Source organism: Syzygium oleosum, unplaced genomic scaffold (assembly GCF_021117445.2).
Source record: "Syzygium oleosum isolate NSW1041296 unplaced genomic scaffold, Sole_v2.1 Sole_v2.03, whole genome shotgun sequence".
NCBI classification, from domain to species: Eukaryota; Viridiplantae; Streptophyta; class Magnoliopsida; order Myrtales; family Myrtaceae; genus Syzygium; species Syzygium oleosum.
Genome location: NW_026607487.1, coordinates 7,066,859 through 7,138,947, shown reverse-complemented (window position 1 = coordinate 7,138,947; position 72,089 = coordinate 7,066,859). Strand labels below are relative to the sequence as shown.

The 72,089-nt window shown below is 40.8% G+C and overlaps 3 protein-coding genes across 4 annotated transcripts; 2 read left to right on the top strand and 1 right to left on the bottom strand.

The window, feature by feature from the left end:
• Positions 1-9,194: 9,194 nt before the first annotated feature.
• LOC115687430 (protein RICE SALT SENSITIVE 3) lies at positions 9,195-11,562 on the bottom strand. The gene is made up of 7 exons (XM_030612990.2): positions 11,301-11,562; positions 11,030-11,080; positions 10,730-10,906; positions 10,478-10,583; positions 10,308-10,349; positions 10,142-10,198; positions 9,195-9,942 (listed from the first exon to the last, which is right to left on the bottom strand). The coding sequence occupies exons 1-7, from the start codon at positions 11,435-11,437 to the stop codon at positions 9,409-9,411; spliced, it is 1,104 nt and encodes a 367-aa protein (XP_030468850.2). The 5' UTR covers positions 11,438-11,562; the 3' UTR covers positions 9,195-9,408.
• A 21,238-nt stretch (positions 11,563-32,800) lies between these two features.
• Positions 32,801-40,379, top strand: LOC115687458 (putative potassium transporter 12). Of its 2 annotated transcripts, XM_030613041.2 has the most exons (9): positions 32,802-33,840; positions 34,415-34,643; positions 34,738-34,986; positions 36,250-36,300; positions 36,787-37,047; positions 37,773-37,825; positions 37,919-38,033; positions 38,126-38,380; positions 38,818-40,379. In XM_030613041.2, the coding sequence occupies exons 1-9, from the start codon at positions 33,583-33,585 to the stop codon at positions 39,864-39,866; spliced, it is 2,520 nt and encodes an 839-aa protein (XP_030468901.1). In that variant the 5' UTR covers positions 32,802-33,582; the 3' UTR covers positions 39,867-40,379. The 2 variants fall into 2 exon arrangements, with proteins under 2 accessions (XP_056165441.1, XP_030468901.1); XM_056309466.1 differs by lacking the exon at positions 36,250-36,300 and having other exon boundaries at positions 32,801-33,840.
• A 17,589-nt stretch (positions 40,380-57,968) lies between these two features.
• LOC115687487 (potassium transporter 6-like) lies at positions 57,969-64,847 on the top strand. The gene is made up of 8 exons (XM_030613076.2): positions 57,969-58,380; positions 58,479-58,971; positions 59,306-59,359; positions 61,372-61,632; positions 61,726-61,778; positions 62,189-62,312; positions 62,409-62,663; positions 63,624-64,847. Exons 1-8 carry the CDS (start codon positions 58,339-58,341, stop codon positions 64,679-64,681), a joined length of 2,340 nt encoding a protein of 779 aa, XP_030468936.1. The 5' UTR covers positions 57,969-58,338; the 3' UTR covers positions 64,682-64,847.
• Positions 64,848-72,089: the final 7,242 nt, after the last annotated feature.

Below are 72,089 nucleotides of genomic sequence, written 5' to 3'. Positions count from 1 at the left end.
GCGTAGTGGCCAATTTCGAGTGAGTGCCAGAGTGAGGATGATGCAGATTGTTGTAGGTTTGACAACCGGGCTGAAGGTTTCTTTGAAGTCAATTCCCGGTCTTTGGTGAAATCCTTTGGCGACAAGACGCGCCTTGTATCTCTCGATGCTGCCGTCGGATCGACGCTTGATCCTGTAGACCCACCTACAACCAACAATATTCATGGAAGAATTCTTTGGGGTTAGTTCCCAAGTTCCATTTCGAATTAAGGCATTGATTTCCTCGGACATAGCGGAGCGCCATTGGGGATCATTCAAAGCTTGAGTAAGTCCACTTGGTTCATAGGTTTGAGGTAGGGGATGTTTTGTGGTGAGTGTATGTATTTGTTTAGGCTTGAAAATGTTGTTTTGAGAGCGTGTGATCATGTTATGAGTGCGGGTGGGGCGATTCGGGTTTGGCAGGTTTGAGGGTGGTTCGATTAAGGGTGTGGAGTTGTTTGGTGAGACATTCGTTCCGGTGGAGATGCTGCTAGTTGGGTGGTGGTTATTACTTCGTGAGGTCTGAGGTGTGATGCTGGTGGTACATGTATCAAATAGAGGTGTATGTGTGGTGTTAGAGGAGATATCACTTACTGAGTTATCGGGTGGGTTGGCTGGCAGAACTTGCGTGTCGGCTAGGCTACTAGGAAGAGCGCTTGTCACGGCTGATGGCGTGTTCGAAGCAGGAGCAATATATGGCACAATGGGCGACTGAAGAAGAGGAGTTTTGACCGAGAATGAGGGGGAGGACTCGGGTAAGTTCAAAGAGGGGTATGGGAAGACGGTTTCATCAAAGATAACGTGACGTGAGAGGAATATTTTTTTGGTAGTAGGATCAAAACATTTGTACGCACTTTGAGTTAAAGAATAACCAAGAAAAATACATGGGCGGGAGCGTGGTAAAAGCTTGTTTTTTGTGTATGGCCGAAGCCATGGGTAGCAGAGGCATCCGAAAATTCGAAGTTTTAGGTAGTTTGGGGGTTTGCCGAAGAGGCGGTGATATGGAGATTGAAGATTAAGGATATCTGTAGGTAGGCGATTTATGAGATATGTGGCGGTTTGGAAGGTGTAGGTCCAAAAAGTGGGGGGTAGGCCGGCTTTATGTAGAAGGGTTAATCCGGTTTCGACGATGTGCCGGTGACGCCTTTCAGCGGTGCCGTTATATTGTGGGGTGTATGGAGGTGCGATTAGGTGTGAAATTCTGTGTTTTGCTAAAAATGATTTGAGTTTAATGAATTCTCCGCCCCCATCAGAATAAAGAGTATGTATTTTTTGTTGAAATTGTTTTTCGATAAGTGTTTTGAACTGTTCAAAAATAGATGCAACATCGGATTTGTTGCGGATGGGATAAAACCAAATATAACGAGTGAAATGGTCAACAAAAATAACATAATAACGGAAACCATCAATAGATAAAGTAGATGCCGGACCCCAAACGTCCGTGTACAATAAGTCAAGTGGATGTCTACCTTCTAAAGTAGAAGAATGAAATGGTAGTTTATGACTTTTATTGCAACGACAAGAAGCACATGGTAACTTATTTCCTAGACTAGACTCATTTGACGACGGAAGTGAAAAATGCTTAATGATATGACGTAAAATATCGATGGATGGATGACCTAATTTATCGTGCCACGTAGTTGCTCGCGTCCGCTCACCAACCAAAGCCGTGTGTGAGACATGTGGCTGCCAAGAGGATGGCGGCCACCGATAAATGCCGTCTCTAAGTTCTCCTCGAAGTAGCGTCGCCCCCGTGCGAAGTTCCTTCACCAAAAAATGAGAGGTAAAGAATTCAATCGAGGCTCGGTTAGTGCGACAAAATTGTGAAACCGAAATTAAATTTTTGGTTATGTGAGGAGTGCGTAAAACATTAGACAATTGAAAGGAAGTATGTGGGTAATTTAATGTGGTAGAACCAATGTGAGTGATACTCAAACCTGAGCCATCGCCAATGACTATCTCATCCGAACCTTCATACTCGCTATGCAGAGATAATTAACGAGATCATTTGTAACATGATGTGAGGCTTCCGAACCAATCAACCAACCCGCTTCTTCGGTTGAACTTGGGCCGGCTGCAACATTTGCAACCGGAGCACGGATAGCGTCTCGAATACGGAAATAATTTTTGGTGGAGTGTCCCACACGATCACAGTATTGACAAACGGGCCGAGAGCTATTGTGTAGTGGAGACCGTGAGTCACTGCTTCTGTGATCTCTCCGACGGTCTAAATTGCGGGAGCCAAAGGAATTTCTGGAGTCTCCGGCAGGTTGTCCAGAACTGCTAGAATTGTTCCATTGAGATGGGGCTCTCGAACCTCGAGTGTTTCGAGTGCTAAAATTGGCTGTTACCGGCAGGACTTCAGCTGCCGTTTCTTCATGTTGAAGGAACATTTCATGGGCGACTAATTTGTCGTAAAGTTCCTCGAAAGTGATTGTGTGTTCACGAGCACTAATTGCCGCTGCGATTTCACAGTATTCCGGTCCTAATCCCCAGAGAGCGTGGATGACAAGGTCATCGTCATGGAGAGGTGAATCAATCATTGCCAACTCATCTGCAATAGATTTTAGTTGTTGTAAAAAATTAGAAATAGAACGAGAGTTGCGTTTAACCGTTGATAATTGGTCCTTGAGATGCATGACACGGGATCGAGATTTGCTTGCGTAAAGTGTTGCAAGTTTGTTCCATGCACTTTGAGATGTTGCACAAGAGGCAATAAGGGGAATGATGGCTTCGGAAGTGGAAGCAAAAATCCCATTGAGCAAGAGTTGATCTTGTCTAATCCAATGAAAATAGGCGGCATTCTGGACTGTTTGATTGCCGCGGGTGATCTCTTCCGATGGGCAAGGACGCGTTCCGTCGATGAATCCTTTAAGGTCATATTCGACTAGCAAGGACATGAATTGAGCCCGCCAAGAAGCATAGTTGGTGGAAGTCAGCTTCATGGGAAGCTGCGCACCAGCAGAGATTGCAATAAGCCTGGTTGAAGTGGCTGCAGGAATTTCGGGAAGGATTGTTTCAGAAGCAGAGTTTGTGGCAACCATTGTTTCAAAAGTAGAGTTTGTGGCAGCCATGGCTAGGAGCAGACAAGGGATGAGAGAGGCTCCTAGGAGCAAATACGCTCTGATACCATAAAAGGAAAAGATTAAGAGAATATTTTTCACCATAATTTTCATTGTTATATATCAGTGATATTTATAGTACATGTACAAGGATGGCAACAATTAAAAATATGGAGAAAATCTCAACTAATTGACAGCTATCTACAACAATGAGAAAGCTGAAATTATGGAGGATAATTTGAAATTTGAATTTTAAACTGATTCTCTTATAATTTTGAAACTAATTAACGTATAAATTTGTCACTTTAATAACATGAAATGATTAGACATGTTTTAATAAATTTGACATCCAAGTGATTACCATTTAGCTCTAATAGTACATCAAGTAACACCGACTTAATTGACTAATCGATAACGAAAATAGAAGATATTCACAAAAATACAATGTTGGGTCAAAACAACTTAAACATTGAGAGAGTAAAATTTTGCTGGGAGTGATAAATGGGAATTTGTTGACACCTAAATTTTTCACCTCAAAGGTCACCTTCAGATGGAGATCAAATCAATTGATATTGTTGGAATTTGACTTAGTTCTTTATTGCATTCTTCCGCATGTAGAAATTAGGGACATTTTTTTCTTAGAACGGCATTCCCATTTCAGACATCAATTTAGGGAAGAAGATGGATTTTGTGAACCTACCCGACGTGTGATCCAACCCGAAATCTTTTGCGCTGAAATAAAACAAGATATTTTTTTCAAAGGTCTGGTTTTTCACCTCGATACAAATGCCCAAATCCGCGACGTGGAGCCTAGTCTCGATCTCTCTTTCCTCTCCCCCGATCACAATTTGAAATGAAGATGAGCAGGCTGATATTGAAAAAAGATTGAAACTCCATTTGGTTCAAGGAAAATACAATGAAATTGGGAAATATTTTCTAAGAAGTTGTTTTTTAAGAAAACGGAAATTTTATGCTTGTGGATAACTAAAAAATTAGTTGGAAAATGATTTCCAAAGTTTGTAATAGAAAACCGATTTGTGTTCTTCATTAGGCAATATTTATCTTTTCTGGAGCACTTTGTTGCATTGCTTGATTTCTAAGCCTTGTTTGATAGTTGTGTGTTTGTCAATTCGAGTCCAAACCTTTTAAATTCTTGCCAATTGAGTTTTCCTAAACCAATTTTGGTGGCCATTTTGACGTGGCCGCCGGCCGGGCGCCGGCCGTCCGGTCAAACGCCGACGTGGCAATTTTTAATTATTTTTTTCAATTTTTTAATATTTTTTTTTTTCTTCTTTTTTTTCTAGTTTCTCCCCTCGGCCGCTCCGCCACCGGCGGCCGGCCGTAGGGGAGGGCCGGCGAGGCCTCGGCGGCTCGCCCGCCGCCGGGCCGGGCGAGGCTCGGCAAGGCGAGGTCGAGCCTCGCCGTCGCACGGGTCGCGACGGTGAGGGCGAGGGGCGAGGCTCGGCGCGAGGTCGAGCCTCGCCTGTCGCGACCCGGCGACGGCGAGGCTCGACCTCGCCTCGCCGCCGCCCGGGTCGCGACGGCGAGGCTCGACCTCGCCTCGCCGCCGCCCGGGTCGCGACGGCGAGGTCGAGCCTCGCCTGCATCTAGCGAGGCTCGACCTCGCCTCACCCGGCCCAGTGGCCGGCGAGGCCTCGCCGGTGGCCGGCGGGCGAGCTCGCCAAAGGCCTCGCGGCCCTCCCCTCCGGCCGGCCGCCGCCGAACCGGCCGAGGGGGAGAAACCAAAAAAAAAAAAAAAGAAGAAAAAGAAAAAAATATTAAAAAATTGAAAAAAAATAATTAAAAATTGCCACGTCGCGTGATCGGACGGGCGGCGCCGCCTGCGGCCACGCCATGCCGGCCAAAATTGGCCAAGGACTCAATTGGCAGAATTTAAAAGGTTTAGAGGCGAATTGTAAAACTAAAGCCAGGATCGAATTGGCACGCCGTACAATAAGTTTGACGATTTGACAATTTTCCCGATAGTTGTGTGTTGGACCAATGCATCTCCAATTTACACGAATAACTATGTAGCAAGATCACCGTGATTTTAAGCAAGATCTCTTTGAGAAATTTTCGCAAGTAGTTGGTGGGGCTAGTTATAACAAGCATCACAAATCCAATTTAATTTTCCTGCTCCAACAACATCCGTAGAACCAACAGTGGAGAGCAAATAATTAACTAAAAATTATATATCTTGTCCTCACCAAACAATGAATAAGAGAAGAAGAAATCATGCGGCTCAACGAAATCGGACAATGAGAGAGAGAGATGCACATCTAAGTGATGGATGAGAGCTCCTCCAGATTTGAGATCGAGCGGGTCAGGAATTGGACCTAGCGGCCACGGTTCCGCCTGCGCCAGTTGCAAGTGAAGAAGAGGAAGACGGCGAAGTGGGCAATTTCAATGAAATTTGCAACTACTAAGGACTACTTGGAGGTTGGGGCTGTGTTCATGTAAGAGAGAAAGAGAGAGAGAGCTCAGGAGACAAGTTAGATGATGGAGGTGAGAGTGAGGAGGAGGAGAGGGAGGTTGACTTAGTATAGAGAGAGGAGGAAGGAGAAAGACCGAGAAGAGTTGCCATTGACTAGGCCCGTCAAATGGGGGGTCAAGTTGGATATGGATCGGTACAAAAATGATTCTATCTAAATTGATCCATTTTTATATAATACAGTTTTAGCAATCCACACCAGACATACATTAGCTCCAATTCTTAGCAATTTTTCTACTTAAATTGTTGCCTTTGAAGAATGGACGACTCTATATCGACTCACCGAGTTGGTGCGGGAGTTGGAGTGCTCAAGTCGAAGCGTGGGCTAATAGCAAATGAGTTATAGGCCAACTATGTCATATTCAATACTCAACACCACACCAATTCTCCGATGTGGGATTTCTCTAATACAACTCACACGTGCATCTGAATAATCTCCTCCTCATGTGTAGCTTAGTGTTAAGTCTGCACCCCCTTAAACACCTTAATCTAGATATATCCTTCTGCATCAAGATATGAAGTTTGCCACTGAGCATGCAGTGTTACATCACAATGCCCACCACTGCCTAGAAATCGCTCTCAACTTCATTGACCATCGGCTCTGATAACAATTTGTTGAGATTACTAAGCATATAGCAGAAGCCCGATACATTTCGTTTAGGGAGATCACTAAAAAGGAACCCAAGTCCAAGCATGTTAATATATATGGTTTAACCCACATTCACTCAAATGCTTATGTCAATGTTATGGGTCAACTGGGATATATTAAACGATTTACATTACACCAATACTCCCATGTGAGATTTCTCTAACATAACTCATACATGCATCCTAATAATTATGTTGATTCCTTTTAATGAAATTTCATTTTTCTTTAAAATACACATAAAGCTAAAGAATGTGTTTGTTTGCATTTATATGGGAAATCCAAATTCATTATATATTTAAATGCATCATTCGTGCTAATTATAAACAATTAAAAGTATCTACCTTATCTGAGAAGAAAAAGTAACTTAAAAGGCTTTAGTTAACTTTCAAAAGAAATGAAACACTTAATTTTTCTTTAGAAAAGTAGAAAAAATTATCACACCAAGGGAAATAACCAAAAAAGTCTTAAACCTATTGTAATTGTGTCAATTCAATCATAAATCTTTCAATTTGGTCAATCTAGTCCTAAACCTTTTAATGATTCACCAATGTAGTCCTTCTAGAAAATTTTGGCTAGAAATCGTTGACGTGGATGCCAGCCGTCCTACGTGGCACGGCCGGAGCTGACACAAACATTTTTAATAATTTTTTTAAAAAATTTCTTAATTTGGTATATATATTTTTATATCTTTTGTCTTTCTTTTTCTTTCTCATTGTGACTGGCGAGGTTTGTTGGGCCTCACTGGCCGCTAGTGAGGGCCGTCCGCCCTCGCCTAGTAGCTAGCAAGGTACCGGCAACTATCGGCGGCCACAATGGAAAAAAAAAAAGAAAAATAAATATATAAAAAAAATTCCGAAACATTTTTAAAAAATTGTAAAAATTATTTACGTTATCGTCAATCGTGTCACGTAGGATGGCCAACTTCCACGTTGGCGATTTCCAGCTAAAATTGGCCAGAAGGACTATATTGGCAAATTGTTAAAAGGTTTATGAAAAAATTGGTCAAATTAAAAGATTTATGACTAAATTGGCTCAAGTGAAAAAGATTTAGGACTTTTTTGGTAATTATCCCCACCAATCTAGGGTTGGCAATTAGTGTTAGCGCCTGATAATCTTGCTTGTAATTCACGCCAGCCTAAAACATGTTAATTTTCATTTTACATGTCAAATAACTGAATTACGGTGAAAACATGTGAAGTCGTGTCAACGTATAAATTAGGCGTATCATGTTGTTTCATATTCTTATTTTTTTTCTCTATAATTCGTGTTTTACCTCGTGCCATCCAACGGGTCGTCTCCAGCATTGCCGGCCCTACACCAATTTTCTAATATTTTGGTGTGAAGTTAGACCCAGGTATGAATATTGAAGGGGCTGGAATGGCCTAACCCATAGGAATATCAAAGTGTCCTACTTTATCTTCCAATTTCCAATTACAACCTAGATATAGACCATAAATGTTTAGCCAGTGGCCTTCTCCTTGTATTGCGATGCCTCGGCCCACGATACAAATCATCTTCGGCTCACTCCGTCAAGAGGGTTTCAATTTCTCATCAACTCAAATAAATAAAGACAGACAATGAGAACTTTTCCTTATTGATATAATAATTCTTGATAAGAATCAAAACACTATTAGCAGAGCAAACGACTGGCAGCTTCTTTTAAGAAAAGTAAATAAAAGAAGTTAGTAAATTTAATAAGTCGGTAATGAAGGCAAATAAAAGTCATAACATAATAGAAAGGTTGAGTTGATAAATTTAAGGAAAAACAAATAAGCATTGCTGAGCAGCTCAAATGAGAGGTGGGAACCCAATGCTAGTTGAAGAAAAGTAGGTACTTCACACAAATAAATGTTAGTAATTTTATATAATAGTTGGCAAATTTAACCGCTGGTAACAAATGTAATCAAAAGTTGGTAAAATTGATTAGAGAATTTATTATGTTTTTTTTTGTCTGAGATAAGAGAAGTTAGTAATTTAAAAATAAAATGACAAATAAACATTGGCAAGTAACGCAGATAAGAGTTGGTAACAAAAATCAGTTGGTAACTTAATTGGAAATAAATTGGTAATCAGTCTAATTGAAGTTAACAAATTTTAAAAATAATTGGTGAGTTTAGAAAGTCGATAAGCAATGCAAATAGAAGTGGCGATTCAAAAGAAAATTTGGTAAATTTTAGAAATAAATAAACATTTATTAGAAACTTAGAGGATAGTTGATAGCTGATAACTGGTTGTTTACTTAATCGGAGATTAATTGGTAAGTCACTCAAACAAAAGTTGGTGACTTTAAATTGGCAAATTTAGGACGTTGGTAATAAAGATAAGTAAAAGTTTGTAAAAAATAAGATGAGCTTTGTTAAATAACATGAGAATTTGGTTATTTAAAAAACCAATAAAGCTCGCTAACTAACTCAAATAAGGATTAATAACGCAAAATTAATTGGTAATTCAATCGAAGAAAAGTTGACAATCAATATAATTAATGTTGGTAAATTCATGCGGGTAACAGTGATGCGAAAAATCAATTAGGATCGAAAATCTGTATGAAAACTTCATGGGATCCATAGATTCTTCAAATATGATTTGATTGGCCTATTAATTGAGATGAGAACTCGAGCCAAACCATTTTACATGGCAGCTTCAAGTTTCTGGTGAAAACAGCTTAGCTAGTTTATCTCATGAAAGATCTCCCGAATTGATTATGCAATGAAACAATCATCTTAAAACACAACACCTGCTGTGATTTAAATCAATTGCAAATTAAGCTAGTGATTCGTGCTAATGGGAATTCATAAAGTGATAGTTCCCATGTATTGTGAAGGATGGATATGGATTCATATACACATGCATGTAAGTACTTATTGAGCATCCGACCAAAAAAAAAAAAAAGTACTTATTGAGCGCATACGCATGTGTGACAAGTCTTTCTCGTCTCTCTCTTATCATCCACTGCAAAGTGTCATACAAGAGCAGATACAAAAGACTGGACTGCTGGATTCATTATTTCATATTAAGCTTTAGAGATCGATCTGACAATGGAAGTGCTTCTCTGCCATGCAAGTCAAGCCTCGTCCAGTGAGTACCCACAGAGAGAGACAGAGAGACTGGAAACATAAAGCTACAAACGTTAGAGATCCATTTTCCTAAATTTATAAATTGAATGTGGAGGTTGTATTGATGTCGCGTAGTTAGAACCAATTGTTGCTGGCGCTGCTCGTTGAGTTCACGTCCTGCCGCTGGTAATAATGCTGCTGCGTGTGCACCGGATGACGGTAACCCGACATTGAGCTGCTGCTCTCGCCTACCACGTTGCTCCTTCCTTCCCCATAATCTTCCTCCATTTCCTCCTTGGCCTCCACCTTCTCCAACCCGGCCATCAACACCACGGGCGGCCTCTCCAGTGGCGGAGTCATGAACTGCATCAGTGGTTGCTCGTGGCAGTATTCGGACCCTGGCGGCGGCACGACCGACGGGAGCTTTGAGAGAAGCGCCTCGAGGCTGCTCATGGATGGCGTGATCTTGAATGGCTGGTTGAATGGGTCGCAAAGGTCAGACGGCGGTTGAAGGTTCGCTTCGAAGTGCCATGCACCGTCTGGTGCGCCGCTGTATCCCACATTGGGATATGAAGAAGATGATGGGTGAGGCAAGAGCACCCCGGGAATGCTCTCTATGTAGCTGAACCTTTTCCTCAGTAGTACAACGTAGCTGAGATCTTCTACCACCTTTTACGTACGTTTGAGGACGGTAAAAAAGGTGAGAAAAATGAACAAGACTAACAGCATAAATGAAGAGTACTATTATTTTCGCCGACCCTTTAGGGGAGAATGGGAAAAAATGGTGAGAAACACACAGGACATGATCAAAGGTAGTTTTGTTCTTTCTTAGAGTGGAAGACTGAGAAGGAGAGAAAGAGCGAAGAACCTTGTTGACAGCACCAAGCTGAACCACACCTTCTTTAACTGCAATTAATGCGATCGTCTGCAACATATGTAGGTTCCGATCAAATCGAAGATACTTATGCGTAAAGATTGTGTCTAAAACATCTAATTTTCATTCAAAAACTGTGGTTTTTCACTTATTATCTTACCTTTATACCAGACTGAAACTGTGCTTCCCATGTCCTAGGATGCTGTTCATGGATATAGTATGTCATCAAGTTAGAGAAGATATTCGTAAAGGACTTGCAGTTAAATTAATAAGTGATAAAGTTGAAAGTTAGGGTAACAGAATGGAGGACTAATAGGCCGAGTTACTCACTGATTCGGCTGAGTTGTGCCATGCTGACAAGAAGTTGATTTCTTGCTCGTTTGGCTCTTTGTGTATCCACTTATGGCTATAATCTGCAGCCACTTTTCCAATTATACTGCGCAAAGAAAATGTCATTGGCTCTCCTTTCTCTATCTAAATCCATCCAAGGGTTAGCTACAAGAATCGGCGGGGACGATTACTCTGCTTGGCCGAAAAGGAAGAACTAATGGAATAAAATGAACATGAAAATTCTTTGCTTACCCTTCTCCATAGTTATAAATTTCATGAGACATCTTGAAGAAAAGCTCCGGTTGCAGTCCTTGGTATTGCGGGAATTCGCAGTCGCCATACACTGAGGAGCTCGGGTAATCGCCGCTGGCGGACTCCACTGCCGTTGAGGCGGCGAAGTTGCAGAAGCCATCCTCCCAAACCATTATCCTGCCATAAGTATTATGGACACAACCAAAAGATGGCATCAAATGAAAAGAAAAAAAAAAAAAAGGATGACCCGTCTGGATGGACAGCAAGAAACTCTATCTAGACAGAAATAAGAGGTGGTACCAGTTTCGTCTATTTCCTCTTGACCTTTCATAAGCTCCTTGAGCTTCCCATCTGAAGCATGAAGATCGGGGCAATGATAATAATAATAATAATAATAATAATAATAATAATAATAATAACAGCGACAAGGTATACTATTGATGAACAGAGGGAATCTTCAGGTGTGATCCTTCCTCAATAAAAATTTATTGGAACCTTCTCTCTTGTGGAAAACAAAAATATAGAAACCACATAGAAGAACGAATACAAATATATTTTTTGTAGATCTTACTTGGGGGGTGGATAGTTCCGAGGCAAGATCCTCCAAAAGACAGCATAAACCCACTGGGAGTTCTCATGCAGGCACAAGCTTCTGAGAGTGTGTTGAAGGAGATGAGTGGCTGCTAGTGGGTTGAGGTGTTCCTCCATGGAATCTAGCTCTTAGGAAGTCTATGCCTTTTTGCCCCCTTCTTTTTTAGCGCTCTCTCTCTCTCTCTCTCTCTCTCTCTCTCTCTCTCTCTCCCCTTTAATCTGCTCTATCACTATCTTGAAAAACCAGGAAAAACACCCTATCCCCTAGCCCTCCTTCATATCCTTTTTATATAGGAGGACCACCATGAGGGAAGTATGTCTCACGTTTGTACTTTTGTTTTGGAAAATCTCTCTCTCTCTCTCTCTCACACACACACACACAACTTGTATAATGCTGAGAAGAATATAAATCTAATGCAAGACTTATGTAATTTATCTCCTTTTGGATTTCGGTGTATACATACCACCAGATTTATGAGATATGATTAGTCTAGTTAGTACATCATGCACTACATTTTTAACATCATGTAATTAGTTGAGTTATTTAAATTATCATGTTAGACTCTATGATTTCCCATCTCTGTTCCTCATGTATTTAAATTGATCTCACGGATTCTCTAAATGTTTAATCCAATTATTGATGGATAAATTTTTTGAGTTTTTGGAGGTTTGTGTATGAAAAAGATGGAGGCTATACCTAATCATGACACAACCTAAATACAAAAATGATTTGTAGAGGCCCACCTTCTCTCCTTTTCCCCTTCACTGTTCACAAGAATCTGCCTCCAGCTCTCCCTTCCCTTTCAAGCCTTGGTTTTTCGAAGCCTCCCGTTGGGCTTCGCACGTAGTTTCAAGGACTAATGATGGGTGTGCCGAAATTGTGGAATGAAAATTGTGTAAAATGTTTTTGGTGGTAAACTCAACTAAGCTGTAATGAACAAATCTCTCTCTCTCTCTCTCTCTCTCTCTCTCTCTCTCTCTCTCTCTCTCTCTCTCTTGGGGTGCCGAAATTGGAGAATAAAAATCGCGTAAAATGTTTTTAGTGGTAAACTCAACTAAGCAGTAAGGAACAAATCTCTCTCTCTCTCTCTGATGGGGTGCCGAAATTGTGGAATAAAAATCGCGTAAAATGCTTTTAGTGGTAAACTCAACTAAGCAGTAATGAACAAATCTCTCCCTCTATCTCTCACTCCAATGCATTCACCTTATCTGAGTTTGGCAGAAACTTGCAAAATCATTCATACATTCCAAGGCAAACCAAACCGCACCGCCATGTGAAGTTTAGCCGAGCATGTCGGATTATGCAGGTATAATGGGAGCTATTAATCAGTCCATCACGAATGGGGTTTCAAAAGATACAATTCAGTATAGAAAGTACAGTGTGTGAAAAAAGGACGTGATCGAAGACGAAGAGTACATTATCTCCAACGAATACAAGCTTTATTTGTGTCGCTTCTAAGTACATTGTCTCAATTACTTTAGAAGAACACTTTCTAAAGTCATAAAGGCCCGGCTGAACCACGACCAGAGCAGACAATATCACATTGGCGGCAAGAGCCCGGATAAGGCTGTGATGCCGGTGCTCCAAGAACGAGCCATGATCAAAGCAAACAATCTAGTGAACAGTTCAGCATCTGGTTTAGGGATTTGCAAGGAAGATGCTTTATTATGGCTGGAATCAAAGAGATTGAATTGATCAGAAATCAACCTCGAGACCTCACATTTCTTGATATGTAAGGATCCATTCATTGTATCGCTCGTCAAACCATAGGTTTTTTGTTTTGAATAATACTATTCATCTCAAACACTAATCTTCATATATCTTGAGAAATGACATAAGATTCATCACTAAGCAAAGAGTATATTAACATTTATAAAACCAAGTACCAATGTGTGGACATCACACATTTTAACATGTTATCAAGATTTGCCACAACATTTAGTAAGAAATTTGAAAATCGCTGTCATTACTTTATTGAGGAGATCTTAACACAAAAGCGTACTTGTGAAAATAATAACTCTTTCCCTTATTTTTTACGGTTGATAGCATAAATAATCTCGAAAAAAAAATATAATCTTCTCAATCTAACGTGTGAAATTATTAAGTATGCATTTGGCAAGCCAAAGATTGAGTCGTCAATGCAATAAAGAGGACCCCAAAAAGTTCATTACATTTATGTCTTTACTTCTCCTTGTCTCTTGCCCCAAGCTTCCCTTTGACCCAAAGGCCATAGGGCGTACACAACAGTATTTTCAATCCTGCAAAGCCATCAACGATTCAACCAACCCAGCCAAACGAAAAACCCTCCATGTAAATTGTCATGCGAGCCAAAATGAGGCAAGAGAGTGAAGGACTAAAGAGAAGTTATTGGTTATACCCAGTGACGTGGATCGGTGCACATGATCAATTAAATTTTATAAGTTTCGCATGAAGTTCACAAGATTTAACAGATCATATCTATTCCATCTATATGTTTCGGGTGCAACTAACAATTTTTTTATAGGACTAGATAACCCATCTTCAAACTAAACCCTAGCAAGTACACATCCATACAACATTTGTCATAATTTTTTTGCCTTCAATCTTCTTCTTTTTCTCTCTCTTTTCTAAATTAATGCATTTTTTTTCCTAAGGGTATATAAACAATTCTCTCTCTCTCTCTCTCTCTCTCTCTCTCTCTCTCTCTCTCTCTCTCTCTCTCTCTCTCTCTCTCTCTCTCTCGTGCGGGTAAATAGCATGATGACTAAAACAAAGAAAAGGGAGCTATCAGTGCTTTCATTTCCCCTCTCTGACACCACGAAATTTTGGCAGATCATTATGCGCTCTCTCTCTCTTTGACCATCTGGTTTCCATTGTCCCTCCCCTCTCTTTCGCGCTTCATGAACACGTACATACATATGCAAACAAGTGTTGGAGGGTAAAAAGAAAAAAAAATATATTTACACTCCAGCCGCGCATTTACACCTTCGCTTCTCTTGATAGGGACAGACATGGCCTCCACCATCTGTAGTCCCTCTCTTCCAGAGCTTTTAAGTACGTTTTAACCCGTATGACTCCAACTGGCCCGAAGGAAAAGTCGAGAGTTCAGCTGCGTAATTCAATAATTTATAGCAGATTTATATGTGTGGATAGTTTACGCATGTAGTCTCAGTACGAGCACGATGTAATGCCCATAGCATGGGGACCACAAAACATAGGACGGGATTTATTCATCCATGTCGATCATTCGGTGTGATACAATAGTATGAGAACGTACGGCCTTCCATGTAGGTCAAAAATACATGAATTGTCCGATAGACAGGCTCTGATGCTGGGGGGAGAGCGGTGTAAGGAAAGAACATTGAATGAGGTTTGGAGTTAATAGATTATCCATCGATGTTGATGGGGGGGGGGGGGGGCGGGGGGCGTGGGTTGGACATCCGAATAAATGACACGAAATTATTGCCAACTTTTGTTCACATCTGATAACCCACCACAGAAAATTTATGTACATGAAAGGGGGGGGTGGCGCGTTCAAATTGGAGATTTTGGCATGGGATGAGAGAATGGCAGAAACCTGGTCAAGATAACAGAGGGGGGTGTCTTTGAATGCCCCATCCCTTTCTTCCATTAAAGAAGTGGAATCTCTGCTCTCCCCATCTCCCCATCCTCCCCAATGTCTCATTTGTTTCTTTATATTATTTCCCAAGCAAATAAAAAATTAAAGAGAGAAGAGCCTTCGATATTCTTTTATATACGAGCACTATGTGATGATAATATTTGGGGTATGTGCAAAAAATGATGAGTTAAAGTTGCAAAGATGCGAGTGCTTCGTTGATGCATGAACACTTGCAAAAGATGTGAACAGGTGACTAGGAGAACAAATTCATCCGAAAAAGAGTTTGATGTGACCTTTGCTAATGATAAAGAAGATGAGATAAGCTCATAGGAGATGATTTGTTTCGTATGATGTGCCATGGCATATTGAATGTTTTGACGAGAAAATGAGACCTTTCGGTTCCATTTATTTCACAAAAAATAAATGATTTGAAAATTATTTCGCTTAAAATAATTAGCTAATGAAACATCATTATCGAGAATAATTTATATCTAAATAATTTCGTGTACAATCAAAATAATTTTCGTTCATTCATTTTTTTTAAAGTGATTTAAGCGATCAATTTTTTGAAAAATATTCTCCAAATCATTCATTTTATTCGTTTTCCGCGAAATAAAGGCGACATTTATATAATTAGAAAATAGTGCATCATTTGATTAATGTGCCCATCTTACCTAATGGAACATGTGTGCTTCTCTTCGTGCTCCCTCGTTCCATGCAACTTACATTGCATAATATTAAAAACTTAGATTAGTTAAAGGCCAAATAAAATATTGTATGCTTCAAAGCGGGCAAATCTTTGTTACCATCCCACACAATCTTTGCTTAGATTCTTGCATGTGGGGAAATCGAGGTATGGAAGCGAAGAGTGGCATGAGTCTCCCCTTTATTTTAATGTTTGTTCTGGGAATGTTTTGTCCTGTATAGTATTGAGTCATGGCCTGGATTGGATTGCCATCTTTTGAGATTAAAAAAGTGATATGTGGGAAGTACTGCTCACTCGCCTCTGGGTTTTGGGTTTTTATGAAAGGTTCGTCTAATTAGGTCGCAATGATGACCAAACATCTAAATTTCAGTGTCCCTTGAAATGATGGATTGTCTTATCCTCTTAAGACCTGGTATCTTGTTCTGTTCCTGTCAAAATTGATTTAAAATGGAATCCACATTTCCCGATAGTGGGTTTTGTTGGCCTTGTTCTTGGGGAAAGATTAAGCTGCTTCTTATCGATTTACACTGTATGCATTTGTTGACGAGTGCATTCATGCATGGACATGGCATAAGCTTCTATCATGTATATTATTCATGCATGGACATACTGTTGACACAAAAGAATGTGTCCAAGTGTTGTAGTGGACAGATTAGAAGCATAAGAAGAGTGCAATGTAATCGTCGAATAAAGGAGTTGATATAACCGTCGAATGGTGGAGTCTTAGTAACTGCTTCTTATTGTTGATTGTGGGCTTTAAATATCAGCATTGCACACTTTGTAAAACCCCAATCAATCACAAACTCAAAGCTCTTTTGAAAATTTATGTTTATCTTTACTTTCCTGCAATTTATATCGTTTGCAACGATTGTTACTAGTGTTCATACATTTAAATTCCTTATTATTTACTTTTCTGTCCAAAATCAACAAAATGACCATTTACAACCATTGTCGATTCATATTGATCTAGTCATATTCCGTAAGGTATTTCATCATCTTTTTGGTGAAATAACATTTTGGCATGCCCGATAGGACGCATTATGTTGATTCAAGGAGACTACAATGGCAAGAACTAGAAATCAATAGAAGTTCGGCAATGCTACTAGCAACAACAATCCTATCGGCAACAACCAATGCCACAAACTTTATAAATCTTTAGCCAACGCGAGAGCGGCAGAAGGAAATCGACACGAAGAAATTGATATTTAAAGGCATTTTATAGAAGAGCAATTAGGGGATGTTGCTCCAAATTCCAACATGGTGTCAACAATGAGAAGATTGTTCGAAGAGCGGCATAATGATATGGCAAACTACATTATGAGTCACATGTCAAACGTGATTAAGCCGATTGTCATCAATGCTCTCTATGATGCCTTGTCGAGGCCAGGATCGTTCACCCAACCACTAAAAGCAAATTTAGTGGTAACAGGGTACCTTTCTAGTCCCTCTTCATTTGTTCATGTTAATAATGTTAATCGGAGTATTAAACCCCTTATAAAAAAACTTATGCAAAGGCCTGAATCTTCTAATCAAGGCTGGAACAATGGAAATAAGAAAATCAAATGATGGAAATAATCAAATTAATGTTGGTCAAAATAACCAAATTGATAACAATAATTCGGCAAATCAAACCGGTCAACGCGCTAACAAATGCCAATTATTGGAAATGTAAGGCTAGTAGATCCATTGGTACCCCCAATGTGAATATTCCTTGAAGGCCTAATTTTTTTCGATTAATATTAACATAGATTATCCGACAATACCAGCATCACCGCCTGGGGGGGAAGATAGCCAACCAAATCCTCAATTGTCCCTAGCACAAATTGCTGATCAAGACAACCAGCCTTTTCCTAAAGGAAGCAAGAACAAATGAATCTTAAGGCTTAGGTTGTTTCTTTTGTGTTTATCCAAAATTGTTTTCACTTGGTACACTAATTCACCACCTAATTCAATTTGTAATTGGGCATAGACAAAAAGACATTTCATTTTTAATTTTATAGAATGATTCTTGAAATATTGATCGCTGACTTGGCTAGGCTCTATCAGTACAAGAATGGTCAATCGATCAGTTTATTGCTCGGTTTAAGAAGGCTAGAGTTAGATTTAGCCAACTATCCAATCTAGAGGGGGGGTAAATAGGTTGATTTTTAAAAACTTGACAATGTTTGCGGAATAAGACAAGTTAGTTTGATATAAGTAGAACCAGTTTGATAGATGCATGAATATTAAGCGCAAGATGATTCTATGAACATAGGACTAGATAAGAAAAGAGATAGAAGATGATGCATGCAAAGTTTAAAGTATTTGGCTTATCATCAAGCTTACGTCCACTTTCCCAAACTAAGAGCCACCAATAAGCTAGAATCCACTAACAATCCCTTGAGTGGTTACAATTTAGCACATACTACTTCTACCTTAAGTTGACGGATCACATTATCAATAACTCAGCATTGATCACGCACTTGTGCACTTCTCAAAACAAGGATTACAATGAGTTATGACATCTCTAGAAATATTGGGACACAAGTGAATAAAATCAGGCACGTAAAACAAAGTGAATGTGACTACATCAAATTTGTAACTTTTTCGACACCATGTGTCCTTCAGAACATGTTAAGTCTCTTATAGAGCACTTTCTTAATCAAAAACCAAGGAACCAAGTGAGCATGTCCCTAAAAAGCTCCATCTCGATCCTCTCCCGAATCTTGAGATCACCGAGATGTAAAACTTCCAAAAGGTATTCCCTCTCCCGAGGGAAAACAAATATGTAGAGAGAATTTGGGGTGTGAGGCGTGTGGACACCGGCACGAATAAATAAGGAACGCATCCGCAGAGCCCACCCCACAGGATGGGGACAGGCCGTGCTTGCCCTCGTAGGAGCAAAAGCTCGCTTCCTTTGGTGAGTTTATCTCTTAACCGAATAGCAAGGATCCAAAGGAAGTCCTTGATTATGAGGCTTTTCTGTTATCGTGTGTCCTTCACTATGTATTGAGTTTTTTATATCGTCCTTAATCTTTAAACAAGCTATTGGATAATCTTTATAAAAAAAATCAATTTTTTGTTGGAGATAATAGACACAATTACCGGAGATCTGGTTGCCCATAAAATCAAATATTTCTAGTAATTAAAAAATCAACTTTTAGTAACTAATGTACAAAGGAGATCTGGCTATGCTTGGTAATAGTTCATTCAATCAAATCAATAACAATCAATTCAATTCTGCCTCGAATATTCCTTCTGGATTTCCAAGCCTAGGCCAAGATGTTCATTTCCTTTTGCACTGCGATATTAGTCAAAGTAATGTTCGAGTCTTCTTATTCAGATCGCATAAATAATGTGTAGAATGTCTTTTTATATTTGATATAGTGAATTGCTTCTATCAGCTTCTTGTGAGTCTATCCAAATTTATAGTTGACTTACGAGCTGCTATTCATTTAGTTCTCCTGCGTACAATAGTTATTAAAAATTCGCTCAACTGTTCATCTCGTTATGGGTACCTCCAACTCTTCATGAACTTCCTATTCTCCTTGATTTGTTCACCCTTTATGAAAGTCTATTTAGCTTTAGTGAATCTTCCCACATTGTACTTCAGATTCCATTAATGGATATAGAGCATCCTTTATATCAACATTACCTGAAATAAAATAACATATGCATTTATAGAATAATAATGAGAAATAAATGGTTTTGTCAACTTCAAAATATTATAAGAGGTTTTTCCAACAATTGATGCCTCACTTCACTCTCAAAGAAAGAGTCCACAAATTTGGCTTTCAATGGGTTAAAATTCAACATAAAAGATACATTCGAATGCGAAGACTTTTCCGATTTACTCCAATTGACAACGAGAGTATATAAATATGCACAACTACTCAAACAAAGAGATAAAGAATTACATGAAGACTTTACACAAAACATGGCTTTTATGGAAAGATATGAGTCACTGGATGAATCTGACCAAGATGAAAATATTGAAACTGTTGTGGCAAAAGTGGTGCTTGACATGCCTGATGTTTGTCCAGCGTTAAAGCTTGCCAAATAAAAGAAACAACAATGGCTGGGGCGGAAACGCTTTAGTTTACTTGTTCAATATCAATAAATCAGGCGAATCTTCAACTTACTCTGAAAGATGGCTTAATTAAATCAACCGAAGGTTAAGTAATTCCAATTAAGGGAGATTTAGGGGACAAAAAATATTGCAAGCTGTACCATTCAAGGAACCATAACACAGTTAATTGTATTGTTTTTAAGAAAACAATTCGAGAGGCAATTCGGCAGTGAAAAATCAAATTTGCTGATAAGAATGAGGTATATGTTGACTCTCGATGAATCATTCATTCTTTTAAAGGAGACATGTTGACATCAAAAAATGTCCAAGTGTTGTAGTCGACGGTTTGGTAAAAAAAAACTTGTTAGAGGCACCGGAAAAGTGCGATGTAACCATCAAGTATTGGAGTCCATGTAACCTTCAATGTAATCATTGATTAGTGGAGCCTTAATAACCGCGTGTAATCGTCAATTGTAGGCTATAAATACCAGCATTGTACTCTTTGTAAGAGATCCTTATGTGGTTAGTGTCAAAGCTTCACGAAAGTGGCGAGAGAGTCGAAGCTCCTTCTCCACCATAGCACTCTGGTTCACGTTGAAACTTCATGAAAGCGACAAGAGAGTTGAAGCATGATACTTTTCGAAATCACAAAGGTGAATGATCATACTCTCTCTCTCTTACTAAATCTGGCATTCTCTAATTATGTGAGTTGGGAGGCATATATCGTGGGATAAAGGAAGATTGACTTGTAACTATAATAGAACAATATGGCGACCATACTTGTGTCCTAGTTATTCAATTGGGTTAATTGGCAAGTCCAGGAGCATGATATTAGAAGTTTATGTTATCAATAAGGTTCACGCTTTTTCCATTCCTTATTTAGTTTAAACACTCATTTGTTTCTTGTTTTGGCCAAATTATCCCTTGTGTGGCCCACCATTTTTGTTGGTTAAAAAAAACTCTTTTTATTTTGTTTCTTCTTTTTTTACCTTGCGGGTCCCACTTTCCTTCTTCTTCTTTATTTCTGTGCCTTTGATGGAAATCTTTATTCAACATGTGAATGTGACATCATACTTGATTCAATGGTGTAATATGTAATAAAAGAGCTCATTGCCTTATCTGAAACCTTATTATAACTACTGACTTAAATCCTCAGCAACTGTCTACTGGTGTTAGTGTTGCCAATATATGTTTACCTTGTTTTTGTGAATTCGGTCTTTATTAATTTGAATGCAAGCCAACCTTGTTTCAATGCCCTACAACTTGAGGAGTAGGGAGGCGTAAAAACAAGAAAATGGCCTACAAGAGAGAAAACGTAGAGACGTGGTGCAATTAAAAGCATGGAAATAATGAAAAAGAAGAAAAGTCGGATCCATAAGGAAAAAAAAAGAAGAAACAAAATAAAAATATTTTTTTTTTGGTTTGTAATAAAAAGAGTTGACCAAACGAAAAAAAGACCACTTTTGTAGAGTTGTAATGGAAGTGGTGGGCCACACAAGGGATATTATGGTCAAAACACAAAAAATTGGAGTGTCTAAGTTAAAGGAGGAGTGGAAAAAGCACCACCCATTAATAAATATCAAATCTCCTAATAACTCTGCCTTTCAAAAGATTTTACCCCTGACTTTGTCTGCAAAAATCTCTAGATTGCTGAGGGCGATGTTCTTTCTTATAGGCGGCAATTCAACAGGTAACGGCTGATCGTGCTTTGTGTCTTTCCTATGTCATGGTGATTCTTCATATCCTTCTTCATAGATAAACAAAAACCCCGATTTATCATTTGAGAGTCATGCAAAAGTAGTTCAATTGTGTTAATGTATGCTTTGGCTTCATAATTTGGTTTCACTTGCTCACTTTGCTGATTTTATGAACAAAGTTAAAAAGAAAAGGAAGATTTTTTCTATCAATTTTTCTCCAATTGAAAGCCTTTCTTACATCTCAATCGATATCGTTTATCTAACAATTAATATGCAAATTTACTAAAGTAGTCAATTTTTTGAGTTTTCCCCCACTCTATATTGGATTTGGGAGATAAATGATGTTAAGAATGGTAATTTTTCAAGGATAGCATATAGAGGCCAATTTGTCATTTATACTAATATGCAATTCCTACCAAACAATGGACATTGTAAAATATGAAAATTTCAAGCTTTATACTGTGATTTAACAAATAGTGGATTGAACAAAGCAAAATTCTTTGATTTCATATCTTATCCTATATAGTCCTATTTTGGCTAGAAATCTAGATAACCAAACGCAGTAAGTTAATCAATAAAAACATTGGCATTACATGACCAAATCCAAACAATCTCAAATTTGGACTAGCCATCCATGTTTCAACTCCCATCTTACATGGATCACGGAATTAGTGAGATATTTGGCATGTTCTCAATTCAACGTGTGATTTGATCCATTCTCACTCATTCGCCATTCTAAAAGCGTCAAGAGCTACACCCTGTCAGAACCCTCTCACTTTAGCAATTTCTCCGCATTCTTGTTGGATGGCATGGCATACATTCACCAGATGAAAGTCATGCTCTGATACCATCTCTAAAAACCTAATCTGATCTTTGTGGGCTAAACCTCCAAATGAATACTCAAAGTGATCCCACAAGTTGATAACCATTTGGAGGGTGATCTTACTCATAAGTGACTTAAGAAAATCTCTTCCATTTGGTGTGGGAATTTGGGTTTAGCAACTTTTTGGAGCAGACCTAACGTCTCCTACTCTAGTCCCATCCACTATCTCCGCACCCTAGATGACAACACATTGGTCACTCCATTTTGTGCTCAGCCATAGCCAATCGAAACTCTAAATGTAACCTCTCCTCTCTTTCTTGGACGTGGTGGTTCAGTCATCACCGATCGTTTTATGTGATACACCATCACATCAGCGATTTCCGGCGGAAATTGGCTAGAATGACTATATTAAAATTTCGCGCAAAAGTTTAGGACTCAATTGATAAAATTAAAAAATTTAGGATTGAATTGGCATTCGTACAATAAGTTTAAGACTAATTGGACAATTTCCCCGATGCGTGATAGTAACAAGACCTGGAAGTGGAGGCGGTGACAGGTGATCGGGGTGTGGTGAGGATCAGAATTAGGTGGACACGTGTCACAATCCTACGCTTGGTTTCCCTTCATGGCCTTGGTCCACATCCTAGTTTGGGATTTATGGTTTTCTCACATAAATAAAAAGACAGACAAACACACAAGCCGCATGGTCCGTGCTTGAACGTACCACCATTTTTTCTTTACACATTCAAGTGATATTTGTGGGAAATCAAAGTGAACAAAGACGCTATTAATTTCTATTGTATGCAATCAGATTCGGAAGGTTAAGTTTAAGCTCTGGAATGAATAATCTCGACCTAGGTTTTGCATGGTCTCGCTAATTTTTCTGACTTGTATATTCTTATGTTAATTAATTGGTATATACTCTGATTTTTTTTTTCATTTGACATTAGAAAAGTTCAATTTTTCCTTTTATGAACGAAAAAATCATTTGTCAAGTTTCGGCTATTATTTTTGGGAAAGGGTGATAAATTCTTCATTTGGATATTAATGGCGTTTTCGAGTGAATCTGTTTTAGTGAAAAAAGGAAGATCGTACACTTAAACGATAAGTCAGGAAAAGAAATATTCTATCTTAGATAAGATTAAAAAGTAATAAAAAGAGGAAAAGAAAAGTACAAAAAAAAAGAGGGAAGAAATTGAGAGGTGGAAATGACGTGAAAATGATGTTAATTTATATAATTATAATCTGTATACGGTACTTGAAAGTAAAAGTTAATTGCACCGAAAATCTCGCCTACCTTTCCCCGAGTTGAATTTCACGCTCCGTCGCTAATTACGACTGATCAATTTACTAAAATGATTTTTTTTTAATAATTTGGGTAGAATACAGAAATGAGTTTGGGTACACTTATGTTGTGGTCTGTCTTACAGCTTTATCACCCTTGCTAGATAAGCTAGTATAAAAGCAAATGATCATTGTTGACCCTCTGAGAGATAAAGATGGAATCAAAATTCAAATTCCTTAGTTGAATTTCAGGCTGTCAATGATATTGCATCCATGTACCTGCTCCTCCATTATTGTTCCAAGTGACATCTCAAGTGGAATGCCAATGGTAATGAAGCTGGATAGCATCATCCTCATTGACTTCTTCTCCAGCCTTATCACCACCACAGAAGTGCCCAGCAACGTGAGCAAACTGGAACCCAACTCAAATTGGAGAATGCATCACGTTTTGCTTGAGATATCCATGCGAAAATTCCGGTGCCATTCACATTGCTAGGGTTCATGCGTCGTGAACTCTTCTTGATAGCAGCTTGGAATGTTTAGAAACAATGAACTTATGCACATGGCGAAGTACTTGGTATTAGGAAAATAGCTTGTCAGTCAATCTGAGATGTATTACGCTCGAGCATACCGCACTGGGATGCACTAGAAATGAAATAATCTCGCAAGAAAACTAGCCATTCTTGGGAAAAAACCAAAATCACACAATCGATTATCATCTCGGGGTACGCACGATCTCACAAAGTCTCAAACTATTGCATGAAAATATAATCTAACATCTCCCTCAAACTAAGTGTAGAAATAACATTGAGTTTGCGGATAAAGGATTGAATCCTATGGACACTAGAAAATCCGCATAACAAACGCGAGAAGCAAGTTGCAAGGCTTGATGGCGCTGAAGCATGGTCCCGCTTGGTGTGTAAGCTGGTACTTCCGTGGACGGATATGGATGTAATTACATTAAACGGAGTCACGGGTTTTCATTATTATTGGGCGTCAATACTATTAAAAGTTGCAATTAACTTTCGACTAATTTGAGCAGCACTGAATTGACAATACCATGAAAATCTGCACAAACTTTGACTAACTTGAGCAGCATCAGATTGCCAATAATTGCCTTGGCATCGCAACGAATGCTGTTGTCAGGGGAAGAGAATGTTGATATAGTACGTGGACAAAAACCCCTTGTGGAGGACCCCTGATCATGAAAGAGATGCATGGCGGTGAAGGAGTGTGTACCCTAGTAACATGAGATGCAAAGATGCATCTGGGTTTGCATTGTGTGCACGATGGGTACTCATTGTTGGCGCGGTTGGTTGAAACGTGAAAAGATTTCCAATTCGAGAAGTGGAGATCACTTTCTCAAATCATATGCAATAGCATGCAAACCGCTCTAGACTAAAGCCACCTACACATGCCAAAGGCCTAGAGTTAATCAGTTCATGGGACTTGTAAGATGTTTCACAGACTTTCAGGTGCAGGGTCTCTGCCCTGTGACCCTGGGCTATTCGAAAGATGTCCGTCACAATTATTGTTGAAGCAAGCCCTAATTTTTTTTTTCCAAGCTTTGAAATGAGGCATGCCTAGGGAGAGAAATCGATAGAGAGAAGGGGAAAGAAAGACCGAGACTGTGAGGGAGCGGACGAAAGCGCCATAACATGGAGGGATCGACAGATGGTGGGGAGAGGAAAGAATTTGGTCAAAATGTGGAGAGAGCACTGCGATCCCGACTTTCTCCAACTGAGGAAAAAAACCAAGGCATCACGTGATGGCATTGCTAGTCCCCATCCTGGCCCTCGAAAAAGCTTCTCTACGTGTAAATGTACGTGCCTCGTAGACGCAGCAGGAAGGAAAGGGAAAGGGGGGGAAGGGGGGGCCTCTTCATCTAAGCAAGAAATAGCATCTCCTTTTCTGTTTTTTCCATCAAGAACTTTAGTGAAGTCGTTCGATGTGGCTCCCTCTGGCCGTCACTTAGCTCGCCTCTCCATTTGCCTCTTATATGAGCCATTAACATTTTCTTGCATTGATCAAGCAAGACGAGCAATTGAGATACTTTCGATGGGGATGCCCGACAATCTCAGAAGGGTAAATTTGTGAGTCGAGAGGATCCTAATTCTTTCGTTTTGGGTATGTATGTAAATCGGTCGTGTCGAAGACAATCCCGTCACAGAGGCATGTAAAATTTCTGCTTCAATCATGAGAGGGATATACACAATGAAGCCTGACCTTTATCTCTACTGGTTATTGCTTTGAATACCCTTTCACGGGGCAATCAAAGGGAAAGTGATTGGTCGAACTTTCGAGAGATCACCCACTTCATTAGATTGGACAATCTCCTTGGGATGTCCCTAGATGAGAGGGTCCCGCGACGGCTAAGCCCCTTTGTCCTATGGATTTTCCATGCTGAACCCCATGATGTACATAAAAAGAAAGGCAAAAGGACACTATAAGTGCCATAAGTTGTGTACGGAGATCACTTTGGTGCCATAACTTTTTTTCGGATCACTTTGGTGCCAAATCGGAGGAAAAGAGATCACTTTAGTGACTCCGGCCAAAAAAAGAGCTACGTCAGATTTCCGGTGAGCCATGTCAGCATCGGAAATTAATAAAAAAAGAGCCACGTCGATTTCTAGGCACATGTCAAGACGTGGCACTAAAGTGATCGTTTTTCAAAAAGTTGGCACCAAAGTAATCCGAAAAAAAATTATGGCACCAAAGTGATCTCCGTACACAACTTATGGCACTTATAGTGTCCTTTTACCTAAAAAGAAAGATGATCATGAGATCTTGTTATTGACATCTCTTGTCATCAAAGTCTCCTTCACTCTCATCACCACCTCCATCACCCATCAACATCATGCACAAAAGCGGAGCTACCACTGGTTGGACAACCAAGAGCCAACTTGTATTCACATTGACAGACTCCCTCCATTGACACGTTTACTGAAATTCATTGAGGGGTCCCTGAAGAATGAGACTGATCAGCTGATGCTAAGAACCTGTTAAGACTTGGGTCGGCTGGTATAAGGGAGGTTGAGTGGCCAATGTGTTAAGGTCAGTTTTGTCATGCAATGTCAACTAATCTCTTGACACATAATCTATGGTGCTCAGAACATTCTCTTGAGTGCAGAGATCTCACGAAAAGCAGACTGATTAAGAATAAGATTAGTTTAGGACATCAAATCATGACAGCAAAAGCTACATGAAGGAAGCTTTCCTAATTTGTCTTGTGGAACTTAAGAAATCAAGACAATTAGACTCATGACAAGATCAAGTTCTTGTTTTTTCTTTTTCTTTTTGGGTAGGCTGTTCCATGCAAGAGAGAGAGAGAGAGAGAGAGAGAGAGAGAGAGAGCCATGATTGATCCACCTTGGTGGGGTAGGCTTTTTTTTATGATGCAAGCTCCTTTAACCCACAGAGTACTGAAAGGGACTCACAATCATGGAGAGAGATGGAATAGGCATCTAAGCACAGTGCAATCGAGGACAACACGACTGAGATATGTGGGGACATCTAGAGAGATAGGGACACTTGCGAAAGTTTGATGTTGCAGCTCATGAATTGTTTAGCAAATCAGTCACACTCTCCTTCACCTCTTCCCCCTAACCACCAACCATGCTATGATTCTTGGGAGAGAAAGAAAGAAACCCTCTAATCGTTTCATTCACTGCCCAATGTCCCCAACAAAGTCATTTCAATATCAATCGATTGGCCATAGTGCTTAATCCTGAAAATGTGTTCTTTACAGAAGGGATTGCACATGTAGGAAAGAACCCTGGAGTGGGTGAGATGCTGTTTGTTCTCCCCAATGCCTACAACATGTTTTTTTCTTTACAAAACATCCATGTCGATGCATCATGCTTCTCTTGAACTGGATTCTCTGGTATCTGCATGACACCCATTGCTCCTAATCCTCTGATATCTGCATAACATATCTGAGCTGTGGCATCTTGCATCTGTGTTCCTCAACGAATTCAATGAGTTCCTAAGGTTGGCACCAGCAAGATGACTGCCTTTAGTGGGCCAAGCCCCAAACCACATTGGACCCCCACAAAACTCCTCGAAAGACATCATCGTTCATCTACTTGCGTTGTTTAACTTGCTTGCCTATGCGCTTGTTTAATGCGAATGGACTCATGCAATACATTTGGTAGGTAAATGTCAATTTTAAGTGCTTGATCACTTTGGGGACCATGAGGACACTGGCAGGTAAAGTTGCTGCAAACGGTCTTGCCTTTTCTGCTTAGGTTGTCACTTTTGGAGTTATAGATGCATAATTCACAAGCTTGCCAAGGTCTCTCCACCACACGCAAATGGGGGTGCTGCACCAGAATTGCTGCAATTAATTGGTTTTCAGAATCATGCTCTCATGAGGAAAAATTAAAAGAGCAGCATTGCAGAGGAAGAAGATGACCCCGCAAGGCCTAACAGTAGACGCGAACCCTTGTCGCGACGGGAGCTCGGGAAAGAAAGACAGTTTGATAGCTATCACGTGCCGTATCCATCGGCGCCTTACGTAACGAGAACGTACCGCTCATCTCACGAATTCTTCAAACACACGACACCCATAATAATTAGTTCGAAGGAGAATGACGACATTAAACCTTTTCTTAAGGAACTTTTCATTATCGATTGTCGCACGGCACGTCGGTCGCAATGGAAACGTGTGATTATCTGTCTAGTTCTGTTGGGTCCATAGCAAACGCCAAATACCAATCTCTCTCTCTCTCTCTCTCTGATCTGTATGCTTGAAATACTTAGAAAGTGGTAGAGAAGAAGAGAGAATGGTGCTTGGTACCGCAAGCCAGGGAGTTGAGCCGGGAGTTCTTTGTCGACCTCCTCTCTCTGCTTCACAGGCGTCGAGCAGCCAGCACGTGAGGCGCACGTGCTTGGCATCAATATCTGTGCGTGGCGGGGCCTGATTGGATGGCCAACTTTCTTCTTCTTGTTTTTCTTGTTTTGTTTTTGCTCGTTTTTTTGCCCTTTATGTTCCATGCATTCGGATGTGGAGCTCAAAGGGCACATTGGAGCTTGTGCACAACATTTGGTTAGAGGGTTGTCTTCTTGTTCTGGGTTGGGCATTCACAATGGCTTCCCATCGAGGAAGTCGAAAGGGTGCAGCAGATAATGCTCCCCCCCAAAAAAAAAAAAAAAAGAAAAGGCTGCCAAAATTTGTGATTGTTCTTACCTACGCGCACGTCCCGCGCGGTGGGAACCGCGTAACCGATGATCGAGATGGCGTCGGTCCACGTGGTCTATAAGCCATCCGATAGTTTCTCGTGGCATGTGGATATGGCTCGTCATATATGTAATCCCTTAACATGCGATCGGGGTCGGCAGCACGGCCTTTCAGCAAAGCTTCGGACGAATTTTGGACTTCGAACGTTTTTACGCGATGAGATTCGAGTTGGTTCGTAGATGCTAACGAGCTGAGAACTTTTATTACAAACATTGGCAGAGAAAAGCTCGACAAGCTGCTATGTGAAGAACCGTTTAGCTCGGGATTCCATCTCATTCTATCAGACCGGTCACGCCATATCTACGACAACCATATTTTTGCGCCATTACAAAACACGAATATCCGCACGATTCTTCCGTTATAATGATTGGTTTTGTCCATCACGTTTCTCGTCGGCTAGCCTATGCAAAATTTCGCGCCGATGAGGATTTGTAATCTCGATGGGCTGAACCGAAGATGACGGGTCACGTGGGCCGAGGGAAAGGCCCAACTCGGTCTTGATCCGTCAGTGTCAATTGAATGTGGGCTTGGGATGTACTCAAGGCCCAATGGGCTTTTAGGTACAGGCCACGTTCAACATCTAACGTAAGGGAAAGAAACCCTAGCCGAGAGAATGTTTCACTAATGTAAAATTTGTTCCTCGGTCGTCCTCTTTATCCGCGGCGTGTGTTGACACCTAAAATTTTATCTCGCTTTTCAAAAAGCTAAATAATATGTCGAGGGTTGGCCAAACGTTGATCGATTATTGACAGATAGGCGAAATTGTACGAAATCAATTAATCAACCTCGAAAACGAATTTTTCTCGTCAAAGCAATACTTTTGATGCCCGTTTCGCCACCAAGATCCGACGGTTAATTTTTTGGCCTTCAAGACTAGCGCATTGTTGAGAACTCTGTGATCTCTAATGCTCCGTTTGTCCTGCAAAAAATGAAACCTAAAATATGATCATTTATATCGGTTATAGAAATTAATTTACAAAAAAAAAATTCTATTATTCACGAAAATGTTTAGACATGAATTGTCGTCGATAATGAAAATATTTTTCATTAGCTAATTATTTCAAATAATATAGGCGATCATTTTTTTCGGACAATAATTTTCCGAATCATTTATTTCCGCCAAAAATATGCAAAGCCCAAATTTCGAACATATCGGATGAAATTGGAGTTTGCAAGCACTACGATCTGAATGAAAACCCGACCCGAGTCGACGCGAAGCCGGACGAAGGAGATATCGACGCAAGGCCCAAGTGCCATACTTGCATCTTGTTCAGTCGTTATCCTACCTATTCAAATTTCAAATGCTGTTTCAATCAACCCCGTAATACTAGCGGCCACCCCCCCTCTTGGATCGTTCGTGGCCATTTCAAATTTTGCCCTACTTTCCCCCGAAAAACAAGCCATCGATCTAGGGTTGACCAAAATTTGACCGACGAGCAATGGTGGTTCACAAAACAACTTTTCGATCTCAAAAATGGGTTTAGAACCAAAACAAAAAAAATCTTAAAAATGGGTTTCGACCCAGAAAAAATTCTTAAAAATGGGTTTGATGCCTGCAGCTTCAGAGGCGAGAAAGCATTAACTGAACGCGCGAAACGATGTTACAAGCAATATGACTCGTCAAAACAAGTCTTTTAGGGCCCGTTTGGTAACGTGCCAAATAGTGAAAATTTCTGTTCTTTTGTTCCCAGAAATAGTTTGTGAACAGAAATGCGTTTGGTAAATTTTTTGTTACTTGGCACATTTTTGCAAAAATTTATACCGAGAAACAGTTTTGGAAGAGAAGCAAGAAGTAAAAAAAAGTTGCTTCTTATTTCTCGTCACAATTTTGAGAATCAGTTTTCTTTTTCTTTTTCTTTTTTTTCTTTTCTTATTTTTGTGTTGTTCATCCCTCGGCTGGGTCGGCCACAGCCCAGGGCCGGCGAGGGCGTCACGGCCCTCGCCGGCCGCCGGCGGAGGCGAGGGTCGCCCTCACCGGCGAGGGCGAGGGCCGGACTCGCGCCTGGGCGAGGCGGCCTCACCCGGGATCGAGCGAGGCCGAGCCTCGCCGTCCGTCGCGACGGCGGAGGCGAGGGTCGCCCTCACCGGCGAGGGCGAGGGCCGGACCCTCGCCGCCCGGGCGAGGCGGCCTCACCCAGATCGAGCGAGGCCGAGCCTCGCCGTCCGTCGCGATGCGGCGAGGTCGGCCTAGCCCGAGACGGCGAGGCCTCGGCCGCCAGATCTGGCGAGGCCGAGCCTCGCCGTCGCGACCCACCCGCGGCCGACCTTGCCTTGGGTCGCGACGGCGAGGCTCGACCTCGCCAGATCTGGGCGAGGCCGAGCCTCGCTGTCTCTGGGCAAGGCCGCCTCGCCCAGGCAGCGAGGGTCCAGCCCTCGCCCTCGCCGGTGAGGGCGACCCTCGCCTCCGCCGGCCATGGCCAAAGAAGAAAGTAGAAAGAAAAAAAAAATTAAACAATTCAAAATATTATTAAAATATTATTTGGGAACAGAAATTTTGTGTAGTTACCAAACGCATTTCTGTTCTTTTCTACTCTAGGAATAGAAATTTTGGACAGTTTATCAAACACCTTCAAATACTCAGAAATTGTTTCCGGGCATAGAATCAAAATAAATCATTTCTGTTTAGAAATAGCGCCCGGGCACAGAATGGTATTCATGCGCACCCAATATCCATTTTGGCTTTAGCCTCGATTTCTATGAGGATCATAGGTGATCGCTGCTTATAGTGCTTATTGTCCTATCGCACGATGCATAAATGGTTGAGTTCTAGGCTCCGTTCGTTTCGCGAAAGATGAACGATTCGAGAGATATTTTGCTTTAAAACAATCGTTTATATCGCTTGAAATAATTGACAAATATTTTTATTAACAAACGACAATTTTATGCCTAAACATTTTATCGAACCCATAACGACCAATTTAAAAAAGAAGAGTATTGATCACCTCGGCACCGTACGTTGGTCACGGCTAGAGGTGTCAAAATGGGTCTTAAACCCATATATGACCCATTTAAAAATAAATGGGTCATATATGAGTCACTTTAATTTTAAAGAGTCAACCTTAAATGGGTTTTAAATTTTAAAGCTTAAAGATAAATGGGTCTAAATGGGTTGAGTTTGGAACCCATGTCCAACCCACCTACTTTACCCATCCACACACTTTCTCCCTCTTTACAAAAATATTTAAAAAAAATAGAAATTTATTTTTTTTTCTCTTTTTCTTTTGTTTTTTCTTTTTTCTTTTCTCTTCTTTCTTTTTCTTTTTTTTTTATTTCGGCCAGTGGTCGGCCACGGCGACGGCCACCGGGGCGGGACGACCTCGCCGGAGGCCGGCGAAGCTCGAGCTCGCCCGATTCCGGCGACCTTGAGGCTCGCCCGATCCCGGCGAGGCTCCAGCCTCGCCGACCTGTGGCGAGGCTCTAGCCTCGCCGATCTAGCGAGACTCGAGCTCGCCGGCCTCGGCCGAGCTCGAGTCTCGCCAGATCAGCGAGGCTAGAGCCTCGCCTGTGGTCGGTCACCGGCCACGGCGGCCGACGATCAGCCAAAAATAAAGGAAAAAAATTAATTAAAAATTAATTAAAAATTCGATTTAAAAAATAAAAAAATATTAAATTTTTTTTATTTTCTTGGATAATGACTTTATGAAAAATATTTTCTAGAAATGTCTCATTTTTCGTAAAACAAACAGAACCTCAATTTAAACAAAATTATAAAAAAATTTCACTAGCTTTGTATTGCATAAAATATTTTAGCAGTATAATTTTTTTAAAAAAATCATAAGAAACGAGTATTCCTAGATTATGTTAAATATAAAAGTGTTTTAGCAATATAGGTCGGGTCGGGTATGGGTCGGGTCGAGTATGAGTCGGGATATTTACACTATGAATAAATGGGTCATAAACGGGTTAATGGGTCAATTTAGGTCGGACCATTTATGACCCGATCCAGACCCAAACCCGACCCGACCCGACCCACCCGTTTAACATGTCTAGGCCGACTTGGCATGACAAACCAAATCATATGGTCCGTGTGATATGTTTGTTACTTCGGTCAGATTTAGACAATTGCGCATGTTGCGAGCTGGCTCAGAAGATCGAGGTAACCGAACCAAGCCTCGAAGGGGAGGATTTAAGGGTATATTCGTGAGTACCACGAGAAATAGACAATTTGGTATTCTGCAAGATTCCTGTAATAACGAGGTTGGTGATCCAAAGAAAGATTGGATCTTCGTAGTTTCTTGGATCTCCATACCCTTTGTAACAAACGGGGGGATCCGCTCCTCCGTACGACGCCGCGAATCCAAGCACGAGGGAGACCAACAGGAGGGAGATCTAAGGCAGCGCCGCACGATGAAATTGTGTTTCGCATTCTCTCGTCAGTCCGCCCACATGGGTGGGCGAAGCAGGAGATGAGACGCCGCACGCGCACGCCACCTGTCGACGCTTGCTGCCTGGCTGCATCTAAATAATGATGCCTTTGTCCTTTTCTTGGGCACCCTTTTGCTTCGCCGTGAGAAATTGGAAGTGCAGGTGTTGTTGGATTCAACTCCGGTTTCCATGAGCTCAGGTCGCTGTTGATTGTCGCCCGTCTGTCTTCGCCACCCTTCGGCAAAGGATCACGAGACGCGCTCCAAGAACAAGGAATATCCGAGAAAAGGGTTATCACCCCGCCGCAGAACCGCGCTGATTGGACTATCGAAAAAAAAAAAAAACAGGGTTGCCCTGTGCGTGGCAGCTTCTGTCGAGGTCTCTTGGCTGATGGGTATCGAGGATTTGAGCGGGGGTTGCACGTTTTAAGCGGCTCTTTCAACTGGGTGTGAGTCTTCTTGCATTTCGGGGTTTGAGGAGAATCTGCGAGGGGGGGGCAAAATGGAAGAAGAGGATGGGATTGAAGAGAGCAGCGCGGGGTTGGGGAGCAGTGCGAGTGGTGGTGACGGATCGAGGTGGGTCGATGGGAATGAGGTGGATTCGGAGTCGGCATCCTGGGGTTGGCTCGGGGAGAACGAGTCAAGGGACGGCCAAGGTCATGGTACCATGAGAAGGCGGCTCGTGAAGAAGCCCAAGCGGGTCGACTCCTTCGATGTGGAGGCCATGGAGATTGCCGGTGCTCATGGGCATCACCCTAAGGTCAATGCATTCATGTAGTTCGACCTCTTGTGTTTTTTTCCAAGAGCGAGATATGCCCCGCTAATTCACTTGACTTGTCCTGCAATTTGTGTCGTGAATAAACCTGCAATTAATCAGAGTGTTCTTGTCCTCCTTTCTCTGGCGGGTGGGATGGTTTGTGATCTAGGGAAAAGATTTCATCTTTATGCTTAGTATGTGATATGTTAATTGAGGTGGCTTGCAATTGTCTGTGATTAGAGCTTGCACCCTTAGAAGCAGTTTGATTAGTGTGGCTTTTTGGCAAAAACGGGTTGTTATCCAAGAATCATCAACTTGAGCAAGAGAGTCTCTTGTTGAGTGAATTGCGAGAGCCAGAGGCACCGCCGATAAGCTCCAAATGGAACTACGGCTATATCTCATTTGTTAGCTGTAGCCTGCTGACTATTGCACATCTACAGATGCTCATAGCATAATCTAAGCTTGCTGTCTGTACACGCTGTTCGAGCATGTATGTATGTGCTGATTATACCAATCAGTGAGGAGAAGAGCCCATTGCAATTATTCTTTACTGAACTCTGTTGCTTCAACGAATCAGGACCCTTCTGTTTGGCAAACTCTTGCCTTGGCATTTCAAACACTTGGCGTCGTTTATGGAGACATGGGCACAAGTCCTTTATATGTGTTTGCTGATGTATTCAGCAAGGTGACCATCAAGTCCGATGTTGACGTCTTGGGTGCTTTATCGTTGGTCATGTACACCATCGCTCTCATTCCCTTAGCCAAATACGTTTTTGTCGTGCTGAAAGCCAATGATAATGGGGAAGGTAAAGCGACTTTGATTGTTGAGTTGTTTCTTCTCCAACCGTTTGATTGCAAATAGTTTCCCTCACGGACTTCTTTGTCCTTACTTTATTGTAGGAGGTACTTTTGCCCTATACTCTTTAATCTGCAGATATGCTAATGTAAATATGTTGCCCAATCGTCAACCTGCCGATGAGCAAATCTCAAGTTTCAGGCTTAAACTGCCAACCCCTGAGCTAGAGAGGGCCTTGAACATAAAAGAAACTCTTGAAAACAGATCATCATTAAAAACCCTCCTCTTGCTTTTGGTTCTAATGGGAACTTCCATGATTATAGGAGATGGCATTCTCACCCCAGCAATATCAGGTATGACATTCACTTATGAGTTGAAGGATTAGGTCTGCGATAGCCATTGATCATGCATCATCAACAGCTTATTTGAGCAGGATATATTCTGCGAAATAACAGCCATTACTACAATTGCTTGGCTGTTTCACTCTGCCCAACTTTGTCATGGCCTGTCGGAATCCAAAGTGCTTGAGAATGCTTGTGTTATCTAAAACTAGCAGCAAGACCATTCCTCCTATTCTGCTCATTTCATAATTTCTCATTCTATTATTAATCTAGCTTTATTTTCAATCGAATTCTGTATACAAGGGAAAATGGATGCTTTTCTCCTTAAATTCTTCAAACAAGAAGATTTTGTTGAGCTCTTCCCATTGTTTCAGTTCTTAAAAATGTGCTATCACAGAAAGAGTTTCTCAAAAGTGTCTTCCCTCAAAATATCTGGCACTCTGCAATGTAAATTTGAAGACATGATTCCCTTAGCACCTCACAATTTGCGAAATTCACATGCCTTTCTGTCATTTGTTGTATAAAGATTTTATAGGGTTAATTACATGAAGCCTACATGTGGATAGGCAATTTTGGAACCGACTTACTTTTTTAAAATGTAACATCTGATTTATTCGTGTTCTGGTTCTAGTGAAGACAGTCATAATATTCAACATCGAATCAGTAGACAGACATGAGATGCTTAATATAGAGGACAAAAAGTAGGAAAATAGATCGACCAGGTGCATCCTTCACATCAAAATTTTAGATTCTGTTATATGAAGATTCAAAAATATATGTCAGTCAATGTTCGTGATGGGGAAAATGGCCTATCTACAACTAGATCTTGCAGAATGGGCTCCAGTTTATTTGACCTCTTCAGTCAAGAAGAATAGAGGACAGTTATAACTTAATAAGTAGAGACCCCTAGCACTTACTTTGAGAAGTTGCCCCTGTATTGATTGCATGATATCATTGTTCCATTTTAGCTTGAAACACATGATCTTGTGATGCATCATTTTTTGTCCACAAATATTCATGGACTGGTAATTATTCAATAAATCTTAATACGGAATCCACAGCTTGCAAGTCACAAGTTTGGAGCAATTTGAATCTTGATTTTGACAAGTACAAGTTTGTTTTAAAAATTTCATGTTTACTTTCATGGTTACTTGTAGATTAAATTTATTAAGTTTTGGTTACATGATTAGGCGACATTTTATCCTTATATTTCTACACATGCACTTGAGACCATACTGACTGAAATATCTGATTAGGATACCATCTTTATTGCAGTGATGTCTGCTGTGAGTGGGCTGCAGGGTGAATTAGAAGGATTTGGAACAGGTGGGTACTTTTGTTTACATCTCTAAACTTCTATTCGTGAAAGTCTCTGAAATTGGGAAAAGGATTGAGTAGCAGACATCCTCTGTTAGTGAAGAATGGGATTGTTGCTACAAGATCTCATTATGAATTTCTATGGACAGACCCGAGGGAGCCTAGGCTGAGATTGTTTGCCAAGTTTACTTGATATAATCCCTTGAAAAGGAGCTCTCTTTGTCCCATCTTGCATGATTTGATAGTTTCAAAAAAATTATGATTGATCCCCTAAAGATTTCCATTTAATGCTTTCAGAAAATTATGCTTGATTGCCAAAAGAATTCCATTTAGTGGTTAGAACTCTTTTTAATTCAAACAACAGACAATCATGACAAGCAGATTCTTAAATGTGTATGAAATTTAGGGGACTCATCTTACATCCTTTGTTTTTTAGATTTCTCTAGAGATCTGGCAGATGATCGATAATGACAGTTTGCAATGATCGTTCCGCAGGTGCTGTGGTTGTTGTCTCAATTGTGATACTAGTGGCACTATTCAGCATACAACGATTCGGGACTGGCAAAGTGGGCTTCTTATTTGCTCCTATTCTTGCTTTGTGGTTCTTTTCCCTGGGATCTATTGGAATTTACAACCTTGTAAAGCATGATGTATCAGTCTTAAGGGCAGTGAATCCTGCTTACATTTATTTCTTCTTTAAAGATAACAGTGGAGCTGCATGGTCAGCACTCGGAGGTTGTGTTCTCTGTATTACAGGTACATATGAGCTGCTAAACTAAGAGAACTATTTCAGACTTAATATGCCCATTTCAGTTTCCTTGTTCCTTCCAATCTAGTAGATCTTAGCTAGCAATTTCTGTGCAATCATTAATTCAAACTTTCCTAGAGAGCAAGCAATATAATTGGTTTAAGTTTCTTTAGCTTAAATAACAGTAAAGGAAAGTTTTAAGTGCGCAGAGTCTTGCTGTAGAAAGAAATGTATCTTCAACTGGAACATTTTCTGGATGGTCCCCTGAGGATGAGGCCTAACTCCTCAGTTGTTTAAGTGCCGTAACCACACTCTCGGGGCATCCATCTCCCTTCCTTTGTTGGATACCTCTATGTAGTTAGAAGGAGACAAAAAAAAAACGGAACGAAACAAATGGTCCATTTGGTTAGTTTTGTGAAACAGTCTAGATGCAAGTGGTTGAGCGATCTGCCAAGTTCCTTAGCTAACACTGCTATGTTTGCCACCCACAGGGCTTTAATACAACACTCTCCCTATGAGGTATCAAAAATAAAAGACTGCTAGTTTATTTTGGCCTTCACTTAGATTATGTGTAGTCATAGTATATCAGCTTTTGTTTTTGATTTTATTTACTCTACATTCTTGTACGTTTCCGGTGTACTAGATCACATTGTTTGAGAGATCTGTCTTTATTCAGCAATAAGACAAAAGGTATAAGGGAAAAAAGACTAAGCTCGTGTGAATTTTTTTCCAGGATCTGAGGCAATGTTTGCTGATTTGGGCCATTTCTCAGTGCGATCTATACAGGTTTTCTTTTGGACTACACAATATCTCATGCCATTTACCAATCGCGGTTTATCTTAATAAAGACTTGTACCTAATGTACCAATTTTTTTATAGATTGCCTTCACATCTGTGGTGTTTCCCTGCATCCTCTTGGCTTACTTGGGCCAAGCTGCCTACCTAATGAAGTACCCAAATTCAGCTGAAAGAATTTTCTACGACTCTGTGCCAGGTGACACTTCCGACACAGAGGATAATCATGCTTTAGGCTTCTGCTTAGCTGTGTTTGAATTTTGAGTGCTCTTTTGTGCTTATAAAATGCAGATAGTCTTTTCTGGCCAGTCTTTGTGATTGCCACTTTTGCTGCCATGATCGCCAGTCAAGCAATGATATCCGCTACATTTTCATGTGTTAAGCAATCTATGGCTCTTGGATGCTTCCCGAGGCTGAAGATAGTCCACACCTCAAAGAGGCGAATGGGACAAATTTACATCCCCGTGATCAATTGGTTCTTGATGATTATGTGCATAGTGGTTGTGTCGATATTTCAGAGCACCACGGACATTGCAAATGCATATGGTTAAGCATCTTTCTCTATTTACTTCTCTTTCTGCTTGCCATAACTTGCTAATATGTGCGCCTAGAGAATGATGAGAGCTCATGGGAGTTTCATGTTGTACTCATCTTTCCCTAATTATTGTTTTATTGCATTCTCAATTTCCTGTGCTAGTTACCTGTAACAAAATCTGTCTTGCTAGCTGTGTTTGCATCATTGCTTTGTTGCTGCCTCTCATAATCTTCTTAAAACTGATGAATGTACTGTTGACAATTGTTTCATCGTCCGTCTTTGGGACATGACATCCCCAAACCTTAAAATTGCCTTTTTCTCTGTCAAGCTGTATAGGAAAACCTGTTTACCTGCATATTGGCTAGTTTTTACAACAATTCTTGCGGTTACTTTATGCTAGCTAGGAAAGGATCTTACTCAGTTACTAATGCGATTTATGAACTTGTAGGCATAGCTGAAGTAGGTGTCATGATGGTGAGCACGATCTTGGTGACACTGGTGATGCTTCTGATCTGGCAGACAAATCTGTTTCTCGCTCTATGCTTCCCCCTGATATTTGGATCAGTGGAGTTCATTTATTTATGTGCGGTTCTATCAAAAGTTATGGAAGGTGGTTGGCTCCCACTCGTCTTTGCTTCATGCTTCCTCTGCGTGATGTACATTTGGAACTATGGGAGTGTGTTGAAGTACCGGAGTGAGGTCAGGGAAAAAATATCCATGGATTTCATGCTTGAACTTGGGTCAAGCCTTGGCACCCTAAGAGTACCGGGTATTGGCTTGCTTTACAACGAGCTTGTTCAAGGCATTCCATCCATTTTCGGACAGTTCTTGTTGAGCCTACCAGCAATCCACTCCACTATAGTCTTCGTGTGCATCAAGTATGTGCCTGTGCCTGTGGTTCCTCAAGAGGAAAGGTTCCTATTTCGAAGAGTTTGCCCTAAAGACTACCACATGTTCCGTTGTGTAGCCCGATATGGTTATAAAGATGTAAGGAAGGAAGATCACCATGCGTTTGAGCAGCTTCTAGCTGAAAGCCTTGAGAAGTTTTTGAGAAGGGAGGCTGAAGATCTGGCTCTAGAGAGCAATCTACAGATGGAGTTTGACAGTATGTCAGTGGGGTCCAGGGGCTCCGGAACTCGGAGCGGAGATGGAATGGAAGAGCTCAGAGTCCCACTCATGCAGGCGCAGAGACTGGAGGAGGCGGGCACTTCGACCTCAGAAGATGGTGTATCGATTTTGCCATCTAGTGCCATGGCTTCGGATGAAGACCCGAGCTTAGACTATGAGCTTTCAGCTCTAAGAGAAGCCATGGATTCGGGTTTTACTTATTTGCTTGCTCACGGGGATGTGAGGGCGAGGAAAGAATCTTGGTTTATCAAGAAACTTGCTATAAACTACTTCTATGGATTCATGAGGCGAAATTGTAGAGCAGGAGCAGCAAATATGAGCGCGCCTCACATGAATATCATCCGAGTTGGGATGACATATATGGTATGACCTGCTGTCATGCGCCAATCTATTAGACTTTGCCTTTAGTCGACAAGTTGGTTGAGAGACTTCTGCTATAAGTTAGCTGTCATCTTGTTGATGTCGGCAAGGCATTTTGATATCGTGTCGAAAAACTCAAATTCTTAGGGGGCCTCACAACATGAATTGAGAATCAACATCCTTATTGGCATAATGGTGCCCAAACGCTTGGACTCCTACTGGTTTTTCACGGTTTATGTCTTCGCACTGATCACTGCTCGACACAGCCTCTATGAGTCGCCTACCGTTTGGGTATTCTTGATTGTTTTTCCATCCCTCCGGCCAATTGAGTTTTTGAATTGTTGAGTCTCGCTTTAGCTGTTCTCTAGGTGAAAGCTTTTGGTCTTGTCTATCTCATTTTAGCCCTACATATTGTCGATAGACATTTTTTCTTGCCAGCCATCTGTAGACATTATTCTATGTTAATTTTGCTACTGGTGTATGCTCCTGCAATAAAAGAACAGCACATGTTTAAACCCTTTCCATAGGACCTCTCTCTCTCTCTCTCTCTCTCTCTCTCTCTCTCTCTCTCTCTCTCTCTCTCTCATTTTAGCCCTACATATTGTCGATAGACATTTTTTCTTGCCAGCCATCTGTAGACATTATTCTATGTTAATTTTGCTACTGGTGTATGCTCCTGCAATAAAAGAACAGCACATGTTTAAACCCTTTCCATAGGACCTCTCTCTCTGTGAGCAAGGTGATATGAGATGCTTGGTATATTTTGCCCTCCTTCATCTGTTTCCCTACTGTAAATTATTGTGAAGACCTAACTGGTTAGAGAACGACATGATGGTCCTCTTCTTTCTGCTGATTTTTCTTGTAGCCCTCTTTATTCAAAGGCAGATGAGAAATGACATAAACTTGAAAAGCATGTGATTGGAAAATGGCATGATGGTGTTGAACGATTGGGTCGCTTTTCAAGAATCAAAAGTCGCAGAAGATATTCCTTCGGTCTGATTCCTGATTCTGTCCTTTCTGCCTTTTCTGCTCTCGTTGCACACGCCTCTCCTCAAGTTGTGATTTTCTTTGACTTGTGGATTGGATCACAAACTCAAGACCAAATGCCCATCTTTGAATCTGCACTACTTGAGAATTTATCATGAAAAAAGAAGAAGGGAAAATTAGAAGCCATCGGGGTGCCCCATTCAACAATATTACTCCTGTTTCTCATGTTTATTTGGTCAGAATTTGAGTAAATCGGGCATACACCGCCGGTGTAAATACGTTTTTCCACGATCGACCTTATCTACCCTTAATTTAATGCGAATTAAACCCGATTGTGTAGAGTTTTCTTTATAGAAGTGATGTATGCTACAATTTTCCTAGCCTAGCAATTTTTTTTTAATCTCAATTACATTTCCGGTGAAATCATTGAGATTATTTTTTTTTCCACCCTAATCGGAATAACGAAATTTAAAAGTAATTTTTGGCTTTCTCGCCCAAACTTGAAATACTATCTTAATTTCAAAAGGTTACAAAACACGCGTACGAGAATTTATACGCCTAACATTAATATATTATGAAAGTTTGAAGCACTTTCAATCAGCAAAAGTCAAAATGCGTACCCCACGAGCTTTCGAGAAAGCAAAACGCGAAAAAGTAAAAGTTAATCCGGACATATATTAATAGTACAGTTTTGTCATGTCCCCATCTTGATTTTAGATTAGATCCCCAATTAAACAATTAAACACCATCATGGACCTACTCTCGGAGCTATTAACGTGGCATTGTTAGGCTTGTTTAAGGCCACACGCAATTGCATGACTGTCGACCCATTCGTTCGCGGTCCTGATCGGTGACCATCAACGTCATCCAACATTATAATAAAAGAAAGAATTGGGAAAAGATAAAGATTATATCACCAAGATGGGAGTTATCTCCTGTCCTTTTGCACAACAAAAAATTGTTTTGGAACCATAGAAATTATAATTTAGTAGGACCAGATTTCTAAATGGGCAAAGTCAATTGGACCACCTTATCTCTACCAACTTTAGGAGTGACTGATTCCGGAAAGAGCACCAATGCGGGGCGAGTGCTTCCCACGCACGCTTGCTTCTTGACCTAATTTTAGACTGAGCTAGCACCAATTGGCAATGCCCATATTCGATGCTCGACAATGGAAATATAATATTAGATAATAATGAACTTTCAGATTTTGTGGGCACCACTATTTCATTATGTCTAAAATCACCCATATATTTTTTTGTTTCGCCAACTTGATCTTTTGCGAGAATCATATGTCTGAATACGCCTTGGAAAAACGGATATGGTCTCGCTTTCCTTTGCCACTCAAGTGTACGGTATTCGCCGACCATAAATCGAACCTGGCCAAATTTTTATAATGATATGGTTGGCTGTTCATAGAACTGGTTGAGCGCAAAACATTTTATTAAGGCAGCTCATAGGGCGGAATTCGTATGTTTGAATACGCCTAGAAAAACAGGTGCGTTCTCGTTTTCTTTTGCTGCTCAAGTGTGTGACATGCGCTGACCATAAATCGAACCTGGCCAAATTTTTATAGTGCTATGGTTGGCCGTTCATAGGACTAATTGAGCGCAAAACCTATTATTTAAGGCATCTTCTAGGGCAGGAATTATATGTCCCAATACGCCTAGAAAAATAAGTACATTCTCGCTTTCCTTTGCCACTCAAGTATACGACATTCGCTAACCATAAATCGAACCTGGCCAAATTTTTATAGTGATGTGGTTGGCTATTCATAGAACTAGTTGAGCACAAAACCTTTTGTTTAAGGAAGCTCCTAGGGCAGGAATCATATGTCTGAATACGCCTAGAAAAACAGGTACATTCTCGTTTTCCTTTGCCGCTCAAGTGTATGACATTCGCTCACCATAAATCAAACGTGGCCAAATTTTTATAGTGCAATGGTTGGTTGTTCATAGGATCAGTTGAGTGCAAAACCTTTTATTTAAGGCGACTCCTAGGGCGGGAATCATATGTCCGAATACGCTTAGAAAAACAGGTACGTTCTCGCTTTCCTTTGCCACTTAAGTGTACGACATTCGCTGACCATAAATCAAACCTGGCCAAATTTTTATAGTGCTATGGTTGGCTATTCATAGAACTAGTTGAGCGCAAAACCTTTTTACTTAAGGCAGCTCCTAGGGCGGGAATCGTATGTCCGAATACACCTAGAAAAACAGGTACGTTCTCGCTTTCCTTTGCCACTCAAGTGTATGACATTTGCTGACCATAAATCGAACCTGGCCAAATTTTTATAGTGCTATGGTTGGCTGTTCACAGAACTAGTTGAGCGCAAAACCTTTTATTTAAGGCAGCTCCTAGGACGGCAAGGTTGGCAGCAGACTTCAATGATAGTAATGGATCGACTTCCACTCCTTAGATCCATCTTCTCGACGGTAAATTGAGTGTCATCCCGCTCAACTTGACTTCTTCATGTTGTTAGTTTAGCTCGCACAATTGTATGTATCTCAACTCTTCTCCGAATGGCTATGCAATGGTTATCAATAATAATGTCGATTCTTTTAAGTAGAATAATGAGTGATTTAGAACCTTGATCTCTTTAAACAAGAGAATTAGTAATAACTCTATTTACCAATCTGAAAGGCACGACCGCCGTACTTTTCATAAATGCTCACCATTAGTCTTTTCTATTGAGCTGTCATACCAACATCCAAAGTTCAACTTTTGAATGCTTACATGAACAGACTAAATACATATCATATTAAACCCGATCATTGATGTAGCTGTTCACAGGCAAAGCCGAGTCAAATTGGCCTAAAGGGCGATAATGGACAGGCTTGGGCAAAGCTATTTAGAAAGTTCGGCTCGAACTGGTTGGACTCGAACCAAGTTCAGGCCTAGTCAGAAGAATCTCACGTAGATTTTTTAAGATACGAGTGTTTGGACAACTATTTAGACTCGACCTTCGTGTACACAGGGACCACTAACGATTAACTTCTATGCCATATCAAGACTCCTTCAAATTTCCTATTGGAGAGAGAGAATCTCACGTAGATTTTCTAAGATACGAGGATTTGGATAACTATTTAGACTCGACCTTCGTATGCACGGGGACCATTAACGATTAACTTCTATGCCATATCAAGACTCCTTCAAATTTCCTATTGGAGAGAGAGAGAGAGAGAGCTATGCCACCAACTTTTCAATGGTGTAAGTCAATGTCAAGGAACATATGTCACTGAATTTGTCAAAGGACGGATCGTGAGCTTTCTTGTCTAACACTAGAAGGAATCGAGGTTCATTTACAACCAGACGAAAGTACACGGACGAGATTTCGAGCCGTGGTACGAGGATCACCGGTGACGTTACCCGTACTTCCTTTTCAAAACCTAATACAAGAAAATACTGTCTAATTTCAATTCACGTGCCAATATGTGTCTTTAAAAAATTTTCAAGCAATTTACAGGAAATGAAATCCAAATTGCGAGATCAAATAAAATTACTCTATCTCAAGAATCGATAGAGACTAGTTGTGCCTACATGCATCGTGTGGATCCACGACTAGAGAAGTTGGAAAAAGATTTGAGGGGCTATTAAAAAGGTAGAGTTACACTACAAAAAAACACCAGATTAGCGACGAAATTTGCGACGGAAAATTTGAAAAAATCCGTCGCAAATCGAATTTGCGACAAATTTTGCGATGGAATTTTCCGTCGCTACTAGGTCGTCGCAAAATTTTGCGACGGAAAATTTAAAAGTTCGTCACAAAATTGCGACGAAAATAAATTCGTCGCAAAATTAGTCGCAAATTAGCCACGAATACAATCCGTCGCAAATATTTCGTCGCAAATTTGCGACGAACGCTATCCGTCGCAAAATTCGTCGCAAATTCGCAAATTCGCAAAAATTTCGTCGCAAATTTCGTCGCAAAATTCGTCAAAAAATTCGTCGCAAAATTAGTCGCAAATTAGCCACGAATACAATCCGTCGCAAAATTCGTCGCAAATATTTCGTCGCAAAATTTGCGACGAACCGTCGCAAAATTCGTCGCAAATTTCATCGCAAATTCGTCGCAAAATTCGTCGCTATTTTTACGTCATTTCGGTCATAAATTCTTGTCCATATCAAACAAAGGAGACCATGACATATAATTGAAACAGAAAAACGAACAAACCATAGATTCTGACAAACCATCCACAATGACATATAATTGAAACAAATAACTGAAGGAAAGTTGCAGAGTCTGACATGATGCTATTTGATATCCAATCTTACAATACATTCAAAACATGAACTAAGAGACGGGACAACCATAGAAGACGCAGAAAAACCATACACAAGAAGACGCAGCTTTGGTACGATGGCAGGACACCAAAAGTAGTCACTTTTGTCTAGATCTGAAGAAATGTCGATACATAAATCAGTCCAGAATATAAAAGAAGCGTTTATGCATGGATGTGGAACTAGGTGTAAAATAACAAGAGGGTTAACAAAAATACGTTTCAGGACGAACATAAATGTTCTTACATATGAATATGAGTGAAATTATGAAAAACCAAGATTATGAAGCAAGCTTACCTCCGATTTTGAGAATTTTAACTAGAAAGTCTGGAGAAAATCATCATCATCATCATCAGCATTCTCGGCATCAATGTGTTGGTCATCATTGTGCCCATCACCTATTGGATTGGCTGGAGGTACAGGAGGATCGTCATAGCGATTGAGGTTAAGGTGTCGCATAACGAGTCTCATTTGTTGTTCCAAGTTATTTATTTGTTCGTCCTTCTGAACAAGTAAATTATTAAGACGATGCACTTCTTGGGTCAATTGCTCGTCTTGTCGTGACCTCCTTCGACCAGTCGCAGTGGATGATGAACTTCCAGGATTATTCGGCATGTACATCCTTGACAACGATCCCATCCCAAATATTTTCCCTTTTTTCACCCCACCCGTTGCCTCCATCCATAATGCCATATTATCAACTGATGGCCCGGACTCAGGACAATCATCACTACCACTAGCACTGCTCATTAAAAGTTCATCATATTTTTCCTACATTAATAATGTAGATGAAAATAAAATCACTATATATATATATATATATATATATATATATATATATATATATATCTACCATAAATATTGAAAGCATTCACGGTTTTCATTATAGTTTACATATAAGCCAAAGTATAACCTTACATACCTTAACAGCTTTTGCTCGATCGCCAGTCCATGTCTTATCTTTCTTTTGAAATATGCGTTCAAATGTAGCTGCAAATGTCGGTTCCGTCCCCAATTCTTGTGCCTACAAAATGTAAACATGAGTAATTGAATTAAATTAACTTATAACTCATTTAACAGACTTACCAGTCGTTTGCGATGCTCCGCAATGTTGATAGAGCCCCCAGCATATGTGGCTGACCCATCACTAGAACTAGAAGATCGATTCTTCTTATTCTGCTCACAGAGTTGCCGACTCTGTTCAGATGCCCAAAATCTGTTAATTGCCGCCCAATTGTCAGCTATAAAGAAAGACGGCTTCACTTGCTTGATCTTCGCTCTATTCATGACATTTCGCATAAAATCACCGTTTTTCTTATCGAAAATTCTTCTCACTTCATTGTCTTCCGCTTCCTCCCACTTGAACTTCCGCTGCAATGAATAAAAACACAAATTGAAAGTTATTATGATGATCACATATCCATAACCATGCACCAGACAAATATAGACAGATTTTGTAAAGTTCATGTCGGGGAAAATATCTGGTCATTTAGGTATCGAAAACTACAGAGTTGTTCTGGTCCCTTTACATCATTCTTGACCATCAATATACTACACCAAACTTAATTGGCAAGAAAACAAAATATGTAAAACTTATCTTGAACTCATTCCACCACATTTCTTTCACTTCTTGTGGAACACTTCGTAAGTAATATACTCTCCCATCCAAAAGTTTCTTACTATTTTGTTCAATTCCCTCACAACGAGCATCCGTGAATCTCGCAATCATACGGATATTGTGCAACATCGACAATTCAGTTGACATCAATATCTAAAGCCCTAAATATTACATATACTAAAATAAAAATGAAGTACTTACGAATCTCCAAATGGGCATATGAAGAATCGGTTATCTTCTTGACCTGTGTTTCCGTCAATATTCGATTGTTCCGCCGAATAATGGGGTGGAACGGAAGGAGAGGGAGCTAAAGGAGATTGAACTGGAGGAGATTCAGTTCGCATGTAGCCAAGTCCCGTAACATGTTGTTGAGTGTTGGAGGAAGGGCCAACGTGTCCATATTGTGACGGACCATATTGTGGTTGAGGGTTAGATGACGGGACAGGGGAAGAGGAAAGGGACGGGGACGAGGACGAGGAAGAGGCTTGTCTTCTATACGAATGACCTCCAGATTTATACTGACAAGTATGAAGGTTATGCGAATATGTAAAGAACTATTGACACGTATTACGGACACATGATGATGTACATGACGAAGCTTACCATTTTGATGGAAAGACTGAGAAAATGTTTCTTTGAAATGAGCCAATGTCGAGTGCTTATGACGTGCAATTTCCTACGAACAAATATACTATGAATCCCATTCATTTTGATATGAAACATCAATATATGAGCACGATATGGGTGGCCACAGGTATCAAACATCACTATATGAATCGAATTCATTTTGATTAATTTTTTTTTTACCACGTACAAAAATTTAAATTTCACTGAAAGTGGGTGGCCATAGGTATTCTAAGTCATTCTGTAAAGTTTTGTAAGAGAAAAATTATTATTATTGTTAAATTTTTTTTGGGACCTAAAAAAAAAATTTCACTAAAAGTTGGTGGCCACCGATATTCTAAAACATTCTGTAAAGTTTTGAAATTTAAAAATTTTTAGAATTTTTAAATTATTATTTTTTAATATAAAAATTTTTCCGTGAAATAAAAAAAATTTCCATACTAAAATTGGGTGGACACAGGTAGTCTAAGCTATTAGGTAAAGTTTCCAAAATTTTTGTCCTTCTTTATTTTAATAATTTTTAGGGCACGTTAAAAAAATTAAATATAACAAAAGTGGGTGGCCACAGGTATTATAAGCCATTCCGTGAAGTTTTGAAAATTTTTAAATTCTAATTTTTTTTTGGCCACCTAAAAAAATTTAAATTTCACTGCAAGTTGATGGCCACATGTTTTCTAGGCAATTCTATGCAGTTTTGAAATTTATATTTTTTTAATTTTTTTTTTCACCCAAAAAAATAAAAATTTCCCTCACAATGGGTGACCACATTTATTTTAAGCCATTTTATAAGGTTATGAAAATTTTTAATATTTTAATACTTTTTGTCCCGGAATGTTAAAAAATCTAAATTTCACTCAAAATGGGTGGTCACTATTAATTTTTGCCATTTTGTGATATTATGAAATTTTAGTTTTTTAAAAATTTTAAAAAACTTTTACGGTCAAATTTCATATTTGTTCCCAACATATACCGTTTTTTTTAATTTTCCGTAATTTTTCATGATTTTTTATAGAATTGTTCAATTTTCAAGCATTTTCTGTGAAAACGCTTAATCAATCACCCTATCGTCATTTAACGCTTAATCATCCACAAAATAGACAAATTAACCAGTCGACCATCGATCAAAGCCACATGCAATCCTGAAATCGACCCGTAACTTAGCCAACGAAAAGTGATCCTAAATAATCCCTAAACAAGTCCGACTAATTACCTAATTATACTAACTAGGGTTTAGGGAGTTGCTTACTTGGTTCAAGGACAACAAAAACCGGCCACGATCGAGACGGTGGCGGTCCGCGCGGGCGTGGGCCCAAATGGTGACTAGTCGGCCGGGTGCTCGGCCCACGGCCCGGGCGAACGACGGCGGGCTTCCGCGGCGACGATGTCGGTCGGCGGCGGCTTGGGCGTAGAGCGACGGCGTCGGCCGGCGGCGACGGCTCAGCGGCTCGACAGGCGTCAGCCGGCGGCCCAGGAGGCGAGTGGGCCATTGTCGCTGGCCTTGTGGCAATGCAGCGGCTTTGGCCGGCATAATGCCCGGCGGTGACAACAGCGTCGCGCGGCGGCCGCCGGCGGCAACGGCAGTGGTCGTGTCTCCGGCGAAGCGGCGGCAGCGGGCGGGGCAACTCTCGGGCGAGCCTCGGCCGATGCGATAGTGGCGGCGACGGCGACGAGCCCAGCTGGCCGTATGACGTACAGGCGGCTCCCGCGGCCTCTGGGCGAGGGCGGCGATGGTCAAGGCTGGGCGACTGGCCGGGCCCACCGGGTCGGGCGGCGGCGGGCGGCGACGGCGGCTGGCTCGCCGGGTCGGCGGCGACGAGGCTTTGGGCCCGCTGCGCTGACGTGGCGAGGCGCGGCGAGGCGGGCGAGGGCGCAACCGGCTGGGGCGAGCTGATTGGCGGCGAAGTGGCGCGCAGGCTGGGCCTGCGACTGGGCGACGACGGACGGCGGGGGTTCGCGAGGCGACTCTGGACGAGGTGGGGGAGTTGCGAGGCGGCCGCGAGGCCGGGGCAAAATGCCACGTGCGACGGGCCGCGACGGCCAGGCGCGGGGGAAAAGGGCGAGGCCGGCGCATGGGCGGGGCCGGGCCCGCGACCGTCGACCGGGGGCCTGCGAGGCGACCGGCGATGGGCGGGGAGCCGCGGGCGGCCGCGAGGCTGGGCGGCGACCCTGCAGACGGCGACGGCGCGACGGCGACGCGACGGCGGGGAGAGCTGCGTAGATCGTGCTTGGGCGGCGTCGGGGAAGGGGGAGGAGGAGGAGGGGGGTAATAATGTTACAAATTTGCGACGGACTTTCTATGGCCTTCGCAAATTTTCGATCGACAAAAAATTTCCGACGGAAATAAAAATCCGTCGCAAATTTGCGACGTAAAAAAAAATCCGTTGCAAATTTGCGACGGAAATAAAAATCCGTCGCAAATTTCGAACGGTAAAAATTGCCTTCGCAAATTTCGAACGGTAAAATTGTCCTTACAAAATTTGCGACGGACCACTATAGTCCGTCGCAAATTTGCGACAGACAGGTTGAGTCCGTCGCAAATTTGCGACGGATAGGTTGAGTCCGTCGCAAATTTGCGACGGAATATACTGGTCCGTCGCAAATTTGCGACGGAAAGTAACTCCACTTTCCGTCGCAAATTTGCGACGGACTTTCTATGTCCGTCGCAAATTTTCGACCGACAAAAAATTTCCGACGGAAATAAAAATCCGTCGTAAATTTGCGACGTAAAAAAAATCCGTTGCAAATTTGCGACGGAAATAAAAATCCGTCGCAAATTTGCGATGGATTAAATTATCCGTCGCAAATTTCGAACGGTAAAAATTCAGTCGCAAATTTGCGACGGATAGGTTGAGTCCGTCGCAAATATGGACATACTACATGATCGTTGTAAATTTGTGACGTCTTTTTTTCGGTCAAAAATTTAGCATCTCATTTATTTGGGTCCTAAATTTGCTACGTCTTTTTTTCAGTCCAAAATTTTGGCATCTCAAATTTTGCAATGGAAATTAGAATATTGGAAATGTTAGAGCACGTTAATAATATTTGACTTGTCGGCATTTAGGGACAAAATTTGCGACGATCAATTAAAATAATAAGAATAATCGACAATAACAATAATAAAAAAGCACAATAACAATAATAACAAGAACAATAATGATAACAACCAAAATAGCACTTGTAGCATTAATAATTACACATCTGTAGTGTTTTGTGACAAAAATTTTAATCTTCATCTTCGTTTTCGTCTTCGTCTTCGTCTTCGTCATCTGTCTGAAAATCAGATTCTGAACATTCTTGTACATTTAATTCGCAAATTTCATTTGGATCCACATCTATCATTGCTCCATACGGATCTCGTAAAGTTGGTATGTTATATTCCTCAATTTCAACCTTGTTACACACTTCCTCTTGTTGGTAGGCTCTATCCTTCTAGTGTTCCTCGATTTTCCTCCGTGCTTTGATTTTACATACAGCCCACCAATCAGCTTTGTCACGTTTCAAACTAGGATATGATGCATAACATACTTGAATTGCTTGTTGTGCCAAGACAAATGGTTCATACTTCATATACCTTTTCTTGTGATTTATTTCAACCAAATTGAACTTCGTATGCACCTTCATTCCTTTGACGGGGTCGAACCACGTGCACTTAAATAACACAACCCGCATCATTAATGGTCCAGGGTACTCTATCTCTATGATTTCATCCAACAAGCCATAAAAATCATCTTCTGAACTGCCACCATTGGATGACCGAATAGACACACCACTATTCATTGTGAATTTTCCCATTCCATATTCTTGAGTATGAAAATTATATCCATTTATGAAATATGCTGGCCAACTTCGAACTCTTAACTGTGGACCCCATGACAGATGATATAGCAATCATTGCCCTCCAATTTCATCATAATTACTGTGAACCTAAGGTTACACATGCAAAGTCAATAATATATATTATACTAAATGATGTATATAATTTTAATAACTTGGTTTTGGTCCATAGGCAACTTACATATGTCTTGAACCATGCTGCAAACTATTCATCGCACAAACGGTCAAACTCATTTGGTTGTAGTCCAAACATTGAAGTTTGGAAAATCCTAATATTAAAAACCATATAAATATTAGCAAATATTTGACACACAAAACATATATTTGCAAATTTGCACTTACTTGAAGTATGGCTCGACTTCTGGGCAGTTCAGTAAAATATAAGTACGGGCTGCATGAAATTCTTCGCCTGATAAGTAATGAAACTGACATGCGCCGCTTGGTCGACCCAGATAATTGAAAATAAAGAATGCTGTGCAATTAGGATCAATGGGGCCCTCATCATTTCTGCTTGCTATCCGCCTCTTGCACTGAACGTGCGACTCAAAATAGTATGATGCAAATATTGTCACTTCTTCCACAATATATGCATTACAAATTGAAGCTTCAACACGTGCCTTATTCTTCACTTTTTTCTTCAAATGATATAAGAATCTAGTTGAAATAGAAAGAAACTTATCGGAACATATTATATGATAAACTAATTTGAACTGTATTTTAAAAAAAACATTACCTCTCAAATGGATACATCCATCGAAATTGGACGGGACCTGCAACTTTTGCCTCATAAGGCAAGTGAACTAAGAGATGCTCCATCAAATCAAAAAACGCTGGAGGAAATATCCTTTCTAAGTTGCAAAAAATAATTGGAATATCTCTCTTTAGTTTTTCCATGTGCGATGCTTTTAACACTGTTGAGCAAATATCATGGAGGAAATTGCTTAACTCTGTAATGGCGCCCCATACAAAGTTCGGTAGAACTTCCTTCAAAGCTATTGGAATTAGTCTTTCCATCAGGATGTGACAATCATGACTCTTCAAACCCGTGAACTTGCATTCATTCAAATCAACACATCTCCCGAGGTTCAAGCATATCCATCGTGAAACCGCACAGATTTCAACCATTGACAAACAACTCGCCTCTGCTCCTTATCCAATGTATAAACCGCTTTCGGTTTTGGTCCCCCGCGCTTGCATCCACAACTAGTATTGGCCGATCGAAAATATCTCTCATATCTTTTCTTGCGTTCAAGTTGTCTTTTGTTTTTCCAATGACATCCATCACAAGTATTTATGACATTGTCGAAAACATTCTTTTCTATGTGCATGACGTCAAGATTATGATGAATAAGATGGGCCTTCCAATATGGTAGATCCCAAAATATACTGCGTTTTGTCCACTTATGTGTACTTCCGTTCGCAAAAGTCGTGCCATGCGGGTTCTTAACAACAGTTGGAAAGTCCTGCACACGCTCCCAAATTTGATCGCCGATCAACCTCAATGGTGGACGCGTTCTTTCAGTCCTATTCTTGGTGAACTCTTTCTTATTCCTTCTGAAAGGATGACTTGGCGGTAAAAATTGTCTGTGACAGTCAAAATAGCTGGGCTTCTTTCCATGTTTTAATCTAAATGACTTTGACCTCTCCAAACATATCGGACATCCTAAGATCCTAGCTGTACTCCATCCAGATAACATTCCGTAAGCTAGAAAGTCATTTATCGTCCAAAGAAAGGCAGCCTTCATTACAAATGTTTGATCGGTAGAAACGTCATACGTAGGGACACCTTCAACCCATAGCCGTTGTAACTCCTCAATCAATGATTGCATATAAACATCTATCAACTTTTTCGGATTTTGCGGCCCTGTCACGATCAATGTCAAAAACATATAAGGTGCCTTCATGCACATACCAGGTGGAAGATTGTACGGCGTTAAGATAACTTGCCAACATAAATAACTTTTTCCTGTTTTCCCAAATGAAGCAAATCCATCGGCACAGAGACCTAACTTGATGTTCTGAGGCTCCATCGCAAACTCAGGGTATGTTCTATCAAAATGTTGCCATGCCTCCGCATCTGAAGGATGACACATTAGACCCTCTTCTGTTTCATGATTTGCATGCCAAGTCATGTGTTCAGCAGTGGCTTTAGACACATAAAGCCTTTGCAATCTGGGGATTAAGGGCAGATAAAACATTTGCTTACATGGTCTACGCTTCTGATTATGACCCGGCCTCTTGTTAATCTTGTACCTAGATTAGCTACAGAATTTGCAAGATTCTGCATTTTCATTATCTCTCCAATACATCATATAACCCCTACTACATACATCAATCCTTACAACCGGAAGACCTAAGTTATCCACTAGCTTTTTCATATCATAAAAATCACTTGGCATGATGTTATCACGAGGCAATGACTCCCGCATTACTTCAACAAAAGAGTTGAAGCAATCCGCAGACACATTATGCTCTGCCTTGATATTTAATAGTCGGGCTGTCTCCGATAACTTAGTGTGGTCCTCACAACCTGCCCATAAAGGTTCATCTGTCGCTTTCAACACATCCTTAACTAATTAGATTGAAAAGTTTCATTATAGATATTCTCATCAAAACCCGTTACTCCTATATCTTCCAATTGTGAAGCATGACTAGTACCCACTTGTTCACGTGTAGGAGTAAAACTAGTACTTGCATGATTTGATTCTGTGACAAAATTATAACTAGCTGCATCAATCACCATCCTCTCGTATGGGTTCAATTGCTCATAATAGCCACATTCTTCCCTAACTAAAAATTGATCACTTCTTCCATATCCTTCATCAGATATAAATGGTTCACCATGGGAAGTCCAATTATAATAGTTCGGACTAAACCCAAATCTAGTAAGATGTTCTCTAACTTGATCACACACAAGAAATTTACCATTACCGCACTTTTTACACGGACACCTTAACTTATTTCCATCAATGAACTCATATTTACTACTAGCAAAGTCTAAAAATAGTTCCAACCCAAGATCTGAAACTCATCCGTCAATCCTTGACGTCCGGGTAAGTTCTTATTATACATCCAAACCCTTTCTCTTTGCATTGTGTCTGTATTAAAATAAAAAATTCTGGTAAAATATTTAAAATATCATATCTATTGTTCTTAATTAAAACCATAAAATTTTGGAAATTATAATTTTTGTTATTCACGCAACAATTAATATGAAATTGCAAAAATAGAAAAAAGTATCATGTAAAGAAGACTTACCCAAATATTTGACTGAAATATTAGTAGGAGAAAGTGGTCAATTTGATGAGAATTGCAACGTCCACTTGGATTACGAAACCTTTAATTAGACACATACCCAAAAAGAATAATCACTTAAGAATCATTTTTTAATAATTTTTAATGTGCGATGGAAACGGAATTCATCCCTCGCAAATTTGCGACGGATCCAAATTTGCGACGGATCCTTGATTCGCGACGGAAAGTTAATTCCGTCGTCGTCGCAAATTTGCGACGGAAACTATTTCCATCGCAAAATGGCGTGGCCGTTCGGCCTCATCCAAAGGCCGGCGAGGTGTCGCCGGTCGCCGGTCGTTAAACCGGTGATGCAGATACGAAAAAAAAACAAACATAAACATATATAAAATAAAAGAAATTATAATTCAACAATGAATAGTCACGAAGCTAGCTATGACACTTACCGGTACAAAAGCTTCACCGAGATTAATATGTGCGTGCGCGAATTTTGCTGATTTCAGACATATGAAAGAGGGAGAAAAGCGAGAGAGAGCGAGAGAGAGAGATAGGGTTGGAATATCACGGGCTGATAAACTACAAATTTGCGACGGACGTTCGTGCGACGGTTTTTTTTTCCGTCGGAAATTTGCGACGAACTTTTTGCGACGGATTTGGCGACGGTTTTTTTTTCCGTCGGAAATTTGCGACGACCTTTTTGCGACGGATTTATTTTCCGTTGCAAATTTGCGACGAACTTCTTTCCGTCGCAAATTTGCGACGGTTTTTTTTTTTCCCGTCGGAAATTTGCGACGGAATTTTTATCCGTCCCAAATTTGCGACGGATAAAAATTCCGTCGCAAATTTCCGACGGATTTTTCATCCGTCCCAAATTCTGTCGCAAATTTGCGACGGAAATAAAAAACCGCCGCTAATTTGCGACGGAAAATATAATCCGTCGCAAATTACATGTTTTTTTGTAGTGTTAGCAAATACTGGACAAGATCGTTCTTGTAATATGAGGTAAAGTAAAAAAATACGAAGAGGAAAAATTAAAGGAAAAATAATGTAAATGGTCCCTAAATTTTGGCTTAATATGTAATATGGTCTATGAATTTTTAATTTATTTAACGTGATCCCTGAACTGTAACTCAATGTGTAATGTGTTACATGAACTTTTGGTATATGTTAAATTTAATCCCTGAACTATATACAAACGTTCATTGTTGCCCCGGAACTTGAATTTTTGGAAAGACAATATTAGACATTTTCATATAGTTCAATGATTAATTTCACATTGAGCAAATTAAAAGTTTAAGGACCATATTATATATCAGATTAAAATTCATGTACCATATTGAATAAATTAAAAGATAAGCGAATCATATTACATAATGAATCAAAATCCAGAGATCATTTGCGTCGTTACCTCAAAATCAATCGACCCCACGTTTTAGTAATCACACGTTTTACAAGTTTCCGCCTGCTGGACACGAGAAGAGTCAAATCTAAAAGTTCGCCAAAGAAATGAATAAACAAATGCCAGAAACATGACTCCTGCGGTGCCGACCAATATCATTCAGCCACCATCATCTTCTTCTTCAAAGCTCAGGGCTTCTGACTGCGGAGCAGCACGTGCGGTTTGACAAAAGAACGCAAGGGGAAATGACATGAAAATTCCGGAATTTCAAACCCGGAGAATTCGGAGATCGTAGGGTCGTCTGCTTATGGCGTCCCGACGTTTGACTTCGATGCTGATAGGCTATCAGACAGACAGAGACAGACAGCCTTTCGGGAGACGCCATTTCCCTACCGTTCAAACCCTACGGTTTTGACTGCAGGTGCTGCTGCAAAGCTGCCGCCTGTTTCATACTTTCGTGCTCTGCTTTCTGCCTGCAAAAGTCTTCCGTGCTTCGCCGGACAGCTTTTCTTTCGCAAGAAAACCCCAGGAAAACGCTAAGATACTTGTCGGTTTAAAGTTGGAACCACGTTCCTGGCACTAAAATGATGCCTTGTTGCCTGCTAACCTGGTATAGGGTTGCCGACATAATTGACCTCTAAACTATGATTCAATGGATAATCTAATTTCTAAATTTTTAATTTATTCGATGTAATTCATAAATTTTTTGTACATATTCAATTTAGTCCATGAATTATATGAAAATATTCAGTAGTCCAAGAACTAAATTAAATATGTATTAAAAGTTCAGGATTATATTGAACAATTTAAAATTTCAAGGACGACATTGCACGTTGGGCTAATGTTGATGAATCACATTAAACAAATTGAGAGTTCATGAATCATATTACATATTGAGTCAAAGTTAATGGACCATTTGGGTCATTTTCCCTTTGATATTATAGAGAGAGAATTTGATTTCGTTGTGTTATTCATCATGCCCTCGATTTTGGACACCGACGCATGCATGCAAGAATTTACAGAGGCATTTACTAATTACGATGTGTTTATATGCCCGTTTTTTTGCGATTTCAACCACAAGTATGAATTTGACTATAAGTCAAGATGAAAAAAAAAAAACCCCAAATTCCGATTCGGCATAACTCATGCTTTTAGCAACGATGTTAAGAAAATCACCCAAAAGCACAAATGACTTCACGTTCGTTTTATGGCTATTGTATGTAGTTCTTGGGTACATAAATAATGTTTCCTCGAAACCATAAGATAGAGGACAACAAAAGTAAACAATTGAAAACTATGTCCTTTATAAGGACAGTCTTGATGGCTATTTGTAAATATTTAAGGTTGTGAAGGGCAAAAACATAGTTTTCTTTGTAAATTTTGACATCGGGATAAAATTGAGACAACGGTCTTAGTTTGGGGATTTTTTTATGTACCACTTGAAAATTGAGAGTAAACGTGATTAGGTGGTATCGATTTTGACCGATTTGTGTACTCACTACTTACGTCAATGCAACACGCTTGCAACCTTTCAAAACATTAAGTACAAAATTTTGCACAAAATCTTAAAAATTGAGTAGCATCTTTTAATAATTCCAGCCGCGGAGACACCGCTATCTAGACATCCAGACAATATCGTGCAAGCTCCGCGCGGCTAAATCGATGTCTTTGGCTCGTGCACACAATCTTAATTTTAGAATAGTTCACGCGTAATTGGCGAGGTCTGAACCTCCAGGCTATAGCTCGCAAGATCAGAAACCTCCGGACGCTCTAACCAGCCACATCAAAAGCTCGGAAATTTCACGAGCGTAATACCAAGTTTCAAAGGAAAAAGTAAATTATTTCGTTTTGCCGGGTTTTCACCTCCTTTTTTTTTAACTTTCTATTGTTTTTTTTTGGGGGGTTTTTTTTTCCGTAGCCTTTTGTACCCATTCGAAAATTTGACCTGTAACGCATTTAATTTTTTTTCCCAGGTAATTCCAAACCATCCTGATTCATTAACATGCCATATAAAGATGGTTCTCTCCATCTCCTCTCCTCCTCTTGAAACTCTACGGAAACAGGCAAAATTTTGCACGGTTGAAACAAACACCCGACCGGTGTCCAAAAAGAAACAAACACCCGACCGAACCGAAGCCAAGAACGCAGGAAAGCTTCCCCTCTTCGCCACGAATCTCTCTCTCTCTCTCTCTCCGAAATCTTTGGAATTCCTTCGCTCCGAATCTCTCCCCCAGCGTTGCTGGCTCGGGTGCTTCTCAGCGGCCGCCACCTTTTAGTCGTTCCCCGTCCGTGCCTCTCTTTCCCGCACGTCTGGTTCTTGACGGTTGTTCAACTGCTGCTGTCTTGCTTATCTCTCTCTCTCTCTCTCTCTCTGTCGAAGCTGCACACTCCTCTTGTTTCGGGGAGAAGAGAGCGGGAGGGGGTGTGCTTGATTTCCTGCTTTGGAAAAAAAATGCTTCTTCCCATCAATTGACGGCGCACCCACCATGGATTTGGAACCTGGGAATCGTCAGAATGGTCATCTGAAGGTACACGAGTTCACCCTTTTTGGCCCCATCAATGGAATGCCTGGAATTGTCGGTTTCACGCTCTTGTTTCTGCTTCTTCTTTTCTGGGTTTTCTTTAGAAGAAGGAGTCGTGGGGGGCCGTGCTGACTCTGGCTTATCAAAGCCTCGGGGTCGTGTACGGGGACTTGAGCACCTCGCCGTTGTACGTGTACAGGAGCGCATTCGCTAAGGACATTCAGCACTCGACGACCAACGAGGAGATATACGGCGTCTTGTCCTTCGTCTTCTGGACCCTCACTCTAGTGCCTCTGCTCAAGTACGTTGTCATCGTGCTGAGGGCCGACGATAATGGGGAAGGAGGGACCTTCGCTCTCTACTCGCTGCTGTGCCGACACGCCCGAGTCAACTTGCTGCCCAATTGCCAGGTGGCGGACGAGGAGCTCTCCGAGTACAAGAGGGACGGCGCTAGTTTGTCGCCGAAGGCGGGGTTCGGGTTGAAGCTGAAGTCGACTCTCGAGAGGCACGGAGTGTTGCAGAGGTTGCTGCTTGTCCTGGCTCTGATTGGGGCTTGCATGGTGATTGGTGATGGTGTGCTCTCGCCGGCTATATCAGGTAATTTCGGTGCGAATTAGATTTTCTTTTTCCCTGTTCTTTTTTTTTTTTTTTGGCTAGAACTGTTCTTTTTCCTTTTTACCGGAGGTTTTCAAGTTTTGTAATCTTGGGGTTGAGTTGAAGTTTCAATTCAAAGTTGAGTCTGATTGGGAACTTGTGGCTGGTATAGTTTATTGTTTTTGAGTTTATTCAAAGTGTGAAACTTGGAATTCATGGTCTTTTTTTTGGGGGCTCTTTAGATCAAGATTGGAGTTTGGCATGTACGGTGGTTTGATCAGATTTGAGTTGAAAATTCAGGTGATTGATGCTAAGCAGATTGTTTTATGCGGTGCAGTTTTTTCAGCAGTGTCGGGCCTGGAACTTTCTATGTCCAAGGAGCATCATAAATGTAAGTTTTTAGCATCCAAAATGGGCTTTGTGACCGTAAATTGGTTGAACAGTGGAGGAGGAACCTCTTTTCTTTTTCTGGCATTCGAAATCACACCTCAGTGAGGATCGTTTTCATTTGCGGATCTTTGTTTTACAGCTCCGCTTTTAGGAGATTTAGGAAGAGAAACCGTTGCAATCTTCTGTTTGACAGTTTTCGTGCATTCCTTTGCTTCTTCAACTTCCTTAGTATGGCCACTTTATTCAAAATTCTAAATAATATAATTTCAACATCAGATCCTCGAAAGTTTCGGTTGAATTGTCATCTTCAGAGTTGTCATCCCACCCATCATCTCAAGTTGCTTCAATGGACCGCGAATTCACTTACTAGTCAAAGGAGACCTGCCTTTGTCAGCATCCTAAACTGGACTTTCTATTGGAGCAGCATAGTTTATCATTTAAACTAGCTTGAAATTGAATTTACTGGCCATGACATGACGCATTGCTACTGTAAAAGTTTTTAATTCTGAGAGGTTAGTGGCCCTATGATCCGGTGTAAAAATCCCTACAATTGGTATTGGTGCTACTCTGAGTTCACATTCGGAAGGTGCAGAACTTGGTTCCAAACTCAATTTTTGCTTTAGCAGCTGGTGCCCAAAATGTTGTTAACCGAAGTTCAATCGTAGAAAAATGACTGGGATTACCGGAAGGCACTCAGTTTCAGTGCAACTCAATTATGTCTAATTTCAAATCACATAATTCAACATCTTCTGGAATGAATGACGTCAAAATAGTTAGCTAAGACTTCTTACACTCCAACACAGTCAGCTATAGACAGATGAAGCCTGAATCTCCTCAAGTTTTCCTTAATCTAGCCTAATTCCTTAATTCGTTCTTCCTCCTTTTCTTTTTTAAGGAAAAAGAAACTAATTTATTATTTTCAGTTTGATTTTATCCAATCCTAAAATGTGATTTCATTATGCACCGTAGTTGAGGCAATTACGTGTACATTTAACTTGGTAATACCTTTTGAATTGGAATTTGGATTATTGTGTATGGAGGATGTTTTTGGACCATCTTTTCATGATCTCATATTGGAAAAGGGAAGCTTTGCTGAAACGCCGTCAATTATCTCCATTATTTAGCGTGTAGAACTTTTATAAAGCATTTCTAGGTCTTATCTTTTGGAGCATGTTAAATAGTAGGTGCAAGTCTTTATCTGTTGCAATTTCCTGATTGGCAGTGGTTTTTTTTCTTTTTGGTGGTGGGTGGGTGGGAAGAGGATAAAGTTCACAGCAGACAGTGTATCACCTGTTTGTTTCTAGCTCAAATCTATAGCTGGTTCTCTTAATAAGTCTTTGAGTTTACCCATGCATGCATGTCTAATTAGTTCTATTTAAATGTGTAAGTTTGAAGACTTTGTAATCTATTTTAGTTTCAGTGTGACGTAGTTTAAGTACTGCCAGAAGGAAAACTTGGGTCTTTGATAGAGGGTGACGATTCAATATGCCCCAATTTGAGTTTTAAGCTAAATATCACACAAGTCGAAAGTTCCTTGTTTAGGGTAAAGCATAGTGGGGTGATTTTGCATTAAATTCAGGCTGAGCCTTCCACTATATTGTTAGAGCTTGTAGGTTAGGATAATACCTAATAAAGTTCCAGGTTTCCGTTTCATTGGTTGTCTTCATCTACCGGTGCTCATGGACCATGGTGCCACCATCTAGCACTTGGAGTTGCATGTGTTTTGATATGCAATCCTGGGTAAATTTTCTGTGAATTATAAGTACTTTTATTCACAATGCCCTCGATAAATAAAGCTATTTTGACTGATAGTAGTTGTGCCAAAAGAAGTCGTTCCTGAACTATTAAATCAGAATTATATTACCCTGAAACTGTTTTTAGGTATCCCCATGAGAAGGCAAAATCCATGTATTTTTTTCTTTCTCCCTAGTCATTAGTTTGAATTTTGCCTTAAGTTTTGCTTGTCTTGTCCTTTTCTTTGCCCTACCTCCTGAAAATGTGATAGTTTTGCAGACGTAGAAGTACCGGTTGCGTGTGTCATTCTGATTGGTTTGTTTGCCCTTCAACATTATGGCACCCACAGAGTTGGCTTCTTGTTTGCGCCTGTGATGACAATGTGGCTCCTGTGCATCAGTGCCATCGGGTTATATAATATATTTAGATGGAATCCTCATATATATCAGGCACTTTCACCACGTTATATGTACATCTTTTTAAGGAAAACTCGAAGAGGAGGTTGGATGTCCCTGGGTGGAATACTGTTATGTATAACAGGTAAATGTGGAACTGTATTGATAGTTATCTTCATCGATGTCTGAGTTCTGAATAGATCTGCTTGTTTGCTCATGAAACATATACATTATCCAGGTTCAGAAGCCATGTTTGCTGATCTAGGCCATTTTTCGCAACTATCAATCAAGGTACTTTACTCTCTGCCACGTGTATGTCATCATCTGTCTAGCAATACTAATTTGAGTGAAACTTAACCGCGGTATGCCGTCCAATTCATTTCAAATCCATAGCAACCCCCCTACACTTTACGATCCCTTAAAGGTGCTTTATTTTTGTGATTTCGTGCTCTTTCAGTGTAAACTCAGTTCAGAAGTGGTCCAATTGGATCACGCAAATTGAAGTGTCTTTTCTTATTTCTCCATCTTTTGTCCTTACAAGTTGTGAGCTCTGTGTGGATTCCTTAAGAGATATTATCGATTTGCATCTTTCCATAAGTACTACATTGAGGATAGATGACCTAATTATACACGAAGAGTTTGAATCACTGTACTTTTCGTTAATTATGGATGATGTTTAATGAACCTTCACCATTTTGCAGATTGCCTTCACCTTTATGGTCTATCCATCCCTGATTCTTGCATACATGGGGCAGGCCGCATATCTCTCACAGCATCACAGCATTGCAAGTGAATATAAAATTGGATTTTATGTATCTGTACCAGGTTGGTGTCTCTTTTTTCTAGTTACAGTTCACAACTGCTTGTTCTGAACGAGTGACACCAGGTCATATCATTGAAGTTTCGGACACTTTGTTGCAGAGAAGTTAAGGTGGCCAGTGCTGGTCATTGCCATACTTGCTGCCGTTGCGGGAAGCCAAGCCATAATCACTGGAACTTTTTCAATTATTAAACAGTGCTCTGCTCTGGGTTGCTTCCCCAGAGTTAAAATAGTGCACACATCATCGAAAATTCATGGCCAGATTTACATCCCAGAGATTAACTGGATCTTGATGATGTTATGCTTAGCAATCACTATTGGGTTCAGGGACACAAGCCACATGGGGAATGCATCAGGTACAACTTGGATGATCCTCTTCATTTTCGTTTCAGCCTTAATGTTAGTTACTTCTGCATTTAGTAGAGCTTTTTAATTATTGGTACGAGCATAATCTATTACTTTATAGATTCCCTTTGTTGGCGGGAGAAACTTCTTGTGCAGCATTTTCATTGCGAACGAAATTTTAGGTTCTGATATCAACTCGGGGAAATGAATTCTCTGCTTACCTTATTTTGCAACAAGTTGATACACACTGTTTGAAATGATACTTATAGATAGCAACTATACGGATTACCTTGAAGATTGGTGTCATATCGCGCAGGTTATCCTCCCTATCTAGAGAGATGCACGACTGTTTAATTGCCATATAGGAACTAATGAAATCAAACTTCTCGTTTAAGGCCGTAAAAGTGAATTTTGGTGCTCATGAGTCGTGACGTATCAAGCTATCTGCTGGTCCACTCAAGTTTAGAGCCCCGTCGTGTGGCTTGTGTCCCACTCGGCTCAGAACCCATTCCATGATGCTCCTGAACCACCATTTCTTCAGTGAGCTTTGGGGTCCTGCTCCAGGATCCTCCTGAACCACCTTAATTGTCCCCACTTTGGTCGAAAGCCCTCGTTGCTCGTGGGGGCTCCCACCAATTAGCCCATTACATGTCTGCTCTTCTCTCATTGTACATATTACTTATCAAAAGAAACAAAGTTCCTAAAAATCTCTAATTGCAGATTATGTTATAGTGGATCAAAATTTCATATGAACTTGAGAGTTTCCACACCGTCCGTAGTGGTAAAATTTCCATGTGATATTGTTATATAGCACCGTGCCACTGCATTTCTCATCAAAACAAGCTATCGAGCTTTATATTTGCATTTTCGTCATTGTGAGCACTTCCAATTGAAAAAAAGAATTGGAGTTTGATGAGATTTTCAGCAAGTTCTTTGGATGTATCTTTGACCATATGCTTTCTACATGACAGGTTTGGCAGTTATAACGGTCATGCTGGTTACGACGTGTCTGATGTCTCTCGTCATAGTCCTCTGCTGGCACCAGAGCGTTATCGTCGCAGTTTGTTTCATACTTCTCTTTGGCACCATTGAGGCGCTCTTCTTCTCGGCTTCCCTCATCAAGTTCCTCGAAGGAGCATGGGTCCCGATCGCCTTATCATCCGTCTTTCTCATGGTGATGTACATCTGGCACTATGGTACACTCAATGCATATGAGTATGATCTTCAGAACAAGGTCTCCATTGATTGGATTCTCGGGTTAGGCCCCAGCCTGGGCATAGTACGTGTACGAGGAATTGGGCTAATCCAAACGGAGCTGGTTTACGGGATTCCAGCCATCTTCTCCCACTTTGTCACCAACTTGCCAGCATTCCACCAAGTCCTGGTCTTCCTCTGCATCAAGTCGGTTCCAATCCCACACGTTAGGCACGAGGAGAGGTTCCTTGTGGGCCGCATCGGTTCGAGGGAGCACATGATTTATCGGTGCATCGTGCGTTATGGGTATAGAGATGTTCACAAGGATGATGTGGAGTTCGAGAGGGATCTCGTATGTAGCATCGCGGAGTTCATACGCTCGCAGGGCATGGGTGCCACTGCTGGGAATGGAGGCTTTCTGGAAGATGGCAAAATGACAGTGGTAGGGACTTGTTCTTCTCATCCCAATGGGATTCAAATGAGCGAGGATGAGAAGGACCCTGCAGAGCTACCGTCTTCGTCGGAGCAAAAGGAGATAAACTCGCCACCGCGGCCCAGGTTGGGGAAGAAAGTGAGGTTCCTCATGCCGGAGAGCCCAAAGATGGATCCTGAAGCGATGGAGGAGTTGTGCGAACTAATGGAAGCCCGGGAAGCGGGAATAGCATACATTCTGGGGCATTATTACGTGAGAGCGAAGCGAGGATCGGGACTAATCAGGCGGCTTGCGATAAATCTCGGCTACGACTTTTTGAGGAGGAACTTCAGAGCACCGACGCATGCGATAGACGTGCCCCACGTATCCAGTATAGAAGTAGGCATGGTTTGCCATATCTAAAAGTTTTGGTAAGATGCAGGAGGGACGTCTGTAAATGCAAATGAAAAGTGGTAACAACATACAGGTGAAGAGAATAGAAATAAGGGAAATGAAGAAAAACAAAGGTGTGACAGAAGATAGTAGGTTGGTTATATACAGCATCATTATCAACAGTGATTTTCCCAAATTGGGGAGTATATGTCGTTTTCGACACGAGAAGTGTGACCGATTTTGGAAAGCAATCGCTGGTATGCGCAAAAGATGGAAAGACAACTCTGGTCCTACACCTCTCCCCGCGCGGTCGGGGTGACGGGCTAGCCCGGATTAGCGGTAAAGCAGTCCAATCCGACACCTTAAACCGAGTATGTTTTCTTGCTCGTGTCGTGTGCAGTCTTACGATATCGTTTAAAGGGGATCACCAACATTAAGGGTGCGTGTGTTTCCAGGAAAATTCATAATAAAGGAAAGCTTTCCGGAAATATTTTTCGAAAACTCCTTTTTTTTTAAAAATTTATTTTTTTAATTTTAAATATATATATTTTTTTTAATTTTTTTTTTTAAAATTAAAGAGGGGAAAATTCAAATAAATTTGGCATGATTCAATACGAAAAAAAATATAGGGGGAAAACAAAAAAAAAAAAAATAACTCAACACGGATTGTCCACACACCGGTCAGTCGATCGTGTTCCCCAATCGAAGCTTCCTGATCGACATCTCCACCGTTGTCCCAGAATCAACACCTTCCGCTGCGTCCTCGACATCAACACCTTCCGACTTCACTGCTCGGCCTCCATCACGAGCCCCCGATTGACAAGTGGTTGAGAAGGAAAAAATTGATGATAGAGCACTAAGCTATTCCGATTCATGGGTACGAGATGCTGGCGAGGGAGCTCGAGCAATGAGATCTGGATATCGAGAAGATTGAGCTGGGCAAGCGAGATTTTCAAAGATTTTTTATCCTTATCTATCAGGATAGATTTTCTAACAAAAGTTTAGGAGTCCATTCCGACCTTATCCTTATTTTAAATTATTTAAAAAAAAATTAAACCCCCTTTTTCCACCGACTGCAACAAATAGAAAACCAAATTTATAAATTAATGAAAAAGGTAGTGCTAGATGTAACTTCGCAAAATCAATTTAACTAATGATTTTTATCATGTTCACTGCCCATATATGACATTTTTGTGATGTTCGTTGTTAGGTGGGCGACATATGTACTTAGAGAGAGAGAGTCGGCGTGACCGAATTCATTCTACATTAACTATCGACAATAAATATGTAGAATGTTCTTTTATACCGACAATGGCATTAACAATAACCCTTTCTTCAGTTTCGACAAGCGAAAGACAACCGAGACATAAACCCACGCCATATCTACAATGTGCACTAAATCCAGCGGTCGGTCGAGCAAAGAACTCTTGCTCGATACAATAAGGTGCACTCGGAAAAGACAAAGATAACGAAAGCAAAGACTACGCGAAATTCGACAATTTAAAATTAGATACCTATCTATCTAACATGGCTATCAAGACGTACATGATCGCGACACCACATCGATTGTACACAAATCTCGAATCGACGCTTGAATGTCGGAATTGCTCGATTTTTTTTTATTTTTTTTGGAGAATTGGGTCAAAGAATCGCTCGATTTTGATTGGGTCGCGAGAGAGGCGAGGTTGGCCATACGAAATGATTTGGGTGCGCGGGGGCTCGAGGTCGGCGACGCGTCCGTACGAGTGGATGAGGTCGGTGGGGTCGGTGGGGGATGGACGGGGAAAATGGAAAGAGCGGGTCGAGGAAAACGAGGAGCATCTGGAAAGGACCGAAATGCCCCTTGTCCCCCCCGCCGGCCGCCCATCTTATCCACACCTCCTCGTCATCGGTGTACGGAAGAGCTCGGCCGAAACACTAAAAAAGCCAGCTTCTTTTGGTCTAATTACGTTTCTGCCATTAGATTTTTTTACCGTGGATCCAAGGTGGGGAGGATTTTTAGGCCTTTTGCAAAGCGTTTGACGAAATGCTAGAGTTTTGACATTATTTCAAGAAAAATTCAAGATTTCGAAAAATATTTTTCGAGAAATAATTAGCTATGTCGCTTGGAAAATTTTGTAAATCGAAACCGTTTTCATTGTCGACATCAATTTATACCTAACTATTTTCCGCGGATGAGGGAAATATTTTTCATTCATTCATTTATTTTTGTGAGTGACATAATCAATCATTTTTTTTAAATTATTTTTTGAATCTTGAATTTTCCACGAAATGCATGCATTCTTAGAAATTCTTTTCGGACGCAATAGTAGTTATGCGAAAGTTTATATGATCAACTCTGTTGCATGCTTGATCTTGTAACAAGATAGTCTCGACTAACATCAATCTATTGATTTGTTGCCCAGAAAACGGAAAAAACTTTACGGGCAGAATTGCTATCCTCGCCGCCGGTTCGTCGAGTGGTCCACTTGATTCACGAGCTAACTATACTAGGTTTGATTTTCCAATCTATTCTCGGTCCCAGGAAACCTTGATCAGCCTACGAAGAACAAGCTTAGGCTTTAGTAGATCGTCGATCTTGAGCTTTCCGCTTACATCGTGGTGGGGCGGGGGCGACGGCTTGGCCAGCGGGCGTGGTCCTCGAGCAAAACCTTCGATCTTAAACATAGGGTAGTAGGGACTTTCCTTTTCTTTTTTGAATTTTTTATCCAATTAAAAATTAAACTAAGTTACCAAGTAATTTTTTGAGAGACCCCCCACAAGGAGATCTCTCCCTTAATCGATTCACATATTATTTTACATTAATATAGTATCTATGAAATTACTAATTTGACAATATTATGGAAAGAGAAAAAAGAATTATGATCCCTCGAAAATAGGAGATCCTCTTTATTTTATACAAATAGTATAAGATATCTATGGAAGGCGATATTTATATCCTTCTTTTCACCTACCGAAGATGCCCCCCATATCAAATAAAAAAATAATAGAGAAAAAAATAAGGGTATATTATAATTGCTCAACTTCATCCACTCCATAGAATAATCATATATATATCCACTAATGACGTCATGCATGACGTGCCCTAGACAATAATTAATAAAAATAATCTTAAAAAAGAAGAAGAAGAAAATGAGGAGAAAAGATAAAGATCACTTATTAAAAAATTAATAAAAAAAGGAAAAAGGAAAATAAAAAAAAGAAGGATTGCACGTAATGGGTTGGGGATGATGGCACGGATAATACGTGGAATGCATGATGGAAACGAGACGTTTCCGCTGATGCTTATCCACTCGCCAGCTCGCAATTGGTGCCGTCCAGCAGCGACGGCGTGCCGTCCGGGCGGGTCGCCGGCGCTCGCCGAGCCCAAAAAAAAAAAAACCAAATCGATTTGGTAGAGATAAGCACGGCGCAGTCCGGGTCGATTCCGAACGGAAATGATTCCGAACCAAATCGATCGTAGCTTGGAAGCGAAACGGAATCAAAGCCATTGTTTATGGCGCTCTACAAGATCATTTCTAATTCTCTCGTATATTCTCTCTCTAACTTGTTTTGTAATATTCACAATCTTATATTCAGGTAAAAGGACACTACAAGCACCATAATTTTCGCATCAATTTTTTTCAATCACTTGAATAAAATAATTTATGTACGACGCTCAATTGAGGGTCGTAACTTTCTTCTTTTTTTTTTTCTGATAATTGTGTGCCATATAACTTTTCAATTAATCACCCCAAGTGCCGTAAATTTTTAAAAACGTTCACTACAAGTATCATGCTATGTCGTATTTTTGGCAACTGGGTGAACTTTTTCCGAAAAAGTTATCGCACCCAAGTGATCAATCAAAAGTTATAGGACTTTTTTTTCAAGTTATAGCACTCGAGTGGTTAGAAAATAGTTACGACACTTAAATAAACGCCGTATGAAAGTTATGGCATTTGCGGTGTGCATATCCAAGAGTATCAATTTCATCGAAGAGATCAAACCTCCATAATTTCCGCGTAAATTGAAAAGTAATTTCACTTAATATATCTGAGCAAGGGCGTATCTGTCCTGGCGACTCCACCGGGGAATGGAATGGAAATTCTTAATCAACTTATGCTAAATTTTCTCTTTTCTAAAAATATTTTTATTTGGCAGTGAGAATACAAATCCGTCCTTTAACATTGAGTGTTAAATGTTCTTACTACATATTATTGAAAGTTATAACGGGAGATAGCAGACAACTATCTTGTTGGATCTATTTGTTTGTCATGTGAAAAGGGATGGAAGATATGGAGGGGAAGATGCTTTGGAAGGTTTCAAATATGTCTCTTGTTTGATCAAGTTGGTACTTGGTAGGTAGTTCACAATGTCCATCCTTCACATATATATGTATATTTTTTTTTTTTTCTCGAGTCACTTTTTTTTTTTGAATCACACTGAAAAAAATCACTTCTTCTTTTTTTTTTCTGATCGTTCAATCTTAGGTTTTCAATTTTCACTTGAAACGAATCGTACGTATCAACTGACATCTCGTTTAAATTATGAATTTGCCATATGCTCGGGTGGTTGTTCGTTTTCTAAAAAGTGTCGTTTTTTTTCTCCATCTCGTATGCAATAGGAAAGGGACCATATTTTCCTCCGATCGCATGTCCAATCGATGAGCTATGACTGACCATAGACACAGCCCCACATTAGCATTACTTTAATTTTACATCATAGTGATGTCCATAATCCATAGTATCTTATATCTCGGGAGCATATTCGCACAAGAAAACACGTTTTTTTTTTAATAATAATTTTTTCGATGAAAAAACATGCTTTGGAAACAATGCAAAGGACTAGGTAGGGCCTAGATTGCAATGGGGGGATAAAATATGCCGCACGGGAAATGAGGTTATCCCCTTTTGACCAGAGCTTGCTCGATTAGCACTGATTAATATTAGATTAATCATTAGATTAAGAGGAGGAAACGAGGAGCGATATGATGAAGATAAGATAAGCCCCCCCGCACATCACTACAAGCAGAAGGATAATGTTGTTTTTAATTATGACCTGCAAAGCCTCCATCCCCCCCTGGTCCTACAAAAAATAGATAATCATATCAGAAAAGTTCAGGTTAACCACACTAATCCCACGTTACTGAACGATGCCTCCTCCTTACTTTTTCACTAAAGATAAAGGTTAATTAGAAAAGAATAATCTTAATTTTCCCGATATCGTAAAAAATTAGAAGAAGAAGGAACCATGCGATTCCAAATAAGCTTTAGCCTCGACAACATGTACGTGATTCTAAGTTTCGTGGAAATATGAATGATTTTTAAAAAATGTTTATCTAAAAAATAATAAATGAAAGACATTTTCATCGTTTGTGAAGGTGTTAAGGCAGGAATTATTGTCGATGATGAAAATGATTTTTATTGGCTAATTATCACAAGCGATACGGACTGTCATTTTTCAGGAGCATATATATTTTTTTAAATCATTCATTTTTCGATAGCCAGACAGAGTTTAAAGGTGTAAAATACAGCAATAAACGGATAACGAGTGAGGTAAGTTCTAATCTCGCCCAAATTCCTTTTCGGTTGGAAAAAAAAAAAGAGAACAATAATGAATAGAAATCAATCTCGAACGAGGAATTGTCACTCGAATATGGTAGAGATTTCACGTCTGCCCACCTAGCCAACATCTTGGCGGGCGCTACGGAGCGACGGGCTCGCCTAACCACGGCTCTGACCGGAACATTTCGCCGCGGCAGCGGCGCCGATCGCCGGTGACCGGGCATAGCTCCACGGCCTCGCGTGCTGATGCCCGGGGCGAGCCGCCGCCGCCGCCGGCGGTCGCCCCTCTCCCCCTTTTTTCCTCCTTTTTTTTTCTTTTAATTTTCTTTTTCTAAAGGCACTCTCCACATTTTTTCTTTTTCTACTAATGATGACAAAAAAAATAGAGGGCAGAGGCAAGAAGGGGGGGGGGAGGGGCAATAGGGTAAATTCGGAGCGGAGTGGAACAGGAAACGTGATCCGAAACCGGATTATAGGCAGAGAGGGTTGAAAAAAACGAACTGCTCTCTCTCTCTCTCTCTCTCTCTCTCTCTCTCTCCATCTCAGTTTTCACGTTTCTTGCTTTCTCTCTCTACCTCCTCCTCTCTCTCTCTCTCTCTCTCTCTCTCTATACCTCCCTCCTCTGCAACAGCGCTTTCACCAGCTCCGGCGAACTGCTCCGCCACCGCCACCGCCACCGCCACCGCCTCCGCCTCCCCGCCCGGTCGAGGGCGTCCTCCGATCGCCTTGCCCAGTGGAGCGCTCGCCGTCGAGGGGTGCTGCGCGATCGCCTCTTCCGCCGCCGGAGCTCCGTTCCTTCGATCCTCCGTCGCTCCGGCATCTCTGCGTTCGCCCGCCGTTAGCTCCGGTACGCTCTTTTCCGTTCTACGCCGGCGAGCGCCTCCCTTTGGGGTTGCTCCGAAACGTTTGGGACGGCGCGCGCGCGCGTCCGTGATTAGTGTCTTCGTTGCTCGGCAGCGAATTCCAATTCGGTGAGGGTGATGGTGATGATGCGCGGTTTCTGTCGAGTTGGTTTTCGCTCGGCGTTCTGGGTCGCGGCGGGCTTTTTGGTTTGGTGGGTGATGCTCGCCTTTGCGGAAGACTTTTTAGCCGTTTGAACGCTTGATTTGGATTTGTTCAGGTTTGGAAATTTTACGCAATCTGCTTTTGAGACTACTGAGATCGGGGAATTGCGGGCAGTACGTTTTGTGTAGTGATTCGTGTCTGCGCTGCTGTCTGTGTATGAAAGCTGTTTCTATTTTCTTACTGTTTGTGTTTATTTTTGGTTTATTTGCGACCCCGTTTGTGAGTGTTACATGCGGAGATTTTCCCCTTGAAAAAGCAAAAGTTAATTCTTTTTTTTGGTCGGAAAGAACAAAAGTTAATTTACGTTGCAAGATTTCGGGCATTCGTATACCATAATTGTAATTGTAAGACATAGAGGGTATCTTGCTTCTGGGAAGTGTAATCTTCTAAATGGTTGTCAACTCTCTCTCTCTCTCTTTTATCTCTGTTTGGAAGGCCAGCAGATTTTGTTCCTGGTTCCAGTGCTAGGTATCATTTCAGAAGTGTTTTTACTGTTTCTTGCCTTTAATTCCCGACTCCTCTATTGGTCTCTATAGTCAACACAGGCATACCTTTCAGTGACATGCCAATGATGTCCTAGGTTAGTGATGCTTCCCAGGGTTAAACTTCTTGGGAAGTCTCTTCGCTTTTGAGCTTGGCTTTGGCAGTTTGGATTTCTTGCTTATACTGTGTTTTGGTTGCAAATGTGAACACTGGCTTCCCGAAATTGATCCCTCTAGATGTTTTCGATGCCGACAGGTGATATAGTTTCTCTCTGATCTTTTCCTCTTCTCGAGTTGGAAGTACGAAGAAACATCTAAATACTCGTGAGTGATCGTGAAACAATGCAC

Bases quoted from the DNA above. Each gene is read 5' to 3' on its own strand.
- LOC115687430 (XM_030612990.2), bottom strand. From the start codon at position 11,437: ATGGAGGAACACCTCAACCCACTAGCAGCCACTCATCTCCTTCAACAC. The intron at 10,907-11,029 runs GTACCACCTCTT...TACTTATGGCAG, and splicing joins AGAGGAAATAGACGAAACTG to GATAATGGTTTGGGAGGATG. The intron at 10,350-10,477 runs GTGAGTAACTCG...ATCCATGAACAG, and splicing joins GGCACAACTCAGCCGAATCA to CATCCTAGGACATGGGAAGC.
- LOC115687458 (XM_030613041.2), top strand. From the start codon at position 33,583: ATGGAAGAAGAGGATGGGATTGAAGAGAGCAGCGCGGGGTTGGGGAGC. The intron at 36,301-36,786 runs GTGGGTACTTTT...ATCGTTCCGCAG, and splicing joins ATTAGAAGGATTTGGAACAG to GTGCTGTGGTTGTTGTCTCA. The intron at 37,826-37,918 runs GTTTTCTTTTGG...ATTTTTTTATAG, and splicing joins TCTCAGTGCGATCTATACAG to ATTGCCTTCACATCTGTGGT.
- LOC115687487 (XM_030613076.2), top strand. From the start codon at position 58,339: ATGGATTTGGAACCTGGGAATCGTCAGAATGGTCATCTGAAG. The intron at 59,360-61,371 runs GTAAGTTTTTAG...ATAGTTTTGCAG, and splicing joins GTCCAAGGAGCATCATAAAT to ACGTAGAAGTACCGGTTGCG. The intron at 62,313-62,408 runs GTTGGTGTCTCT...ACTTTGTTGCAG, and splicing joins ATTTTATGTATCTGTACCAG to AGAAGTTAAGGTGGCCAGTG.